This window comes from Gorilla gorilla, chromosome 19 (genome assembly GCF_029281585.2).
Source record: "Gorilla gorilla gorilla isolate KB3781 chromosome 19, NHGRI_mGorGor1-v2.1_pri, whole genome shotgun sequence".
Lineage (NCBI taxonomy): Eukaryota > Metazoa > Chordata > Mammalia > Primates > Hominidae > Gorilla > Gorilla gorilla.
In genome coordinates this window covers 43884519-43956607 of record NC_073243.2, presented here as the reverse complement: position 1 = coordinate 43956607, position 72089 = coordinate 43884519, and the positions used below count along the sequence as shown (strand labels likewise).

The window sequence follows — 72089 nt, the reverse complement described above, 5'->3', positions numbered from 1 at the left end:
CTCATTTAAATGACCTGTGTGGCTCTGTACATTTGAGTTTGCAATCCTTGATAAAGGCTAAGAGTTGAAGAACTTAGATTCTTATTATCTTCTTTTGGGTTAACAGCTATTACGCAGGAGTTAGCACTCACTGAGCCTGCTGGTGGCAGGGCTGGGGCAATCACCCCAGGTGCAAAATAAGTTCAGTCGAAGTCTGTATTGGGAAGGCTGCAGCAGGGCTTTGTCAAAATTCTGAGGAAAGATCACTGTCCAATCTTGACTGTGAGAAGAGTTAACTACGTCTTCCTAAAGCAAAATAGAGAAATGGAAAAATGATTAAGGAATGATTGATAGTAGTTGTAGATTTATTAGAATAGTTTAAATAAGATTTCTTATAGGCCATGGCATTCTAAGTTTCTAAACATATTTTCTAGGTCTACTTCATTCCTAAGTGTTTTGCATTCATTCATTTATACTCACCTCATTCCAAAAAGGATTTGAGGCAGTTGGTAAAGTTGTGGCATATTAATAGATGGGGAATGGTCAGCCCCAGGGACAAGCAAAAGAGAAGTTTAAGATCAATAATAAGACTGGCTAAATGTCAGTCTGCTTTTTATTATCACGTGCACTGGCAATTCTAAACAATGTCAGTGATAAAATATTCCTCCTTGCCGAGATAGACCACTTCACTATTTGTTTTAAATACAGAGAATATTTGTATCTATTTAAAATAGGTGTTTGTATTTATTTTAAATTGCATTTCAAAATTGTGTATCATTTCATATAAATTGGAATATAGTTTGTATCAATGCTTCATTTGTGATAAAACTTTATTTCCAGTGAAAAATATATGTGATATGCCTAAAGGATAACTGGTTGGATTTCTATAGAACCCAGCCCATGACTTGCTTAGATACATTAAGCTGTCTTTCTCTTCAGAGCACTGATCAACCATCACCACTAGCCTAGCCCCATTTGTGCAGTTTAAAGTTGAGGAACTAGGAAAAAATAAGATTTTTGGCATGTGCTAGTGTTTCAAGCCTGTATTTTTAAAATGTCAGGAAATATCACCCTAATTTCTCTCTTTAAAACAGTTGTCATGTATATCTAGTGATTAGCAGGACTGACGTTGTGCCACATTTAGACTCTTAGTAAACTATTTCTTGGATGAATCTTTTCCTAAAATGGTCCATTCCTATAACTTATCTGTAACTTATATCCATATGCATTTAATCCACTTTAATTTATAACTCAGGCCATTCTAAGTATCTTCTCATTGGTTCTTCTTCATCAGATTAGGATGTTTATGCTCCCTTGCGGTAAGCAAATGTCACCTTCTTCTTCATGAAGTATTTGCTTAGTGTTTCATTTGTGCTCTCTCATTCCATGAGAGGAAGGGGAGGTCTGCAAACTGAAAACCTTTTCACTCTTTGGTGTCTTGCCACTTTTCAATTGTTAGGAAGCAGGCCCCGCACAGGCAGGTTAATGTCTTCACTTGACGTGGAAATATTAGCAATCTGCTTATGTGACTTTCTTAAGAAGGTGTTAGGCCCTTGACTGTTCTTTGAGAAAACGAAGATAAAGCAAGTGTATTTTAACAAAATATAGTGCTTTCTGCCCACCATTCTCTTCATTTTGAGTTATGGGCTCCAGTGATACCTTGTTCCTCAAGAAAATTACTCTCCATTACTCAATTTTCAGATCTCTGTCTAAGTGGGTGTCTACCAATTCCTTTTGTCAGTGGTGTGTGCCTGACATGGTGGGATGGTGAGGAGGGACGCCTGTGCAGATTGAAGATGTGGCTCCTGCCAGCTGTAAACCTGCAGAGGTGTATTCTTTTGCTGCAATTCGGTGTTCTTGTAAGTTGGTCTGTCACCATCAGGCTCATGAGGAAAGGGACCCAAGAGAAAACAGAAACCAGCCTGAGCCCTCGAGGGTCTTATGTGTGGCATAGTTTAGGCTAGTGTTACCGGGGGAGGGGGGTGAAATTGTTTGCTATTGCCCAGACTCAGATGGCAAAGACAAGTGTGGCCCAGATTGAAAGGAGTGCAGGAGGGCTGTGGGCTGTGCCCAGGCTCATCCCTGACAATGCTGCCTGTTGGGTTTATCATACTGGCCACAGGTAAGGCATTTGGGCAGCTGAGCCCAGGTGTTAACATGTAACTTGCATAAATTGTTCAAAGGAGCTTTGGAAAGCATCAGACAAAAGTGTTGCAAGGAGAACAACACAACTGAGAAAGGAGATAGACAGGGCTACAATCTCCTGTTTTACAGACTTTCCTGTTCCCTTCCTTACATTTTCAGAGGAAAAAAAGGCACAAAATGCAGTTGTTTTATAGCTTGCAGAGGAGTGACTTTGACAAGTTGTGGAAGGCCCACAGAGGACTGGCACTAGGGGATAGAAAGTCCTAACTGTCAGAAGGAGAAACAGGTCTAAAGGTTTTTAGACACCTCTTTAGGGGGTAATTATGACTATGACTTGGAATATCTAATATATTCTTGCAGATGTATTCAAATCCACAACAATTTTTCTTTGGTCATCTCTCCTTTCTTTATGCTCATGTCAGAGTCCTCGAAAACTTGGTTCCCTAGTGTTACCACATAGCCATATATTCAGGCAAATGGTCCAATAAGGGTTATATTAAGGCTATTTAACAACTGGCAGTGCAAACACCAACCAGTCAAATGGCACCCTAATGAATCAATACAGAGGCACACAACTGGCACAGCTGTCTTAGTACATGCTGGCTGAGTGTCAGCCCTGGGATGACAAGGTGATCTGACCTTGGGAACTTTAGAATGTCTTCATGAGCTGCCCCACCTCACTGGAAAACAGGCTTGCTTGCTGTTTCTCTCCTTCACCATGTCTGTCTATTTCTCTCTCACACAAGAGAAATGAGATTTATCAGAACCAGATTAAGGGTCAGGCACACCAAGGCAACAATCTATAAAAAGCACTAAAACATCACTGGAATAAAAGAGAAATATTATGCCAGTTAACTTAGGGCTTCTTAAAAACCTGGTGAAGTATAAATTTCTCTCTTATTGAAATAAATGGTAACCTGTTTTGATTTCTATCTATTATGATATGTGTTTCTGTGTGGGGCAAGATTCATGTGCAAATGCAGATTGCACCACCAACTCTGAGACCTGCCAGCTGATGATTGCCTGAAGTCTGGGTCAAGTTCAGCTGAGAAATTGGAAGTAAACAAACCATGGTGTATTGCTCTATCCTAGACATTGTAACAGTGGTCATAGAATTTAGAGATTCTCAATAGTTTATTACTGGGACGTCACAGGTGGGTACACATGTGCTACAAGATATTGTTCCTTTCAGCCCTCAAGGTGGTTGGGCAGGGTCTGCAGAGGCGGAGCTCCTGAGCAGCCTCATATGGGGCTCCTTGGAGGGCAGCCTGAGTGGAGCAGAGTCTGTGGCTGCTCTGTGGTGCCCCTGGGTGACAAGTGTGATGAGCAACAGCCAGCACTTATGGCTCTAGGTTGATGTGTTGTGGGAGGTCATGGTGCTCTACCACTCAGAGACTACTTGAGCAGCTGCCTGCTGCAGAGTACGTTGATGCTGCCTGTTGTGGACAAGGGTCCTGTGGAGCTATTGGAGAATTTGTGGTTTTGGTGCGTAAGGAGTGGATGGTTGGATGTGGGGAGGGGTAGAGGTTGTATATGGTTCCTGTGGGCCCAGCTCTAGGTCCTGTTTCAGAGTTAGTCACTCTCTGTATGTATTTTAGTCTCTCTTTCTCCGTATTAGTTGTCTATTGCTGCTGTAACACATAACCATAAATTTAGTGGCTTTTAAGAACATAGATTTACTATCATACAGTTCTAGAGGTCAGAGTCTGTAATGGGCTTCACTAGACCAAAATCAAGGTATTGGCCAGGTTGCATTCCTTCTGGAGGCTCTAGGGAAGAATCCATTCCCTTTCCTTTTTTAGCTTTTAGAGGACACTTGTTGGCTCATGGCCCCTTCCTCCAGCATCAAAGCCAATAACCCACCATCTTCAAGTCTCTCTCTGACTCTGCCCTCTGTTTTTGTTGTTGTATCTTCTCTGCCTGACTCTCCTGCCTACCACTTTTCCTTAGAAGGACCTTTGTAGTGATATTGGGTCTACACAGATAATCAGGATAATCTCCCCAGCTTGAGATCCTTAATTTAATCACGTCCGTAGGGTCCCTTACCATGTGAAATAACATATTCACAGGTCTCCGGGACTGCAGCAGACATCTTTAGTGGGCTATTATTCCACCTCCCATACATATGATGGCTGCCCTTGTCTGATCTGCAGCTGATTCACCCTGAAGGATGACATTCATGCCCTCTGTTTGAGTGTTATCATTGTTTTGAAATACTTGATGTGAAAAAGTTTATTGGATTATAAATCTATTCTCATCATTAAAAATATTTCATTATGATATTGGCCAATGGGGAAAAAAGAGTGGTTAGATTTCTAAAATACAATTTGAACCGTTATAAATTTTTCAAAAGTTATAAAAATGATTAAAAAATTTGTATTATCATAATTATGAGAACAAAATTTCTCATTGATGTGACTCACAGACTTAAAGGATCATCATTAAAAACTCTTGATCACAAATTGTGTGCAGCCATTTCAGCTTTAAAATCTGGTATAAGAAAGTTACGGTTGTTACGTTCATGGAAGCAAACTTGAGTTTCTAATTCTAATTTTAAAAAATGTAAAAATTTCTGGGAAAGTAATATTCAAATTCGATATTTAACATCTTTCTTAATATTTTATATTTAATTTTTTATCATTATAGCATATAAAACAAAAAAAAGTCACGAGGTGTTTTACACCAAGCTCCAAAGAGCTATACCCATACCTCCCCCAGATTCCCTCAGTGTACTCTACAAATATTATCATTTTCTATGCGTGGATAATGTGAAAAAAAGTTGGAGAGAATGGATGTGAGTGAGATCATCCTTTGTGACTGTGTAGGACCAACTCATAGCCGTTTTAAAGAAAATACTACAAAATGATAGACAATTTCAATATAAGATTGATTGCTATGTTTAGAACACATGATAGATCCCTTATTTTGACCATAAAGAAAGAAGTCTATAGCTTTTATTCATAGACTATTAGCCTTTCCTCATGCCTGCTAGGGAATGTTGAACAAATTCTTATCACGTGAAGGGGTTTCCAATTATTAGTCTTCTGTGGGTACCCCATGTTTTGGTCTTTCCAAATTATTTCTGAAAGTTTCCTTAGATTCTTTTTCTTTTTTGGAGACAGGGTCTCACTCTGTTGCCCAGGCTGGAGTGCAGCGGTGGGATCATGGCTCACTGCAGCCTCGAACTCCTGGGCTCAAGTGATCCTCCCACCTCAGCCTCCCAAGTAGCTGGGACTATAGGTGTGCACCACCATGCCTGGCTAATTTTAAAATTTTCTGTAGAGATGGGGCCTCCCTGTGTTGCTCAGGCTGGTCTTGAATTCCTGTTGCTCAAACAATGTGTTGGGATTACAGGAGTGAGGCACTGCACCTAGCCCATCTTTGATTGTAAAATAAATCTATACATTTCAAAGAATTTGAGTCAAAATGTCTGAAGAAATAAATATTTTAGGTCAGGCACGGTGGCTCATGCCTGTAATTCTAACACTTTGGGAGGCCAAAGCAGGCAGATTGTTTGAGCCCAAAAGTTCAAGACCAGCCTGGGCAACATGGCAAAACTCCGTCTCTACCAAAAATATACAAAAGTAGCTGGGTGTGGTAATGTGCACCTACAGTCCTAGCTACTTGGGAGGCTGAGGTGAGAGGATGGCTTGAGCCTGGGAGGTGGAGGTTGCAGTGAGCTGAGACTGTGCCACTGTACTCCAGCCTGGGCAACAGAGCCAGACCCTGTCTCATTTAAAACAAATTTTGTTCTAGTATGGATTGCAGTGGACACATTTATTTTTATTAAGAAAGCCAACAGAAATGACCTCATAAACCCATGTCTTATAATGGGGTCCCTGTTCTAATGTGCTTGGAAACGGAGGCAGGGAAGTGGGTGCTGAAAGGCAGTTTCACACAGTCCTGGCCGCATAACATTGGACCTTGGGGCATGAACAGGCACTTCAAAAGAAGGCATACAAGCAGCCAACAAACACATGAAAAAATGCTCAACTTCACTAATCATCAGAGAAATGAAGATAGCCATGGATACCATCTCACACCAGTCAGAATGACATTTATTAAAAAGTAAAACAAACAAACAAACAAAAACCCAAACAGATATTGGCAGGGATGCAGAGTAAAGAGAACGCTTACACACTGCTTGTGGCAATGTAAATTAGTTCAGCCACTGTGGAGAGCAATTTGGAGATTTCTTAAAGAACTAAGAGTTGAACTACCATTTGACCCAGCAATCCCATTACTGGGTTTATATCCAAAAGAAAATAGATCTACCAAAAAGACATTTGCATTCACATGCTCATTGCAGCCCTATTCACAATAGCAAAGACATGGAATCAAGTCAAGCACCCATCAGTGGTGGATTGGATAAAGAAAATGTGTTACATATATACCATGGAATATGATGCAGCCATAAAAAGAATGAAATCATGTCCTTTGCAGCAACGTGGATAGAGCTGGAGGCCATTATCCTAAGTAAATTAACAAAGAAACAGAAAATCAAGCACTGCATGTTCTCACTTATAAGTGGGAGCTAAAAATTGGGTACACATTGACATAAAGATGGGAACAATAGACACGGGGGAATGTGAGTGTGGCAGGAGGGAAGGGATACATGGTTGAAAAATGACTTATTGGGTACTGTGTTCACCACCTGGATGACAGGTTCAATCGTACTCCAAACCTCAGCATCATAAAATGCACCAGGTGACAAACCTGCACATGGACCCCCTGAATCTAAAATAAAAGTTTAAAAATAAAATAAAATATCTTTGTAAAACAAAAAAGAACAAACCTTGGTCCTGAAACACTTTCCTACCAAAAGATAAAGAGCCTACACGGCCTGCGCTGGGTGTATTGGCTTGTGTGGAAATATCTTTCCCTGTTGCAAGCCCAATGTATGCTCCTTTGTCCTGCTTAGGCAGGTGCATCACATGGCACTGGGCCAACCCCACAGCTGTATGTTTTCTCCACAGGGAGGGGACTAGGTCCGTATATTGTGGCAGGGGTACACATAGCCAATTGCTCTGTGTGGGCTGTCAGGAGAGATCCACTGGCCATGGGATACTGGCACACATTGCTGAAGCAGCTTTTGCCGTATCTCTTCTCCGTGTAAGTAAAGTGTCGTTCCATCCAGTGCTTGACTGCGTCCTGTTTTCCTTGGCGATTCCAGCACCATAATGCAATGGGCAAAGTATTAGGACTTCTCTTCCTGGTGGTTGGCATAGTGGTCGTCTTTGCTATTCTCTTGGTCTTAGAAATCCTGCCTTGGGGTTGGTAACCAGTGCGTGGGATTCCTCTCCCTTGGGATTGATAACGGTGAATGACATTCTGCTTAACATGGGGCACAGTGAGAGCCTCTTTGCTCCCCAGGGAACCCTTGGAAGGAGAGGCTGAGAGCAGCTTCGGCAGCACCACATGAGGATAGGTTGTAGGGAAGGAAGGCAGGAGTTTCTTGGGTAACCTGTGGCCTTCGTCTGTTCCAGGCATCTGTCCTCAGGTTGGCCTCTTCCCAAGCCTACCTCTCTCTGCCAGCCCTGTCATTCTCCACCTCCAGGATCGAGAAGCTGGTGGTCCACACAGAGCTTCTGGCCCCATTTCATCTTGTAGATGTGAAGACAAAATTCTGTCCAAGTAGTCTTTCCTTGCTGAAGTTAATGCAAATTTGTTCTCTGCTCTCAATACCTTTTATTCACTGCCTGATGTTGTACCACCTCCCACCCCAGGTCAATGGTTCTGATACCTCTGTTTATGACATAGGGTGACATGCATAATAACTGTACCTCTTTCATTCCCCTCTTCTGATTCAGAAGGTCAGAATCCCCAAGCAGGGGTCACTTTAGTACTTGGTATATATTGATAGTAAGTGCTCAACAAATACCTGTTGAATGAGTGAATGTATAATGAATGAAAAAATGATTTTTATGGAACAGATTAGATTGCATACTAAATGTTTTAGGGAAAATTATCAGGAACAGGAATTTACCAAGGGCAAAATCCTTAGGTCCCATTTTTCTGATGTGCCCTTTTAAGCTTATATTCCTAGAAGTTAATTATTTATTGAAAAAGTAGTTTATACTCATTACATCTATTTTTTAAAGTTACAGAAAAGTATAAAGAATAAAATAAGAACTGTTTATAATCTCTTGTCTTGGAGATAATCACTCCTAGCATTGCTGTATATTTTTCTAGACCTTTTTTCTAGTCACATATGCGAGTGTGTGTGTGTGTGTGTGTCTGTGTGTGTGTGTCTGTCTGTCTGTTCCCGTGTCACAATAAAGAAATACCTCAGGATGGGTAACTTATAAAGAAAAAAGGTTTAATTGGCTCACAATTCTGCAGGCTATACAGGAAGGATGACGCTGGCATCTGTTTGGGTTCTGGTGAGGCCTCAGGAAGCTTTTACTCACGGCAGAAGGCGACAGGGAGCAATGTCGCATGGTGAGAGTGGGAGCAAGAGAGAGAGCAGGGGAAGGTCCCAGACTCTTTTAAACAACCAAATCTCGTGTGAACTAACTGTGCCAGAGCTCACTCATCACCAAGGGGATGGTGCTAACCATTCATGAAGGATCTGCCCCCATGATCCAATCACCTCCCACCAGTCCCCAGCTCCAACATTGGGAATCACATTTCAACATGAGATTTGGAGGGACAAACATCCAAACCATATCAATATATAGTATATATGCCTTTTACAAAAATAAAACTCTGTGATGTTGTTTTATGAGATGTACAAATCTTATGTTTTGTACATGTTTTTAGCAGTACAAATAAAACAGTGTATTTAAATGTTATATTAATGTAGATCAACCATCATCCTTCCTATATATTTAGAGTTTATGTATGTATTCACATACGTGTGTGTGTGTATATATACACATGTATGCATGTGTATATATAAATATATATGTATATATGCATGTGTATATATAAATATATATGTATATATGCATGTATATGAAGAATCTTATACGTCAAGATCCCACAACTCTGGCCTCTGGCCAGGCTTCCTTGAGGCATGGGAGTCAGGCTGGGGCATATCTTGGCCTCCCTCCCGTATGGGCCCTTGAGTGGGTTAGTCACTTAACTTGTAGATTGCCAGTTTTTACCTTGCACATTTTGTCTGCCTTATAGGATTATTGTAAAGTTAAAGGAGATGAGATGCTTTGTACATCTCATTTACAACTCCAGATGCCAATAATGATCATCCAATAAATAAACGTTAATATCCTTCTCCTTTAAACTTTTCTTTTCTTTTTGAGACAGGGTCTTGCTCTGTTACCCAGGCTGGAATGCAGTGGTGTGATCCTGGCTTACTGCAGCTTTGACTTTCCAGGGTCAAGGATCCTCCCATCTCAGCCTCCAGAGTAGCTGAGACTACAGGCTGACATCACCAGGCTTGGCTAATTTTTGTATTTTTTGTGGAGACAGGGTTTCACCATGTTGCCCTGGCTGGTCTTGAACTCCTGAGCTCAAGCGATCTGCCCACCTTGGCCTCCCAAAATGCTGGGATTATAGGTGTAAACTCTTTGTTAAGAAAATGATTCATGCCTCTAAGTTATGCCTCCTGGCTTTTTTTCTTAAATAAAAAAGATCCATTTTATGAACAGATGAACTGAAATTACCATTATTTTGATAGTTATGTCAGAATGTCTCACCACTGCACCTTCACAGTTTGCATGAATTACTGGTGCCGCCCAAAGCTAGCTGTCAGGGAGCTCAGTGCGGCAGCAAGGCGGTTTGTCACATCTTTATGTCTTTTTTCTTTCCTACACAGGCACAGGCAGACAGTTCCAAACACACCATTTTCTAATATGAAGGGCAGCAAACAATAATGGCTAAAAGCAATTTCAGTACCTTATCTCCACTGCCTGATCATGCACCACCTCCCACCCCCAGGTCAATTGTTCTGATTCCTGTTTATGACCATAGGCTGCTAAGGGAGCCCCATCTTCAGCCTTTCTTATTATGTTAAAGGCCTATAGTCCTGCTGGGGCAGAGAAGCCCACCAGAGAATGAATAGTGGCTCAGTTTTTCTCAGAGGCCCAGCAGTATGTAATTATTCCAGTAATCCCATAGGCATTCAGATTGAAATCGTCATCATCCATGACAAATAATTATTAAGTCCCACTTTGTGTTTGGTTTCTAGGTATAATGAATGAGGCGGCAGAAGGTTTTTCGGTTAAAAGGACTAAAATCCATTTAATGCCTGGATGGACATCAGAATTAGGTGACAGATGAATCATGTGCCAGTCAAGGCAAGAAATGGTCTTTTCCGAAGTGGATATAAGCACTAAGTTGAGAGTCTCCCGATTGTTCCTTAGACTTTCTAGTTCCCACAACCTTGGGGACTCTGTAGGTGCCTACTGGGTAAGTGCTTGTTAATTTATTGTGTTTAGTATTTTAGAATGATAGAAACTGTTCTCTACTTTGGAAATGAGCAAAATAAGTTTAAATGTTGATAGTGTGTAATGATGTCTACATTCGCAGGTGGGGAAGAATTTAGAGAATTAAAAACAAATGTGTGAGCAGCCTCTTTAGATGAGCAAGGGAGGCTGTTCAGGTGTCCACCTGTGGACAAAGTATAATAATTTGTCCTCAGGCATAGGTGCTTTGGTGTCCTCTGAATGCATCCATGCCTGGTGGGGAGGAAGAATATTACCTAGCTTCAGTTTAGGCATAAATGAGTGAGAACAAAAATGCTTAGGCTTTGGCATAGTTTTGAGAAAAGATCAGTGCCTGTTAAGATTTCTAGACTCTTGGATCCTGGGAGGCAGTGGACAGAGAGTGGTGGAGAGATAACAATGACACTGCTGCCTTCTGTAAATGTCCTCATCTGCAAAATGTCTGGGTTGGACTGTCCAGCTTGAGCTCAGTGCTCCTTTCCTTCCTTGTCCATGGTTACTTCCTCCTTTGGCTCTTTCCCATTTATTTATTCATTTAACATTTACATAGTAAAGAACTGTGGGGCAAGACAGCCCCTGTCCCCCACCCCCCACCCATGTGGCTCCAGGTAGTAGGAGAGACAGATAAATGAGCAGATGGTTGCAATCTAGTGGGGTAGGTGACATGCAGCCTGAGGACAGCTGGAAAATGCCAGGCAAAGGGCTGTGATAGGAGAACTTGAGGAGGGTGGAGAGGGAGTATCCCAGGAGAGGCCTGGAAGTGAGGGAACAAGCGAGGTATGTGCTATCAGGGGCACAAAGTCCTTCTATTCTCTAACTGGGGGTCTGTAAAAAGCAGGAAAGTGTATTGTGGAGAGCAGTAAAGAGGTCAGGAAAAGGCAGGGCACTGGAGGTTCTTTTCCTTTCTTTTTCTTACTTTTCTTTCTTACTTTGAAACCTCTCCATTTATGTGGACTTCCTCTAGTATGGAAATATGGGGACAAATAAATCCCTGCCCCCATCCACGCCCCCCACCATCCGAGTGCTCTCAGACACGCAGGTCGGGTGGTAGAAGTGATGGTGGGCTTCGTTGTCCAGCAGAGCGGTTCTCAAGTGCTCGCAGACATCAGAATCGCCTGGAGAGCTTGCTGAAACACAGACCGCAGACCCTCACCCTTGAGTTGCAGTTTCAGCACATCTGGGGTCAGGCCCCAAAATCTGCATTTCTTACAAGTTCCCAGGGGGTGCGGCTGCTGCTGATGGGTGGTCCTCGCTCTGAGACCTGCTCTAGACCCTCCTTTCTCAACCTGTAGTCCCAGAACCAGCAGCATCAGCATGGCCTGGGGCATGTTAGAAATGCAGCATCTTGGAATTTACCCCAGACCTCCTGAAGCGGAACCTGCACCACAAGCTCCCCGGTGGCTCCCATGCACGCGACAGTCAGAGAACACTGCTCTAGATGTCCAGAGCCTTTAGTCCAGGACTTTGAGATGTTTCCTCCAAGCAAAAAGCCTTCCACAAGCTCCCGCTCAAGTTCTGGGCCTGCGGTGCTGAGACAGGGCAGTGGCGTCTTGGTGCTCAGGCCTTGGGGTTAGGAGGTAGGAGGAAGGAGATCCTGACCATAAGAGAGAGACCTCCGTGGCCACAGCCTGCAGGTGACATGTAGCAGAAACACTTTCTCTCCTTGGTGCATTCCCACAGCTTGTGAGGGGCTCAACAGCACTGCTGAGCCACATCCTCCCAAGTACACAGAGAGGCAGAGGGCTGGACCCCAGTCTGGAGGGAGATCCCACAGCACCAGGCTAGAGAGTCCTGCCAGCTTAGGTCCTCCCTGTCTGTCTGGCCCTCTCAGAAATGTGCAGTGTTGGATCTAAAACATATAAAGAATGTTTATAGATCAAAAATAAGAAGACAACCCAATAAGAAAATGGGCAAAAGGTTTGAATAGACATGACAGAGAAGATATATCAAATGCCAATAAGCCCATGAAAATATGCTCAACACCACTAGTCAGTAAGCAAACGTGAGTAGAACCATAGTGGGATACCCCCACACTACACCCATTAGAATGGTAAACAAATAAAACAACAGAACAAAATGCTGATCATAACAAGCATTGGAGAGGGTATTGGGCAGCTGGAACTCTCACATAGTGCTAGTGGAAATGTCAAATGGTACAATCACTTCCAGTTTGTCAGTTTCTTAAAAAGTTAAATGTATATTTACCGTACGAAATAGCCCTTCCATTCCTCAGTATTTATGGAAGGAAATGAAAACATGTGTACAGAAAAATGTGTACACAAATATTCACATCAATTTTTCTGGGTAATAGCTCCAAACTGAAATGAATGTCCAGAACAGGAGCATGGATAAACTAGAAAAAAAAAGCTAGAAAATAAAATGCAGGACTGATATGCACAATGTGGATGAATCTCAAAATTATTAGGCTGAGTGAAAGATCCAGAATAACAGTCCATACTCTATGACTTCATTTATCTAAACTCTAGGAAATGGGAAGCAATCTATAGGGCTAGAAAGTGGCTAAGAGACTGATTGCCTGATGAAGGGGTAGAGGGAGGGATGGGGCAAAGGGGTACCAGGACATTTTGCAGGGCAATGGAAATGTTTGTTATCTTGATTGTGGTGGTGCTTTTGCAGTACTGTACATGTGTCAAACTGATCACATTGTGCACTCTAAATATGCGCAGTTTAGTGTACTTCCATCATACTCCAATAAAGTCGAGGACTGTGTGCCCCATTTCAGTGTTGGGAAAAACAAGAGTGGGTGATGAACTGGCCACTCTGGGGGTATCTGATGTTCAGAGGCAAAACAGAGCCTTGGGAGTAGGAAGAGGTCTCAGCAGCGTAAAAACACCCAAAAGCTTAATGAGAAGGCTACAGTCAGAATCTGTGTGTCTGTTGACCGTGTCAGGACCCTGAACAGATTCAGCTAATTTACCAGACCTTTACTGGCCCTGTGCTGGCTTCAGAGATGGATAACAAGAGCAAGACATATGTAAGAATTATTAGGCTGGGCGCAGTGACTCACATCTGTAATCTCAGCACTTTGAGAGGCGGAGGCAAGTGGATTACTTGAGGCCAGGAGTTAGAGACCAGCCTGGTCAACATGGCGTTTCTACTAAAAATGCAAAAATTAGCCAGGTGTGGTGGCACACGCCTGTAAGCTCAGCTACTCAGAAGGCTGAGGCATGAGAATTGCTTCAGCCTGGGAGATGGAGGCTGCAGTGAGCTGAGATTGCATCACTGCATTCCAGCCTGGGGGACAGAGTGAGACTCTGTCTCAAAAATAAATAAATAAATAAATAAATGGAGAAATAGAGAGAAATAGAGACATGCAGAAGCACGATGAAAGGGCAGGCATTAATTGTTGGCTGGTGTGGGGACACAGAGCATTTGTGCAAGAGAGAGAGAGAGTGGGAGCGCTCTGCCTGTCCCCTGCATCCTCAGCAGGAAGTGAGGGTGAGCACAGAACCTCCTTCATTTGCTGCCCGGAGCTGCCATTGTTTAGTAGTGTTGTATCACCTTGGTTATTTATGCCTCTGCCTCAGTTTCCTTACCTGTAAAATGGGGATAATACCTATCCCCTAGAGTTATAAAATTTTCTATTAATAAGGGTTATTTTTTAGAGCAGTTGTGGGTTTGTGAAGAAATTTTGCAGAAAGTACAATTTCCCATATACCCCTTCTCTCCCTTTCCTATTTCATAGTTCCTCTGGGTTTCGACAAATGCATGTCATGTATTCATCATCACAGTATCATACAGAACAGTTTCACCGCTCTAAAAATCCCCCATGCTCCATCTCTTCATTCCTCCCTTCCTTCCTCCCCCACAACTCCTGGCAACCACTGATCTTTTTACTGTCTCTATAGTTTTGTCTTTTCCAGAATGGCATATAGTTGGAATCACAGTAGGTAGCCTTTTTAGACTGGCTTCTTTCACTCAGAATATGCATTTAAAATTCCTCTATGTCTTTTCATTGCTTGAAAGCTCATTTCTGAATAACACTTCATTATAAATATGGACCAGTTTGCTTATCCACTAATCTACCAAAGGGTGTCTTGGTTACTTCTGGTTTTTTGACAATTATGAATAAAGGTACTATAAACATTTGTGTGGAGGTTTTTGTATCGATATAAGTTTTCAATTCATGGGGGTAAATACCCTAGGAACTCAATTGCTGGAAAGTACAAGCCTATTTTAGCTTTGTAAGAAACTATCAAACTGTCTTCCCAAGTGGCTGTGCCATTTTGCATCCCCACTAGCAATGAATAAGAATGCCTGTTGTTCCACATCCTCACCAGCATTTGGTGTTGTCTATGTTTTGGATCTCAGCCATCTGTAGGGTTTCCATAAGCACTGAATAAAATGATGAATGTAAATCTCTGATCACAGGCCCTGGTACAGAGGCGTTGCTCGGTATCCAGCAGCTGTTGTTACTATCTTTGAGTACCTTTCCTCCTTTGCCTGTGCCCTTCCTCTTCTTCTTGGCCTGCTTTAATTCTCTCTTTTATTTGAGGCACAGTTTTCAGTTTTTAATCTTTGAAAACTCTTTCTCCTCCTCTCTGCCAGCCTCTTCCCCTGAACTCCTTGTCACTTCTAATTAGACTTGTGACATGCATGGTTCAATAATCACTTGCAGTATTAGTCAGGATTCTACAGAGAAACAGACCTATAGGAGGTTATCTACTATCTATCTATCTATCTATCTATCTATCTATCTATCTATCTATCATCTATCTATCTATCTATCTATCTATCTATCTATCTATCTATCTATCACCTATTATTATCTATCTGTCTGTCTATTATCTATCTATCCAGAAATATTTGTTTTAAGGAATTGGCTGCTCACATGGTGATGAGACTGGCAGGTCTAAAATCTGCAGTTTGGGCTGCAGACCCAGGGGAGACCTAGGGGAGAGCAGATATGCGATTCAAGTCTGAAGGCTATCTGATGGCAGAATTTCTTCTTGCTCAGGGGAGATCGATCTTTTGTTGTATTCAGGCCTTCAACTGACTGGATGAGGCCCACCCACATTATGGAGGGTTACTGCTTTACTAAGAGCCCACCAATCGAAATATTAATCTCATCAAAAACACCCTTACAAAAACATCCAGAATAATGTTTGACTGAATATGTGGGCATTGTGGCCCAGCTAAGTCACATAAAATCGACCATCGCAAGTATGTAGATAGTGTTTTGACATTAAATTAGGAGCAAGAACCTTGTTCTGAACTTTTTCCATCCCAGCCAGCTCTAGCACTGAGGCAGATTCTAAACGGGCATGATAAATATTGGCTGAAAGAATGCTTGAGGGAAAGAGTCCTTTAGTTACCTGGTTTCTGATGTAGTATGCGGGGGTGATAAGGTGACTGCCATAATACCAGAGTGATCATTTACATTAAGGTATTCTTGCTTGAAGGAATTCACTACAGAGAATAATTTTGAATTATGTGAAAAATTTACAGAAATTTTAAAGATAATGGTATTTCCAAATGAATTAGGGAGGCAAATTATTAACCTTTGTGATTTTGACTACCTGCCCCCTCTCCTTTTATTCCTTCTTCACTTTGGAGGGATATAAAATAAGAATGAACTGAAACTATACTTGCAGGTGTCCAAGGTTTCTATGGAGACAGATCTTTGTAATTATTACTTTGTGGGTTGTTAGGAACTCACCTGTGAGGTACAGTGAGTGGAAAGTTCTGAGAGTCTGTGGCTCAGCCATCGTGACTATGTAACCAGTATTGGTCGGTGGCCCAAGGTCTGTCTCCTTTCAGGGTTCAACCTCCAACCTTATTTCTGCTTCCTTCATGTTGGAATTCACACTGTGAGGTAAATACACCATAGTACAGCTAAAGAAATAAACAAGCAAAGGCCAAGGGGATCATAATACACTGGGTAGTCACCATGGTCAGGCGATATTAGCTCACAAGGACAAAAGAACAGAGGCATTTGGATAAATCCAGCCATCAGGAGCAACAACTGCTGTAAATATTGTTGAATCACACACTTTCAGAACTGCAAAGGTTTTTGAGGGAATAAGGTATAGCTGGAAGGAACACAAGATTGAAAGTCAGAAATTCTGGGTTCAGAACTTCAATCTGCCATACTTATGTGCAATCTTAGCCGATCCAAGTGGCCTCTCTGAATTTCAGCATGTTCATTTCTATATTTGGGAAATGAGATTTTATAATTATATTTTATCTTCATGGTCTGTTGGAGCAATTGAATGAGCTACCATTTGTGAAGGCTCTATGCCAATATTATTATTGAGCTACACTCTTTCATTTTACTAGTGGGGAAGCTGAGATTCAGAGAGGTTAAGTGATTTTTTCAAGGTAGGACATTGATGCTGTAAAGCTTTGTCTTTTCTTTCAGTGCCTTGTTGTTGACTCATGGATGTTGAGAATCGCTAACATTCACTGAGCAGTTATGTGTGCCACAAACCGTGCTAAATGCTTTATGTGTATTTTTTCCTCAGCAAAACCTTATGAATTTGGTACTTGTATCAGTTTGTTTCTACTGCATAATAAACCCCCATGTCAAGTGGTTTAAAACAATGCCCATTTATCAACTTACACTTCTGTAGCTTCGAAGTCTGGGCATGGCATGACTGAGTCCTCTGCTCAGGCTCTGATGAGGCTGAAATCAAGGTGTTAGCCAAGCTGTGTTTCTTTCTTGGGGTTTTGGGGAGAATCCACTTCGAAGCTCATTCAGATTGTTGGTTGAATTTAGTTCCTTGCAGTTATAGGGGTAAGATTTCCATTTCATTGTTGGCTGTCAGCTTGGTCTTGGAGGCCTCCCATACTTCTTGCCACTTGGCCCCTGTAGGCAGTTAATAACCTGGTCGTTTCTACTTCTTTCAGGCCAGCAGGAGTTCATCACTCTGGCTTTTTTTTCTCTGTGTCCAGTTGAAAAGGCTCTGCTTTGAAGGAGCTCACCTGATTAGGTCAGACCCACCCAGACAATCTCCCTTTCTTAAAGTCAATCAGTGCCATATAACGTAACCTAATCAAGTGGGTGAAATCTATCATATTTACAGTCCTGGAAATTATACACCAGGGAGTATGCATCTTGGGGCCATCTTAGAATTCTACCTACCTTGGCACTATTATTAACATGTCCATTTTACAGGTGAAGAAACTGAGAATAGAAAAGGTTAAGTAAAATGCCTGAGGCCACACAGTAGTAAATGAAAGAGCCAGGAATCAAAACTAGGACTGGCTGCTTCCAGAATCCATGCTCTTAGGCCCTCTGTTATGCTACCTCTTGCTGCTGCCAAGACCCATGGGGCTCTTGAGAAGACCCTGTTCTTCTGATCAGGAGGGAATGATAGTGCTCGGTCTGACAAATAAATCTCTGTTGGAGATGGCCGTTTACCCATAGTCACCAAAGTTTACCCAGTGGCAGTGTGGGCCATGAATATGTTTCTTCTGGTTACTATGCTGCCTTAGGCCAGCAAAAACATTCTGGGGCCCTTAAGTGATGCATGAATCCAGTTTCAGGAAACCTGGTGGGCTACTGCAAGAGCTGATTGTGTCAAATGTCCTTTTCAATGTCTCTAAAGAGGTGTCTTGCAGGTGCTAGTCTGTTTTGCTTCCACCCAGGTAAAGCACATGCACCCCTGTGTACGCAGTTCTCTCTCTTTTTCTCCCCCACGCTTTTGAAAGAGGCATCATGTGTGAGGACAGCAGGTGTCTGGACACAGTCATAGCACCACCTATAGATGCAGAGGGGAGACGCCCAAGTGGAGCCCATGCTTCATGATGCCCCCCATCATGTAGCCACACGCCTGCCATCTCCTCCTTCATGGTGTCTGTGCCTCCCTTCTGATGAGGTGGATCTGGACCCAAATGCTGGGGCTTGGGGGATGTGGGAGGCTGGCCAAGGAGTGTTTTATTTCAGCAAGGTGGTTCCCTTACTGCTCAGAGGTGAAATAAGCAGGGAAGATATCATGCTTGCATTTTATAGCCCTTGCTGTTGACCACTGGAAGAGATTTTGGGTTTGAATGAAATATTCACAATCACCCACACATTGGCTTTAGTATTCATCTCCATAGATATAATCCTTTAAAAACACAACTTAAATTCCTTGGCTTGAATTCCTAAGCTTCTGTACAGAAATCAGGAAGAGAGGATGTTCTTTGGTTGGAACTCATTGCTGATTAGGGACATGGTATTTGTGTAAGGGTGGGGAGGAGTGGGATTCTTCCATGGAGGCAGGTTCTGGAACCCTCAAAGCAGCACATTCGCAAGCCCAACGTATAATTTGGAGCTTCCATGTATGCTCTTGACATCTTTCCAAACAAGGTCTGGTAAACTTCTCCAGGATGTTCTTCCTTATTCCTTGGAAGGTGGTTGATATGGTTTGGCTGCCTCCTCACCCAAATCTCATCTTTAATTTTAATGCTCATAATCCTTATGTGTCGAGTGAGGGAACTAGTGGGAGGTGATTAGATCATGGGGGCAGTTCCCCCATGCTGTTCTCCTGATAGTGAGTGAGTTCTCATGAGATCTGACGGTGTTATAAGGCAGTTTTCCCTGCTCTTGCTTGCTCTCTCTCAACTTCCGCCACGTAAGACGTGCCTACTTCACCTTCTGCCATGATTGTAAGTTTCCTGAGGTCTCCCCAGCCATGCAGAACTCTGAGTCAATTAAACCTCCTTTCTTTATAAATTACCCAGTCTCAGGTATGTCTTTAAAGCAGTGTGAACAAGACTAATACAGTGGTCTCAGGAAGATGAGGAGAAAAGACGAACTCTGTTAGTATAGCAACACTTTGTGCTTTTGTGGAAAGCATGGTAAATAGTAACAAGAGGAACATTTATTTGATTTGTTTGCTGGGGAGGCTCAAAAGAACCAACTAGTTCCTCTGGCTTCATTGAGGAGGTCCACTCAGGAGGCATCGGGAGATTGGTTAAAACCACTGAGGGGGCTGGGCATGGTGGCTTACACCTGTAATCCCAGCACTTTGGGAGGCCGAGGTGGGTAGATCACCTGTGGTCAGGAGTTCATGACCAGCCTGGGCAGCATGGCAAAACTCTGTCTCTACAAAAATGTTAAAATTAGCCTGGCATGGTGGCACATGCCTGTAGTCCCAGCTACTCCAGAGGCTGAGGCATGAGAATCGCTTGAACTCTGGAGGTGGAGGTTGCAATGAGCTGAGATCTCACCACTGCACTCCAGCCTGGGTGACACAGAGAGACTCCATCTCAAACAAACAAACAAACAAACAAACAAACAAACAAGCAAAAAACATAAAAAGGTGGGGGGTTGGGTAAGGGGAGAAAATGGAAGGAAGAACAAAGCAAATGTAAGGAAGACAGATGTGGCCTGTGTGTGAACTGGCAGGAAAGGCAAGGCAAGGGGAAAAGGGACAAACTCCTGTGAGTTGTCCTTTGACTCCATGTGAATGTGAGACCACCAAACAGTAAGTGATGGACTGTGGTATCTTGCCCTTGCAGGGGTTATCTGTATAATCTGACTCTTGCCTCCTTATACTTCTCTGAGCTCCTCTGTTGGATTATAGGAGTTTCTTGAACAAATACATGAAATAATCTTGAACATTAAACACCTTTGTTATTCTCAAAGGCATCATGTGGTCCATATGACTTTGACCTTGGTGGCAGGGGCAGAAAAGCTCCACACTCAGCCTTCCATGCTCTCTTCTCTTCCCTGGGGGCTTGAAATCTGCAAACCAACCTCCCTTCCTGTTAGGTCTGTCAGTTCTCCCACAGTGGAGGGCATTCACTGGGAGCAGGTGGGGAGCCATTGTACCTGCCTTAGGGAGGCCGCTGGCAGCAGCGAGTGGCTAAGGGCGGCCGTGGGCAACTGCATCATGGCGGCTTTGGTGGCATCAGCGGGCCTGTAGGCTCCTTGGCTCCCCATGGGCAGCAGCAGTGGCTTCTCCAGCAGGAGCACCACGTGCAAGTTCTTGTCCACAGGCAGCAGCCGCTTGCAGACGGTTGGGTAACCCCCTTCGCCTTGGTGCTCCTATGCCCAAACCAAATCTTTTCTTTCTCGTATGTTCTTCCAGGCCTTCTACCACTTCTATAACTAAGCGTCTGTTTACATCCTTTTCTCCTCAGAATATCCCCAGGGGTTTCATTTTCCTGAGTGAACACCGAACACCGACCCAGCCAGCAATCTTGCCCAAGTCTAAGATCATTCCCAAAGGGGGCCCAGACTTGCCTGTTTTTGTTCTCTTAGCTTTCAGGTTCAGTGTGACAGCTCTGTGGAGCCTTGCACCTATGGTTAAGAATTGTTAACATCATTGTCTTTTTTTTTTTTCAAAGGCAACCAACCAGGGGACTGATGGACATATCAATATACTGTAGTGACTAAAGCTAGGGAAGAAATTATACGACAATGTACAGTGATAGAAATTTGAAGCTGAACTCCTCTTGACAGCCTCTTCCCTTCTACTCATCAGGATGTTAGCTGTTACACAAGCTTTATCAAAAGGTGACAGAATTGTCAGTCAATGTTATGTGATGAACTTGGGCTGACACTGGTTGCTCTACTGATTTTTATTAAGCTATACTACAGCAGGTCCTCAGATAACGTCATTTCATTCAGCATCATTTTGTTATAACATTGATGAGAAAAAAAATTGCTTCCCAGCTGGGGCCATTGTCTATGTGGAGTTTGCATGGTCCCCCATGTCTGTGTGGGTTTTCTCTGTGTACTCTGGTTTCTTCCCACATCATGAAGATGTGTGCATTAGGTGCATCGGCGTGTCTAAATAATCTCACCTGGAGTGAGTGTGGGTGTGTGTCAGTGCACCCTGTGATGGGATGATGTCCTGGCCAGGGCTGGTTCCAATCTTGCAGCCTGAGCTGTTAGGATAGGTTCTGACCACCCGTAACCCTGAAGTGGTATAAGTGGGTGAATAATTATCTTACTCATTTTTATTAATATTTTTTTGGATGGAGTTTCACTCTTGTCACCCAGGCTGAAGTGCAGTGGCAGGATCTTGGCTCACTGCAACCTCCACTTCCCGGGTTCAAGCAATTCTCCTGCCAGCCTCCCTAGTACTGGGACTACAGGTGCACACCACCACGCCCGGCTAATTTTTCTATGTTTGGTAGAGACAGGGTTTCACCACGTTGGCTAGGCTGGTCTCAAACTCCTGACTTCAAGTGATCCTCCTGCCTCAGCCTCCCAAAGTGCTGGGATTACAGGCATGAGCCACCGCTCCCGGCCTATTAATATTTCTTAAATGGATGTATAGCTCACATTTATTTCAATGTTTAACACTGGAAATGTTTTGGTCTTTGTTTAGAAGTTTGGTGATGTTTTTGCAACCAGAAATATGCCATAAGAATTTAACTCTTGTCTATATCAAATAGCCAATGGAAAGTTGTTATCTTTTTTTTTCTTTTTTCTTTTTGGTGCTGGTTGTTTTTGTTTTGTTTTGTTTTGTTTAGAGACGAGGTCTCGGTCTGTAGCCCAGGCTGGACTGCAGTGGCATGATCATAACGCACTGTAACCTCAAACTTTGGGCTTAAGCAATCCTCTCGTCTCAGCCTCCCAAGTGGCTAGGAGGACAGGCATGTGCCACCATGCCTAGCTGATTAATTTTTTTTTTGGTAGAAGTAGGGTCTTGCTATATTGCCCAGGCTGGTCTTGAACTCCTGTCCCCAAGCCATCCTCCTGTGTTGGCCTCCCAAACCACTAGGGTTATAGGCAAGATTGGTTTTATTTTAAGTTGTAGTTTCCAAGAACCCACTGATGACATTAATTCAGGACTTACTACATATTTCACAAAGGGGATGGGTGATATGAATATGATTTACTTTTAGAGAATGAAGCAGGGCATGAGTGATTAAGTGATATTTTTCAAATACAAATTTATTTATGTATATTATTTTGAATATATGTTTCAGGTGAGATGATTTTAATTATGAGTAAGAATAATGGCATGAAGACCTCCAAAGGACTTAAGCAAAAAGAGGATTTATAGGGCTCACATGATGAGAAGTCCAGAGATGGGTAGGCATCAGTGCTGGATTAATCCAGGGGCTCTTGCCCCATTTTCCTAAGATGTTCTTGGCTCTGCTGGCTTCTTCTTCCTGGGCTTGTAGCAATGTCTAGAGAAAGAGTTCAAGGGTTGTTTCTTCAAGCTTGAGAAGCCCTCAGAAAATCTTTTCTCATGTCTCCTAGGTCCAAATTCAGTCATATGCTCATCTGGAACCAATTACTGGGAAGGCATTGGAATGGCATTACCTTTGGAACATTCTGGAACTGGGAATGAGATTAGTTTTCCCATATGGGCTGCATGGAGGAGGATGTTTCCCTGAAGGAAATAAGGGTTTGGTTGGGGAAAAAGGAGATAAAAAGGGGAACCTGGATAATTAAGGCTGTGGAAGAGCAAAGTCCCTTTGCTCTTCTGACTCCAAAAAGCTCCCATGTTATCTATGTAACTGATGGCTTATAATTTTTATTCATTCAACAAACATTTATTGAGCCGTTAAATATGTGCTGAGTACAATGCCAAATGCTAGAGATACAAAGAATAATGAAAATATTGTCCTATTCCCTCGGGGATTTTACAGTCTAGTGGAGGAGACATATCGGTGAAAAGATTATTATGAAAAATATATGAGACAGTTGTTGGATAGAGATAAAGTGAAGTGTTATGAAAACTCACAGGAAGAAGCAACTAAATCCATGGGTAAGGGGGCTGAGGAGCAGAGGTCTGGGAAGATGGGGGAGGCCATTCCAGTCAGAGGGAACAGCATGTGCAAGGGCACAGAGGCATGGAAGAGGGTGGAATGTTCCAAAAAATAGGACTACCTGTGTGAGCATGACACAAGGTGAGCATGTGGGGAATGGTGAGAGATGAACCCTAGGATCCAGGTCATAAAGAGACTTGGACTTCATCCTGTACATGATGGGGAGGGGAAACTTAGCAGGTAGGGGGCCACAGAATAGGACTAGAAAGCGTGCTGTGGTTTCGGTGTGGACAATGAATTGCGGGAGGTAAGCCTGAAAGCAGGGAGATTATTTCAATGTCCAAGTGAGAAATAAGAGGCAGTGAGAACCTGAACTGAGGGACAGAGGGACTGGAGCAGAGGGGACAAATCCAAGGGAAATTTAATGGGAAGAACCAGCTGGTCCTGGTAACTGCCTGAATCAGGGGAGAAGGGGGAGGTTGGGAGGGAGTTGAGAGAGAAGAAGGAATGACGTGAGTCCGGAATGCCTGCTTGAGTGGCCAGATGGTGATGGTGTTGGTAACTGAGGTGGGGACCCCAGGAGGAGGAGGAACAGGTCTGGGGGAAGAAGATGTGTTCAGCTGTGGACAATTGAGGACAAAATGCTGCAGCCATTGGTAGTCCTGGATGCCTCTAGGTGGCAGTTCAAGTGGCATCCAGAACTACCAGGCTGGAGATCAGGAGAGAGCTCTGGTAGCAAGCAGGGCAGGGTGGGATATTTGAAATAGAGGGCCAGGAAAGGCCATTATAAAAAGGGAACATTCAAACAGACACTTGAATGAAATTATGAAGCAAGCCATGCAAATATTTCACACAGGTAGCTAGCCAGCTCTCCAAGCTGCTCTTCCTAACGGCATTAGAGCCATGCAACGGAGTGTTGGTGGGAAGATGCTCACTGACCAGTAAAGGCATATCCTCCTCTCTCCTCCTCCAGGTCAATGGGGCAGGAGGCTGTTCATCTGTGAACTCCAGAGAGGCTACTGGCCTTGCTGTTGAGTGTGCGGAGGACTACATGATTCCCCAGACTCCAGCTATGCCCTCTTCTTCCCCCTTCCCGCCCCTGATTTTTGAATCCGGCATTAGAACCTCCCAGGGCTTCCCTTTAGGTCTTGACTGTAGCCTGTATCTAGCTGCAATGAGCTCCTCTTGGTGCAGATACTGTTTCTGAGCACTAGAGGGCTCTCCTGAGGACCCATCAGCCTGGATGAGATCCAGGAAAACGTGTCCTCTGAGGATGGTTTCTTGTAGGATTGTGGTACAATGGATTAAAGCAGGGGTGTCCACTCTTTTGGCTTCCCTGGACCACACTGGAAGAATAGTCTTGGGCCACACATAAAATAGCTAACGCTAACGATAGCCAATGAGCTAAAAAAAAATTGCAAAAAAATCTCATAATGTTTTGAATTGTGTTATCTCATAGGTTTATGAATTTGTGTTGGGCTACATTCAAAGCCGTCCTGGGCCGCGGGTTGGACAAGCTTGTATTAAAGCATCATAGAGCTTATGCAAGCTCAAATTATATTCTAATGTGGGCTTCAAAACCACCTTATCTGGTAAATGCAATGACTAAGACAAGAAACTCTCACAAAAGTCTTATTTCTTTTGTTGAATGAATGAATGATGAGTACTTTTGCAAAATTCCAGGAGAGTTTCCAAAAAGGGATGTGAATAGGAAGTAAAGCAATTGCTGTTTTCCTATACTCAAGGCAAGCCCCAGCTGAGTGTTATTCCCTGATGACCCTTCCAGGCAAGCCCCAGCTGAGTGTTATTCCCTGATGACCCTTCCAGCTGTTACTACTGATTTGGGCGGAGACTTTTACTGGCTTCCTGATAACAAAGCCCTCATAGGAGGGAATCTCTCAACAGCAGAAGGCTGTGGCTACTGGAACGCTGAGTTCTCTCAGACACATTGAAAAAGTATTGTCTTGCTACAGTGAAGCCTTACCGTCATGGAATACACTAGACCGGTAAGATGGAGTTTATGCTAGCCAGGTCTGAATGGTACAGTACTAAAGAACAGCAAATTCATTGGGTAAAAAGGGAGAATGTCTACCTTTTTTGGATAAAAAGCATTTTAAAAAATCTTATTATTTCAAAAGGGAACATGCTGTTTGTTCTTCAACGAGGTTATTCTTTAGTGTCATACCGTCTGCTAGGTTAGGTCTATACCAGGCAATACATCTTAGATTTTTGACCCACAAATGCCATATTCTTGCCGCTACAATTATCTACCATGTCTAAAGGAAGCAGGTTTATGGTAAGCACCAATTTAAATAAAAACGAAAAATACAGCAGGCCTGAAGATATTCTGTTTTTTTTTTTCTGTTACTGCTGCTACCATATTCTGCGTTGGATGTGAGTTCTCAAGTTCTGGTTCATGGGGAATGGGCGAGTGAAGATGAGAATTGCAAAAAACTATACTCCGACCAATAGGCGAGTTTGGTGAATTCATTGTTTTGCCATCCTGAAAATAATAGCCATGAAGGCTTTCATATCTGCCACCACTAGATGTCACTAGATATCAAGCTTCTTAGAACAACTGCGTTACAGGCTTGAACAACTGCTCCCGTCATTCTATTAATACAGTATTTTAAAACTGTATCTGTACTGTATACATTTTCCACATTGAATCTTGTGCATTTAATGTGACATTCATTCCTAGGAACCGAGCTTCATTCTGACCATAAGGCAGCTTACTTTTTGGATAGGAATAACTCCTCTAGCCTGTCCTTTATATGGCAAGTGAATTCAGATTTCCTTTGCTGTTAAAATATCCTGGTAAAGATGTGCATGATTCTGTTTTCACGTTGGCAAAATACTTGTCCTCTGATGGGTTTTGGCTGACTCAGTGCAACGTGACAAAAGTAGAAGCTTGATTGCCTTGCTTATGATTTAGGCTCCTCAGACAGTGTGATGCTTTCATAGAGGTCATTTTAGCCATCTGGGGCCTTCAGACAGGGCCACCATGTAAACCATCTGGGACGGGTGAAGAGCCTGTACTGGTTTAGAGACCTCTATAGAGAAGGTCTTTGCTAAAACAAAACCCTTTTCTTTGAAGCCCCTTAATCCCTTTATCTTTCTGCAGGCTTTCTTGTCATATTTTCTATGACAGCTCTCAGGGGACCAAAGCCAGCAGAATTTTCTCTGCCTTGGGAATATCTATCTCCATCAGTAAGTCAGACAGTAGGAAGGAGAACTTGTCGTGTGTTCCCAAAGGGGCCCTTCAATTGTGCATTTGATGTTGACGACTTTCTTTGTCATGAAGAATGGAATTCAGGGCTGTGCGGATCCACAGTCTAACGCTAAAACTTTGGAGCTATATGAGGCTTCACAATTTCCAGAGCCCTTTCACATCTACCACCTCACTTTATTCTCACAACAATCTATTAAGGGAGGCAGGGTGGGTATTTTTATTTCCATTTCACAGGAGAGGAAACAGCAGCTCAGAGAAGTTAAATGGCTTGCCTAAGGGTCCCTCAGCTACAAAAGGTGGTGCCATGACCCCCCCTTGCATCTCCAGGCTCCCGGGCCTTGAGACCTCCCTCCCGCCATGACACCAAGCTGCTTCCTGTGGTGGAATTGTTAAGGGCCACAAGAAGTGGGCCTCTAGCAAGACTGCTTCCTCAAAGCTGGCAAAGGATCAGAAATCTGGGGTGGGAGAATTCAGAGCAAGAGCAGAGGAGTCCCTGGTCTCTCTGCTGCCAACTGCCCACCTTCTCAAGGTATCCAACCAAGGCAGACTAAATGATTCGGATAATTGCTTGAATGGCACTGCTTGCTGAAACTGTTATTTAAAAGATATGAAAAAGGTGGAAAGTACAGAGGAAGCCTATACAAATACCTCAACAATTGCAAGGCATTTTGGGTAGAAAAAGTGTTCAAGATATAAAGCTTGTTTCATTCAAAAAAGAATAATTGAGAAGGAGAATTTGAATATTGTTGTCAAGTCAAAACCCAGAACTTATCCTGGCCTTGGAGTGTAAGAGAAGATGGACAGGATGGAGTAGACTGAGGCAATGGGAACAATGGTACCAGGTGGGATGAATTGACTGCCTTCCCCAACCCTGAGAGTCAGGAATGGGTGGGGGAGAGTGCTGCGAGATTTCTTTTGTCAGTATCAGGAGCTACGGTTTGACTGAACTGTATCTGTAAAGCATTTTGCTAACCTGATGAAAACCACTAGCTAATCACTAAAGTAACCTGTTAATCTGTTGAGTGGGATCCCTTTCCTGATGAATAGAGACTTTGAAAAATACTGCTTAATCAATGATGACGACTGAGCTAATTTTCCACCGCAGCCAGTATTTGACTGGATGGAGCTAAAATTTCCTACTTACCAGCCATGGCTGTTGGAAGTAAAGGCACCTGTCTGATGTTATTTCTGAAAGAGGCCCTACCAGCAAAATCCGTGTTTGTGAACTCCTAGGTTCGTTTTGCAAGACTAGCCCTTCAGTTCTCATTAGAGCCAGTGGTTTTCAACTTTGGCTGCACCTGAAAATTGTTTGGTGAGCTTTTAAAAATTGCTGATACTTGGGCTTCATTCCTGGATGTTCAGATTTAACTGGTTTGGGGTAGAGCCCAGGCACTGGTATTTTTTTTTTTTTTTTTTTGCCTTCTACCTATTTTTTTTTATTATACTTTAAGTTCTAGGGTACAGGTTTGATACGTAGGTTTACATGTGACATGTTGGTTTGCTGCACCCATCAACTCGTCATTTACATTAGGTATTTCTCCTAATGCTATCCCTCCCCCAGCCTCCCATCCCCCAACAGGCCCTGGTGTGTGATGTTCCCTGCCCTGTGTCCAAGTGATCTCATTGTTCGATTCCTGCCTATGAGTGAGAATATGCGGTGTTTGGTTTTCTGTCCTTGTGATAGTTTGCTGAGAATGATGGTTTCCAGCTTCCTCCACGTCCCTGCAAAGGACATGAACTCATCCTTTTTTATGGCTGCATAGTATTCTGTGGTGTATATATGCCACATTTTCTTAATCCAATCTATCACTGATGGACATTTGGGTTGGTTCCAAGTCTTCGCTATTGTGAAGAGTGCTGCAATAAACATACGTGTGCATGTGTCTTTATAGTAGCATGATTTATATTCCTTTGGGCATATACCTAGTAATGGGATTGCTGGGTCAAATGGTATTTCTAGTTCTAGATCCTTGAGGGATCACCACACTGTCTTCCACAATGGTTGAACTAATTTGCACTCCCATCAACAGTGTAAAAGTGTTCCCATTTCTCCACATCCTCTCCAGCATCTGTTGTTTCCTGACTTTTTAATGATTGCCATTCTAACTGTTGTGAGATGGTATCTCATTGTGGTTTTGATTTGCATTTCTCTGATGACCAGTGATGATGAGCATTTTTTCATGTATCTGTTGGCTGCATAGATGTCTTCTTTTGAGAAGTGTCTGTTCATATCCTTTGCCCACTTTTTGATGGGGTTGTTTGTTTTTTTCTTGTAAATTTGTTTGAGTTCTTTGTAGATTCTGGATATTAGCCCTGTGTCAGATGGGTAGATTGTAAAAATTTTCTTCCATACTGTAGGTTTTCTGTTCACTCTGATGGTAGTTTCTTTTGCTGTACAGAAGCTCTTTAGTTTAATTAGATCCCATTTATCTATTTTGACTTTTGTTGTCATTGCTTTTGGTGTTTTAGTCATGAAGTCGTTGCCCATGCCTATGTCCTAAATGGTATTGCCTAGGTTTTCTTCTAGGGTTTTTATGGTTTTAGATCTAACATTTAAGTCTTTAATCCAGCTTGAATTAATTTTAGTATAAGGTGTAAGGAAGGGATCCAGTTTCAGCTTTCTACATACGGCTAGCCAGTTTTCCCAGCACCATTTATTAAATAGGGAATTCTTTCTCCATTTCTTATTTTTGTCAGGTTTGTCAAAGATCAGATGGTTGTTAATGTTTGGTGTTATTTCTGAGGGCTCTGTTCTGTTCCATTGGTCTATGTCTCTGTTTTGGTACCAGTACCATGCTGTTTTGGTTACTGTAGCCTTGTAGTATAGTTTGAAGTTAGGTAGCATGATGCCTCCAGCTTTGTTCTTTTTGCTTAGGATTGTCTTGGCAATGGGGGCTCTTTTTTTGGTTCCATATGAACTTTAAAGTAGTTTTTTCCACTTCTGTGAAGAAAGTCATTGGTAGCTTGATGGGGATGGCATTGAATCTATAAATTACCTTGGGCAGTATGGCCATATTCATGATATTGATTTTTCCTATCCGTGAGCATGGAATATTCTTCCATTTGTTTGTGTCCTCTTTTATTTTGTTGAGTAATGGTTTGTAGTTCTCCTTGACGAGGTCCTTCACATCCCTTGTAAGTTGGATTCCTAGGTATTTTATTCACTTTGTAGCAATTATGAATGTGAGTTCACTCATGATTTGGCTCTCTGTTTGTCTGTTATTGGTGTATAGGAATGCTTGTGATTTTTGCACATTGATTTTGTATCCTGAGACTTTGCTGAAGTTGCTTATTAGCTTAAGGAGATTTTGGGCTGAGACAATGGGGTTTTCTAAATATCTGTCATCTGCAAACAGGGACAATTTGGCTTCCTCTTTTCCTAATTGAATACCTTTTATTTCTTTCTCTTGCCTGATTGCCCTGGCCAGAACTTCCAACACTATGTTGCATAGGAGTGGTGAGACAGGGCATCCTTTTCTTGGGGCACTGGTATTTTTAATAAGCATCCCAGATGATCTAATATGCAGTCAGGATTGAGAACCACTGCGCTGGGTGAGCTGCTTTAGAGGACGCCCTCCTCACAGGTGTGGGTAACAGAGAAGCCCAGTTAGCATGGCTTTCCACTCTAGTTTTCTGTTTCCATGAAAGAAGCTTATTCAGATAACTTAGTGCAAACATCTACTAATCAATAATTATTTTAATTAAGAGCTAAATCACATTTTAGCCCCAAATTGAAATATTTACCATCACTAGATAGAATTTGCACCACAATTTAACCCAATGTTTCTCACTGTGTTTATTGACCATTCCTATAAGAATCCTATCAGAATCTGAATGCTTATTAACATGCAGATTTCTGATCCCCATTCCAGACCTACTGAATCAAGTACCTGGATGGAAGCCCAGGAATCTGCATTATAGCAGTTGTTCCAGGAGAGTCAACAATAATGCTTAACTGGTTTTCAGTTAATATTAACCCTGTTTGTCCTGAGGGCAATAGTAAATCTTAGTACTTTTAGTGTTTTCTTTTGTTTTTGCAATTACAAGACTTCTAGCTCTGTGGTCTCCACCATTTCTCCATCAGAACCATATACTTTTTTTTTTTTTTTCTGTATAGACTGTTGACTACTGAGAGGGTGGCATGATTTTAACCTTTCTGGCATCCTTAACCAACTAAAATGTCCCTTGTATCTTCTCTCAATTCTGTCACCAAGCAGAAAAAAAAAAAGAAAAATGAAGTAGCAGCATGATATCACTGATCTGCTTAAGAACCCCATGATTGTCTATTTTCAATTAGCAGTTTCCCTGCCAGCTGGCCTCTAAGTCTCTCCAAGCTTGCCCTGGTAGCAGGTATCCAGCTGCTTAGTGTTTGCTGATTTATTTGCATAAAATTTTCCCTTAATAACTGTCTCTCCCAGGATCAAACACCTCTGCTTTTGGCACAGTTTTCTCTCAAGAGTTTGGAGTTACCAAGCCAAGCTCTATCCATGATGATGAAAACCTGTCATTAGAGAGCATGATGTAATTGTAAAGTAGCTGTAAAATGGTTTCTCCATGCATATGAAATATTTCAGATTCCTGCTTTACTATTGTCCCTCTCCTGGTTCTGGACTAACAGTAAAAAGATTCTGGGTGCCTTCCTCATAATTCTACTATTATATCTTCTTAAAATCAAGTTGTCTTGAATCCAACTCCCAGCCACACTGAAGGATCAATGTGATGACTTTTGAGTGAAAAGACCAGATTGAGCATATGCTAAGAGACCATGTTTCCATGCCAAACACATAGAAATGCCAGAAATATTAATAAATTATTCTGTCAAATTAAAAAGAACCAAGTTGAAATCTTAAAAATGAGAAATAGTCATTGAAATAAACAGCTCAGTAGATGGGTTACAGTATAGATTAGACACAGATAAAGAGAGAATTAATGATTTGAAAGATGGAACTGACACAGTTTTTCATATGTAGTATAGAGAGATCAAGAGATAGAAATATGGCAGAAATCAGGAGTCATGGAGGATAGAATGAGAAACTCCAATGTATATCTAATAGAAACTCTAGGAGCAAAGAGCAGAGCTCTGTAAGGAAAGAATAGCGATAATGATAAAAAGCCAAGATTCAAAGACACAGTGGCTGAGTATTGTCTAAATATGGAGACATGGGTTTCTAGAAAGAAAAATTAAGTATGTCAAGAAGGATTGAAAGAGAAAAAAAAATCTTTTGGTGAGTTCCATTGTGGTAGAACAGCAGAATATAAAATCCTAAAATCCACCAGAGTTAGCTATGAGCCAACAGCAATCAGACTGACAGCAGAGTTTTCACTGGTAATTGTCAGAAGACAATAGATACTGCTCTGAAACACTCTAATCCTAGAATTTCATATTCAGTTATTAGGAACCAACCTAAGCCTAGTCAATCACTGCCTTATTTTTTGGGTAAATTTTGGTGGCCTCCAGTGATTAGTAGTAAGTGAGATTTCCTTCTGCACAATCTTGCCACCAGGTAGGATATTTATAATGAAAGCAAGTATCAGGGTGAATTCTACCATGGTCACAAGCATTTTTTGGTAAGCAGGCACACGTAATAGTCATGCTTGTTCTTATAAGGTCAATTAAATTATATTTCTCCATTCTTTAGGCATTTCTACTAATGCCTTGCATGAAAGACTCTCTAGAGGCAGATGTGATAATATTCTAGAAGCAGAATCAGCTCACTTTCCTGTTGGAAATTAACAGAGTCCTCTGTGAAATGGTAGAACACAGGTAGAAAGCGAGCCCATTGCTTGCAGGGAGTTCAGCTGCTGGGTGGACCTAATATTACACCCTGTTCATGCAGAAGTGAAGGAGGTACCTGTACAATATTCCTAACCAATCTGCATAGCTTGACCACCAATTATTTCAACAATTAAAAAATATTTCTAAATCATCATGCCAATTAATGCTCTCCTGTGGTTTTAGACAGCAGTATTTACTGGGCTTGAAGAAGTTGCCTCTGAGGAGTCTAATCTTGAATGGGATCTTTCAATTCTAATTAACCAACCTTGGAGTGTTTATCATTGATTAAGTACTTCCAATCTTTACCAACCACAACCATAGATTACAACTAGCATATATTCAGAAATATATGTCATGCTACTTCTTCTGAAATATTTTAAAACAAACTGTAGACTATATAACACCAGCTGGATGATATTTTAAAAGTGAGGGAAAAATGAAGATATTTTAGATATGAAAGAACTTGAAGAGTTTACCACTCACAGATAGAAATAATAAAGGATGTTGTAAAGCTGGAATAAAAATGGACCAAAAGAAAGGTATGGGATGCAAGAAGCAAACAATAACTTATTTATATGTTTAAAAGCAAAATATAACTAAAATTCTGACATAAAAATAACAAAGGTTCATTTGGGAAGGAAGTTAAAGCAAGCTAAAGTTTAGGAGATAGATACAGATACCAAATAACTTTAGACTCAGTTACAAAAATATAGTTAAGTATGTATTTTAAAATCTAAAGAGTAACCACTAAAAGAATGTACATAGAAAGTGAAACTTTTATTTGTAATTTAAATTAAAAAAATTAAATTGCAAGTTTTATTACTTCAATAACAACAAATAGATTTAACAAAATAGATTTAATTGTACTAAGGAACAATTCACCCACCTATTTATTATGCCATAATAAACTTTTATTTTAGATTCAGGGACTGTATATGCAGGTTTGTTACCTGGGTATATTGCATGATGCTGAGGTTTGGGGTATGAATGATCCTGTCACCCAGGTACTGAGCTTGTTACCCAACAGTTAGTTTTTTGATCCTTCCTCCTCCCCCAGTAATCCCTAGTTTCTACTGTTGTCATCTTTATGTCCCTGAGCACCCAATGTTTAGCTCCCACTTAAAACTGAAAATATGTAGTATTTGGTTTTCTGTTTCTGTGTCAATTTGCTTAGGATAATGACCTCCACATGCATCCATGTTACTGCAAAGGACATGATTTTATTCTTTTTTTGGCTGCATAGTATTCCTAGTGTATATGTACTGCATTTTATTTATCTAATTCACCATTGATGGGCACCTACTTTGATTTCATGTCCTTGCTATTGTGAATAGTGCTGTGATAAACATACAAGTGCATATGTCTTTTTGGTAGAGTGATTTGTTTGTTTCCTTTTGGATATATACCCAGTAATGGTATTTGCTGAGTTGAATGGTAGTTCTGTTTTAAATTCTTTGAGAAATCTCCAAACTGCTTTCCACAGTGTCTGTACTAATTTACATTCCCACTAGCAGTGAATAAGCATTCCCTTTTCTCCACAGCCTTGCTGGCATCTGTTATTTTGACTTTTTGACAAAAGTTATTCTCACTGGTGTGAGATGGTATCTCATTGTGGTTTTGATTTACATTTCTTTGATGATTAGTGAGGTGAAGCATTTTTTCATATGTTTGTTGCCTGCATGTATGTTGTCTTTGAGAAGTGTCTGTTCATACCTTTTGCCCATTTTTAAATGGGGTTATTTGTTTTCTGCTTGTTGAGTTATTTACATTCTTTATAGATTCTGGATGTTAGACCTTTGTTGGTTGATGCATAGTTTGTGAATATTTTCTCCCATTCTGTAGTATGTCTGCTTACTTTGTGGATATTTTTTTTTGCTGTGCAGATGCTCTTTACTTTAATTAGGTCCTACTTGTTAATTTTTGTTCTTGTCACAGCTGCTTTTTAGAGCTTAGTCGTAAATTCTTTCCCAAGGCCAATGTTCAGAATGGTGTTTTCTAGGTTTTCTTCTATGATCTTTATAGTTTGAGGTCTTACATTTTTATCTTTAATCCATCTTGAGTTAATTTTTGTATATGGTGACAGGTGGGGGTCCAGTTTCATTCTTCTGCATATGGCTAGCCAAGTATACTAGCACCATTTATTAAATAGGAAGTCCTCTCCCATTGCTTTTTTTTTTTGACCCAATCTTGCTCTGTTGCCCAGGCTGGAGTGTAGTAGCATGATCTCAGTTCACTGCAGCCTCCGCCTCTTGGGTACCAGTGATTCTCCTGCCTCAGCTGGGATTATAGGCATGAGCCACCATGCCTGGCAGATTTTTGTATTTTTAGTAGAGACAAGATTTCACCATGTTGGGCAGGCTGGTCTCGAACTCCTGACCTCAGGAGTAAGTGCTAGGATTACAGGCATGAGCCACTGCGCCCAACCCCATTTTTTTTTTTTATTTTTGTCAACTTTGTCAAAGAAAGATCAGATGGCTGTAGTGTGTGCCTTTATTTCCGGGTTCTCTGTTCCGTTCCATTGATTTATGTGTCTGTTTTTGCATCAGTACCATGTTTGGTTACTTATGGTATAGTTTGAAGTCAGGTAATATGATGCTTCCAGCTTTGTTCTCTCTGCATAGGATTACTTTGACTATTCAGGGTCTTTTTTGATTCCCTATGAATTTTAGAATTTTTTTTTTTTTTTTTTAGTTCTGTGAAAACAACATTGGTAATTTGATAAGAATAGTATTCAGTCTGTAGATTGCTTTGGGCAGTATGGCCATTTTAGTGATATTGATTCTCCCAATCCATGCACATGGAATGTTTTTCCATTTGTGTCACTATGATTTCTTTCAGCAGTGTTTTGTAGTTCACCTTGTAGAGCTCTTTTACCAATTTGGTTAGATGTATTCCTAGGTGTTTTATTTTTCTGTGTGGCAATTGTAAAGGGGATTGTGTTCTTTATTTGGCTCTCAGCTTGAACATTATAGGTGTATAGAAATGCTATTAATATTTGTGCATTGATTTTGTATCCTGAAACTTTACTGAAGTAGAAAGTATAACTTTTAAATTGGGGTAGAAAATAAAGGATTATGAATGTAAAATTATAGAAGAAATGGACTGAAAGACATACTAAACTCAGGGCAGTGATTTTCTGGGAGTGAAAGCTTGGGGGTAAAAGTGAAAAAGGAGGGATGAGGCTCATGAATAGACAGCAAATAAAATTGTTAATTATGCATCATGGTGATATGGAATTCCAAAATATTAATCTTTGCTATTTTTTTTGCATTGTTCAAAAAAAAAAAGAAGTCTTAAGGAAACCACATGTTACAACTGTGGATCAGTTTAAGTGCAGCAGCTTGGAGGAAATCAAAGGCTTGGATAAAAGGCACACGGAATGAGTGCCTTAAAAGCAAGAACCAACTGTTTCAGTTGTTGTATTAAGTAGATACTCAATAAACTCTTGCAGGTAGAGGTTCAACTCTGAACATGCATCTACTTTCTTCCTGGGACTCCCAACCCCTCCAAACAGCTATCTTTCTCTGAAGGGTCAAGATCTCTCTTGGGATTCTCTGTTGTTGATCTACCCCTTCTGAGGGCAAGCCCCAATAGACACAAAAGTAATTATGGCACCCTGACCTAACCTCAGAATGTCTAGCCTTTAGGTATTTTCAAGTCATTTGGGCTCACTGAACCTTATAAACCCGTCTGTTGAAGACTATTGAATAAATTCCTGGGAATATTTGAGGAAGCAATTCCTCAGCACTACTGGCCTATGCCTGGGATGAGAGTATGCATGCCTCAAAACAATTCCTCAGCACTGCTGGCCTATGCCTGGGATGAGAGTATGCATGCTTCACCTTCGCTACGTGGGGTGAGTTTCTTGCTCTACTGGGTATTTATGGCAGCCTTTCTTCTCTCTTTGTAGAATTGTTGTCATCCTTTCTTTATGACTCCAAGAGAAACTTTATACTGGAGGAAGAATATTCTACCACTTTGGGATGCTTCCAAAGAAATGGGATACCAAAGGAGTGAACTTCAGGTCATTGGAAGTGGCCAAGCTGGAGGGCGACCTATGGAGACATGGTGAGACTGGAAGACCTCTTGGGTCCCTTGTACCTCTGAGATTCAAGGATTTTGGGATCATTGGTGCTAACCCCTAGAATCAGGTTAAACCCTAGAAAACATGCTTGGATAGGGGGCCTCTAAGCAACTAACAAATGTTTCATGCAAAGAAGTAATGCTATTGGTAGAGATTCTGAGGTCAGATACCTTGTTAGATTAGCAAGGTATTTTCTAATGCTTCTGAGAGGCATCAGTTACAGACAATCATAAATTTCATCTGTGAATAAATCTCTAATGCTGCTGCTTCCCCTGCAGTGCAGAACTGACCAGGGGCTCCTCTGATGGAAAGCTATTTGCTTTGCAGTTAGCAAAGGGAATGAAATTCTTTTTGAATTCTTTGATGGGATATCCAGAAATTAAACTTATTCTACTGTCCCTTGAAATGTAAAGTCACATGGCATCCATTTGGTATTTAGTGCATGCAATCTTGCTTGATGAGTTGTTGTTAGGTGCACAGGTTTTGTTTCCTCAATTCATGTATTACCTTCCAGAGGGAGGAGCTGTGTCTTACACTTTGTATCATTCACAGTGTCTAGCAGCATATTCTATACATATTGGTGCTCAATGATTGTTTATTAAATCATTGACATGAGCTAATATAGAGCTTGATAGAAATGATTGAGCTAAGTTTATTTTAAGGATGATGGTCAATGTGTCTCTTCACTAAAGACAATACTTGTCATTGTTTTTTGCTCCTTTATCTTCACAGTCCACTTCTGTATGTTCTCCTGTGGGTCACAGGACTGTCTATGCATCCATACAAAATGCAAAACAGGGGATGACATCCTAGAATGAATTGTGGCAAAACAGCTTCAAACTAGACAAGAAGACAAACAAAATATGGAGGGAAAATTGAATAAAATTAAATACCCAGAGTAACGCCCCCCAATGCAGATCCCCAAACAAGGATTTGAGCACATGGAACTCAACTGAGAGTTCACTCCAGAAGCCACTGGTAGATGGGTGGGGAAGTGAGATGAGAAAGGACACCAGTAAAGGGTACGTGAAAGCCAGGCACCTGGAGCTGGGGCATGTGGGAGAATGTTGGGAGACAGCGTAGGACTTCCCCCGGGGTAATTGCAGCTGGATATTGATTCAGCAGCTTTCATCACTGGTTCAGGCTACCTTTGGGGTCATTAACTCCTTGACTCTTCCACCTTGCCCTATGTGTCAGCTGAGTATGTTCCCAAAATCAGAAAAAGAGCCCTCCTCAGTCAGACAGTCACAGGGGTTCCCAGTAAGCAGTGTTTGTCATGTTGTGTGGAAGTGGAGCCGTGAGGATGGACAGGTTTCAGGGTGCCACTGCAGGTGGCACACATGTGTGCCATGAGGGAATGCTCTGTGCAGCCCGGAAGGGGACTCCTGTGGTGGCAGCCCACATTTCTCCTCCCCTTGGGAACTTGTTTGTCCCTGTCTCACTGTACCTGACTGTGGCAATTCAGCCTTGGCTCTGAGGTCAGCTTCCTCTGCCACCCTCTTTCCTAAGCATTAGGCCAGGGCCCCCAGCTCTGCTCCTGATGGCCAGGGAGAGCCATTTCTGGGCTAAGCACACTGCGGCAACTGAGAGGAGAACAGTGAAAGAAAGGCTGTGTGGCTCTGACCATTTGTCACCTCTGCTGAAGTCGTATTTAGGGAGATTCAGCTTCCAGAGGTGTTTTCATTTTAATAGGCCGCTCTCAGTCTAGAAGTCTACAGGATTCAAAAGAAGGAATGTTTCAGGTGTGATTTGGGCACTCTGACAGTCTATTTGTGGCAGGGCCTCAGGAACATCACACACAAGCAGGAGATCCTGGCTCATTTCTCTCCCTGGTCCTGGCTCCACAGCCTCCATCTCCTCAGAACAGGAGACTGTAGGAAACCCCATTCCCAGGCCACATGGATGCAATAGTCCCTGTCCCACTGGCTCGTACCCTATCCCATCAACACTGCCAGTCCTCTACTGGGAGTAGGATTCTGGGAGAGAGGGAATTCCCTTCTGGGAGGAGCTAGGCTAGGTAGAAGCCATACAACCTGAAGGGTCTCAGACTACCTGGGTTTGCATCCCTGTCTACTCATCAGCTGTAGGCCTTTGGAAAAGTTATCTAAATTCCCTATGTCTCAGTCTCTGCACCTGTGAAATGGGATAATAATAGTACTTACCTCACAGGGTATGTGAGGATGAAATGAGTTATTTTGTGAGAAGTGCTATGAACTGCTAAGAAGTCCTGGCATAGTAAGTGTTGTGAAATATACAGGACAGGAGTGTGGAGCTGAATGCCAGGGGATAGGGGCTCTAACAAGTGGTGGAGTTGACAAGCTGTGTGGCCTTGGAACAGCCGTTTAACCCCTTAGAATCTCAGTTTCTCTTTGTAATATTTACACAAAGTCGTTGTGAGAATTAAGTGAGGTAAGGATGTGAACTATCGAGCACAGAGTTTGTCCCACATAAGACAATTTGGATAAATATTGCAACTGTAGTAAAAGGTCTTACTGAGGATTTACCTTGTCTTTTGCACAAGAGATTAAGTCACTGTGGTGAAACTGAAGAGGAAGCTTTGTCCTTTTTGGATGTGGCTGGGAAGGGGAGAAGATGAGGTACGCGTGAGGATGGAGTGGGGAGGGGAGGATGAGAGGGGGAAGTGAACAAAGGGGAGCTGTAGGAATTTATTCAAAGGAAAAGACATCATTATATTGAAGGGCCATCTGAACCCCCGTGTTTATTGCAGCACTATTCACAATAGCCAAGACCTGCAATCAACCTAGGTGTCCAACAACAGAAGAGCAAATAAAGAAAATGTGATATATATGTGTATATATATATATATATATATATATATATATATATATACACACACACACAATGGAGTATTAATCAGCCATAAAAAGAATGAAATCCTGTCATTTGTGGCACCATGGAGGGAACTGGAGGACACTACGTTAAGTGAAATAAGCTAGGAACAGAAAGTTAAACACTGCATATTCTCACTTATATGTGAAAGCTAGAAAAAGTTGATCTTATAGAAATGAAAAGTAGAATAGAGGATACTAGAGGCCGGGAAGAGTTGGGGGAAGAGGGGGCTAGGGAGAGATTTGTTAAAAGACACAAAATTATGGCTAGATGGGAGGAGTGAGTTCTAGTGTTCTATACCACTGTAGGATGACTGTAGTTAACAATAACATATATATAGTTTCAATTAGCTAGAAGCAGGGATATTGAACAGGAGGAGAACCAGTGGATTTCAAAGGCTGAAAAGAAAGATCTGCTTGCTTTCTAGGGGTTGGAGGCACAGGGATGTGGATTACAGGGAATTGAAATAGTCAGAGAGTTCTTGCTATGTAAAACAATTCTGACAGACAATCCCTGGAATCCTGACACCTGGAGGAGGGAGGGAGGGAGTATCAGCTAAGAACTGCTGTCCTAGAACTCTTGCTGGGGAGAGGGGTGCGCAGCCTTCGCTGAGCTGGACATTAAAGTTGACCATCCTCCCTCAGAAGACCAAAGGTATAAGGCCAGCACAGTGTGGAGGGAACATCTCAGGCTGTGGGCAGTCAGAGTTCAACAGCCATGTTGGTGGCAGCAAGGAACCAGGTAGGAGTGGATTGTTCAGAGACCAGTGCTCTCCTTGCCGAATGTGAGAGGCAGGCTGGCCATTAATATGGGGCTGAGGTTATTAGGAAAATACTGGACTTACTGCTTTATGGTAGGTGGGTGACTGAGGTGGTTTTATTTTCTTTTATATATATATATATATACACACACACACACACACATACATATATATGTATGTATATATACACATATATATGTATATATATGTATGTGTATATATATAGAGAGAGAGATTGAGTGATGGATGCATGCTAGCTGTGGCCTGAATTAATGGAGCAAGTCTTTGTTCTGTGTCCTATTGGTAAAGATGGGAGAATTCTTTAGTGCTCTAGAGTTGTCTGTTCTCACTGGGGCCTTTGGTCAGGAAAGGCGGCCATTCCATGACAAGAAACCCAGGAGCAGGACCTGTGCCCCTCCTCACACAGGATACCTACAACAGGCATTTGTAATGACTTAGAAATTCATGCACTACTTTTCTCATTTAATTCTTATAATAACCCTGCAAATAGGCATTTGTCTGCATTTTACAGATGAGAAAATTGAAGCCTAGAGAGGTGCAGTCATTTGCCCCGGTCTCATGATGGAGGTGGTGCTCAAACACAGGCCAGTTTCAAATTCTGCTTTGCTTCCCATATCCCATTCTCCCCATGAGACTTCACAGTGCCTGTGTGAAGTGCTCCGGATGTTGGGATTGAATACAATGGCAGTTCTATTGCACACATTTTTCTTTCCTGCCAGGAGTCTAGGCTTCTTTAAGTGCATAAATAATACATAAATTAGTATGTTGAGCTGATTCCCACACTTTTTCAACAGACCTTCAGTTCTTCCTGAGATCAATAAAGCTTAAAAGAAAAGAAAAAGCCAACTCAGCTTGTGCATGGATCCTGGACCTTGCTCTAATACAGACCCCGCTCCTGGAGTGTAAGCCATGCTTGACGGCTCAGCTTTCTTGTCACTAATGAGGTGGGATGTGGTTGTGCATTCAAAATCTAGCAAGGACGAAGTGAGTGCACCACTGATTAAACATGGAGAGAAATTTCTTTCCAAAAGGCTGTGTAAGAGGAGAAGCAGGAGATGTATGTAAGATTTCTCATTTGTGCGATGCATCCTCTGAACCACTGTGATGCCACAGGCTGCTGAACTTTCCACAGGGGCCATTAGGGACGAAATCACACCGATGGAATGAAAGGGAAAATAACCAAAGACAACAGCAACAGCTCAAAACACCAGAAAAAGCAGCAACACTGTATCTATCCATCACTGGCCCAACTCGACATCTGGAAAAGAACCCAGAGTAGCTGCCAACCAGATGGCCCCTTGGTGTAAGTGGGAGGAGGTACCTGTCCAGGCACATGCAGCCCTACACAGGCTGAATTTCAGGCCTCCTCGTGCAGGGAACCCTCTTCCCAGCTGTACATGGTCCCCTGAGCATTCACATGTAATTCTCTCATCTTTCCAGCCATTCTTTTTCTCTTTCCTTTTTTTAAGGCTTGGCAGCTACCTTTTTTTTTTTTTTTTTTTTTTTTTTTTTTTTTTTTTTTTAGGACCATGAAGCTGCAGCCTCTGACATGATATGTAGATAAAAGACGTCACGGGGATAAGAGCTAGAGAAAGCTTTAACGAGAAGAGCTTAGACCATTTTCAAAGCTCCTCCACAGTGCACGGAGGGGCCCAAAGCTGGCGGAGCGCTGGGCGACACGCTCCCGCTCGCACCAAGGCCTCGCTCTGATGAGCTGGGCAATTGGGAGACTGTTTGAACAAACCAAAGAAAAATATCAAAAGGCAAATTGGAGTTAGGGAGAAAATGAATAGCCCGTGATCTCCAAGGGAGATTACAGAGGTAATGACAAAGCAGGCAGGTTTTTAGAGGTGCTGTTATTCCAAGAAAGGTAATTTTGTTCAACTTATTTTTTTTTAACGAGAAAGAGGATGAAGAGATCAGCACTAGCTAAATCATCACTGTCAGATAAAAGATAAATCTTTCATTAGGAACCATATCTTTGCATGCCCTTTTGACATTGAAGAATATATTTGATGTAAGGGTTTGGGGCTTTATCAAAACTATAGTATTCTAAAATAAACAAAACCACAATGTCATGTTTTATTGTAGAACAGCCACAAAAAAATGAAAAGAACTTTTAAGATTAATAGCACATTTTCCCTATAGGAGCTTTGTTCTTTTTGATAGCTTTTTAAGATCCATACTCACAGAATGTTTGCATATTCAGCAAACATAGGCTTAGATAACAAGAGGAGCTGCCTTTAACCCCTAGAGATTCAGACTCCATCCAGTCTTCCAGTGCCTGCCAAGCTTGAGAAAGGATAAAAGAAACCCTAACCAAGAAAAGACCCTCAAGAAACTGTCCTGCTGCTCCACCTCCTGGGACTTGGTGCTTCCACCAGGTCCCTTCTTCCTTCCTCTATCCCCCTTCTCATTGGTCCCTCCTCTTACCTGGCCTGGACTGTGCACCTGCCAAGTCTCCCTGGGACTGGCATTGTGCCCATGTCATGGTTCCTGCCTTTGACTTCCCTAAGCCTGTGCCACATCACCACACAGTCTGTTCCCATCCCCCTGGGGAGAGCTCTGCCACCTGGCTGGTCTCCCAACTCATTACCATTGGCTGCAATTCCCGAGTTCTTTGCCTTTCATCAGCCCCTAGCTTCTCTGGACATGATCTTCTGACCAGCCAAGTCTCCTCCTCTTGCCTGCAGCTGTGTTCCCACCTTAATATCTGTCCTACTCTGGTAGACAAATACCTTCCCCAGGTTTCCAAACCCTTTGTCTGGCTTATAAAACACCACTTCTTTAGGAAGAGTTCATGGATCTTCAGTTTTGAGCTCTGCCATCAATAGACTCAGAGACCCCCCTCTCTGTTTCTGTTCCATTCTCTGGTGACTTAGACTCCTCATCCTCTACCCAGTGTTTTTTCTCTTCCAAGAGTCTCCATTACTCAGTGCATGCTCCCTTAGAACATCAGCTTCTATGTGGCCCATTTAGCCACTTTGTCTTCCCTCTGTCTCTCTGTTTCCTTCCCCCGCTCTCTCTCTATCTCCCTATCGGTTATAGGTTTACCTTTCAGCTTCCCTTATTTATTGCCTCACTCTCTGATATTTTTGAGAAATTTTATTTGCACAGCTTACACCTTTTATTTATTTATTTTGCATGAGGTTCAAAACATGCAAACAAAGGAAAAAACAGAGAATTCTCCTACGAATTGCTTGTTCATGGGACGGGTGCCTCCTTCTACTCTAATCAGTCTGGCTACAGGTTGTCCATTTACAGAAAGTACTGTGGATGTGACACGGTTTCTAGGAAGGTCTTGGGGTGAAGCAGGCACCAGGACATGTCTAGCATTTACCATTTACTATAAAGTAAATAAGGTTCAAATTGAAAAATAATTAAAAGGATTGAGCTATTCCAGGTGGATTTAAAAATGGCCTCAGATCTTTCCAGATTATCAGAGTTCACCAAGTCATCCAATCCTTGGGGAAATAAAATTAATGAAATCAGGTTCTGAAATTCTGAAGAAAAAGAGAAAACACACAAACTCAAAAAACAGAACAAAACAAAAAACTCTGAAGAGGCAGCTTTGTGTAGTAGAAGGAGGAGTGAATGAGACCCAGAAAACTTGGCTTGGAGTTGTCTGTGGCACATTGCATGAGGCATTTCTCTGGGGCCGTAGTAGACACTGTGACCCTACCCCGATCCCCATCACGGGCCCAGGGACCCATCTCCCAGCTGCTGTGGGCACTGAGATCTAACAGCTCACGGCTGTTCCTTTCTCTGGGAACCATCCACTTCTGATATCAGCTCCCCACTTTTTGGGGGAAAGCCTACAGCCAGAGCCCTTCAGGCCAAGACTGAACTTTGCTGAGGTCACATCCTTAACCAGCACTTGCTTCTTCCTTATACTACTTCTCTTACTCCCTCAGATGTGTTTCCTGAAGAGCACGCCCTCAGTAAATCATGGGCACCTGAATCCCTGTCTCAGGCTCTGCTTTCAGGGAATGTGTGACCTAAGATAGCAACTCAGTTTACTTCTCTGTGCAGTGAAGTGGGAGGCTGGGTTGATTAGCTCTGAGGTCCCTTCCTACTCCGATATTCCTTGGTTCTTTTTTGTGCATTATCTCACTTCTATTTCCAAAATAGACCAAGCTTAGAAGAAAACTTGTGATAGTATTGGAATAGCTGCATTTCCATGTAGCTTACTACATAACTGACATAAGCTAAGGGTGTCTTAGCTAATCAGATCTCAACACTCCCTTCGGTTACCCCTGGCAATGGGATTTGGAAGTGTTGCAGGGGTGACCACTGTGGTGTGATTTTTATCAATGTGCTTATATTATACACACACAAAGTTCCTGGCTTTCTGAACCATGCAGACATTTCAGAGTGCTGAGTTCCTGGAATGTGAACCTATTCAGTCACTTCTATCAGCCTGCCTTGGTACTTGTCGACACCTAGGCAGATATTTGGAAGTCTCACATGGTGTTCCTCACATAGAACAATTTGTAAGTCATTTACAGCAATAGGCAGACTGTGTTCCAAGTTATTTGTATCTAAAAAGTGTTGGTTGCACATGATTGTATTATTTTCAGTCTCGGCTTGGGTCATGGAAAAACTGAAGATGCATTAGATCATCAAAGAAAATGGCACAAACAACCCTGCAAAAGAAAGGATCTTCTCCCAAATTAAATCTCTTATAATATAACTCCTCTATTGGATGGTTAATTCTAACTATCCAATGTCTCCCTTTTTTGTCTTTAATTTACCAGCCCGGGCAACATGGCGAAACCCCATTTTAACAAAAAATACAAAAAAATGAGTTGGGGGTGGTGGCATGCGCCTTTAGTCCCAGCTACTCAGGAGGCTGAGCCTGGGAGGTCGAGGCTGCAGTGAACCGTGGTCATGCCACTGCACTCCAGCATGGGTGACAGCATGAGACCCTGTCTCAAAAAAAAAAAAAAGTTAACAACCTTTGCCAGAACTTTCTCATATGACCATTGCCAAGTAGCCATCAGTGACTTTCATTTAGGAAACTGTATTAAATGAACCTACTGAACATGCAGTTCTTGGTGTGGAACTCAAGATCTGACTGCTTTCTCTTCTACTGACTTCACCTTGTTAGCACAACAAGGCACTCAACACTCCTGTGACTGAATGAGTTTTGCCATCAATGGGAGATAATTATTCCCAGAGGGTTCTCTGAGTGTTGCTTAGGGAATACTTACAAAGTGCTTGCCACACCCCCAGTAGGGCTCCAAGTCAGCTCACAGTGTTCCTTCCAAACACACAGAGCTAGCTGGGGATCATAGCAACATTGAATTCAGAAGTAAGTGGCTTTCTGCTGTTTCTGTCCCCAGATCTGAACAGTCCCAAGCAGAGACCTCCTAGGGAGCTCCCTCTGCCCTGGGCTTTGCTTTGAGCTCTGAATGGGGTCTATGGTGGGAGAAGAAAGGAGGGAGAAGAATTGGCATCTACTTATGGGCTTTGTACTAAGGGCCCTGCCTTATGCCAAAGGGATCCATGGAGTGGACTCAGGGCTTCTTTTACTGTGTGCTGTGTGTCCTCTTCAGTTCATTTTCCTAAAATCCAAGGCCATCCAGCTTCCAGGGTTCAGGAGAGGAATGGTTCGATGGAGATAGGACTGGGAGACAGAAGACCAGGCTCTAAAGACCAGTATGAGCTTGGCCAAGTCAGTTAACCAGCCAGGACTTAGATTTCTTCACCTGAAACAGAAGGGGCTGAGGAGAAAATGCCTCTTTCAATCACAGAATTGTGCCATTTTAGACATGGTAAAATCCCAGAAATCATCAAGACCAACCTCCTCACTGATGGATGAAGAAATGGGGTTGGAAGAGTCACTTCTGCACCTGCCAGGTCTGTGCTCAGAGTCACTCAGTGTGGGAACTTCATCACTGTGACTCCTGATTGTGCACCTGCCAGGTTTGGTGCTCACCCCAAGCTTTGATGATGTTGGTGACCCAGAGTCAATTTCAGGGTTTAGTTTGAAAGTAAACTTTGGGACTCTCTGGACAGTGCCTGGCACCTAATTTGCATGTACTCCTCTATCCAGTGTAGGTAGAGTGGGTATATAAGGAGAAATTTTAAAATTTTAGGTTATTGCCAATTTCCTTACATACCTGATGTTGTAATTTGAATGTGTCTCCTCCAAAATTCACGTATTGAAACTTAATGGCCAATGTGACAGAATTAAGAGATGAGGCCTTGAAGAAGTGATTAGGCCAACAGGGCTCCTCCCACATAAATGGGATTAAAGCCCTTATAAAAGAGGCCTCACGCGGCAGTGTTTGGCTCTCTTGCCCTTCTGCCTTCCACATGGGAGGATGCAGCATTCTTCCCCTCAGGAGGACACAGCAACAAGGCACCATCTTAGAAGAAGAGAGATAGGGCCCTCACCAGCTGGCACTTTGAACTGGGACTTCCCAGGCTCTAGAACCATGAGAAATAAGTTTGTTCTTTATAAGTTACCTAGTTCCAGGTATTTTGTTAAACCAGCACAAAACTGACTAAGACTCCTGAGGAGAAGGTGAGGGGTTCATTGGTACAATACTCAGTTGGGTGGTGGTCAGAGTGGGCACTGGGTGTGTGTCCTACTCAGAGCATAGCACAATGGAGGTGGAGAGAAGATGAGAAGCATGATGCCTGGTTGGTGATAGAAGGGTATGGGTATTCCTCAGCATAATTCCTGGTGTTACTGATTAAAGGGCTGTGGATTACTTCCATAAAAGAGCTCAGACCTTGGACAGGTTGACTAATTCAATAAGCAGGGACACTACTGTGAGTTGTTTTCCAGGGCTGAACTGAAAGGACACTTGATTGTCCTACAATGATGGAGTTATAGAGTATGGAGACCCAAGATTAACCTTTCTAAAGCACGTGCTGGGTATTACTCTGGGTGTGGGTGTGGAGAAAGGAGAGAAAAACTGAGAAACTCAGAGACAGAGTTTGAAGAGGACTTTGTAAGTGAAGGTTTTTACCATCCCTTGGTAAGTGTGTCCCTTTAAGGAAGAAAGGGGCTGGCTCCCATTTGGATCTACACATCCCTGGGGAAGATATCAGAATTTTCCATTAATAAACTTAGGAGTTTTAAGATCCATAAAGTCTATGTGGGGAATTGAGTTGGTAGTCAAACCCTTGAATTAAAGCTTGATTTCAGAGTCTCAGTAGGTGTGGGTGAGGTGAGGTGAGGATGGCATGGGTGCCTCACCTAAACAAATGAATCGTGGAAAATACCTTGAATCACCTAGCCCCACCTTCCTCCCACTGCAGGAATCCCTCACACAACAGCTCAAACAGATAATCCTGTAGCTTCTGTTTCAGTTCGTGCATTGACAGGAAACTAACGAACCTCTTAACAGTGATAGGCTTCAACAACCCACTGTGGGCTGACGTTAATTGTTAGAGGCTGCTTCCTTGCATGAAATTAAATATGCCTCCTCTTGGCCATAGTTCTCCTCTCTAGAGCTAAACAATTATATTGACTTTCAACATACTGTCATTCCAAAGAGAGCTATTCAGCCCCCACCTTACTCTTCCCCCATTGTTTTCTTTTTCAGGCTAAATCTCTTCAGTTCATCCCCTTGTTGATCACAGAACATACTTCTAGATTTCTCTGAGCTCCTTTGGATGTCTTCTGATTTGTCAACATGTGCTATGGCCTGGCCTCTTTCTTCTCTCTGTAAGCCAAGAGGACCATAGCACTGGGCTTTCCTCCATGTGGCAGTTAGGAGTTTTCTGAGCCTTCTTGAATGATTCTTTTGGCACAGTCTGGCCTGCTCTGTGCCTAGTGACCATTTGTGGCTGCCCAAAGGTTGGGGAACTTTGCCCAGGTGGGAATAGTCTGACCTGGAAAGCTCCTTTCCCCAAGAAGTATAGGGGAACTAGGTTGGAAAAGACTTGCCTGTCCTCTTCAGGGATCTGTCTACTCCTTAGAATAGTCTGCACCTCTCATTTTCTCAAAGATCATGGCCCCGCTAAGGCCCAAGGCCACAGCATAGAATTAATTTTGGTCCTAAAGAAGAGTAGATAATGATCTGGCATTACTGATCTCCATCCATCCATCCATCCATCCATCCATCCTCACATCAATCATTTATCAGCATGCACTGAGCACTGACTTTTTCACAGGCAATGAACTAGGCAGGGAAATAGGACCTGTGAGTTGCAGTTTCCTGCTGAGGAATCTCTCTTCTCTTCCTGAGCCCCACCCCTCTGTAAGTAGTCAGAGACTCAAAGAAGACTTAAGAAGATCCAGGAAGATTAAGGCAGAGCCTCAAGAAGGTCACAATCTAAAGTAAGTTTATAATGAAACATTTCAATGAAGGATGATATGGTTTGGCTGTGTCCTCACTGAAATCTCATCCTGAATTGTAGTTCCCATAATCCCCACATGTCATGGGAGAGACCCAGTGGGAGGTAATTGAATCATGGGGGCAGTTGGCCCCCATGCTGCTGTTCTCGTGATAGTGAGTGGGTTCTCACAAGATCGATGGTTTTATAAGGGGCTGCCCCCTTCACTGGGCACTCATTCTCTCTCCTGCTCTCCTGTGAAGAAGTGCCTTCCACCATGATTATAAGTTTCCTGAGGCCTCTCTAGCCATATGGAACTGTGAGTCAATTAAACCTGTTTTCTTTATAAATTACCCAGTCTCAGGTATTTCTTTATAGCAGCGTGAGAATGGACTAATACAGTAAATTTGTACCGAGGAAGTGATGTGCTGCTATAAGGACACCCGAAAATGTGGAAATGACTTTGGAACTGGTTAACAGGCAGAGGTTGGACCAGCTTGGAGGGCTCAGAAGAAGACAGGAAGAAGTGGGAAACTTTGGAACTGCCTAGAGAATTGTTGCATGGCTTTGACTAAAATGCTGATAGTGATATGACAATGAAGTCCAGGCTGAGGTGGTCTCAGATGGAGATGAGGAACTTGTTGGGAACTAGAGCAAAGGCGACTCTTGCTATGCCTTAGCAACAAGCCTGGTGGCATTTTGCCCCTGCCCTAGAGATTTGTGAAACTTTGAACTTGAGAGAGATGACATAGGGTAGCTGTTGGAAGACATTTCTAAGCAGCAAAGCATTCAAGAGGTGACAGCATGAGATTTGGGAAAATTTGCTGCCTAATGATGCAATAGAAAAGAAAAACCCATTTTCTGGGGAGAAATTCAAGCCTGCTGCAGAAATTTGCATAAGTAACAAGGAGGTGAATGTTAATCACCAAGACAATGTGGAAAATATCTCCAGGAAATGTCAGAGACCTTCACTGCAGCCCCTCCCATCACAGGCCCAGAGGCCTAGGAGCTAAAAATGGTTTCCAGGCCCAGGCACCCACTGCTGTGTGCAGCCTAGGGACTTGGTGCCCTGTGTCCCAGCTGCTTCAGCTAAGGCTAAAACAGGCCAAGGTACAGCTTGGGCCATGGCTTCAGATGGTTCAAGCCCCAAGCCGTGGCAGCTTCCACATGGTGTTAAGCCTGCAGGTGCACAGAAGTCAACAACTGAGTTTTGGGAACCTCCACCTAGATTTCAGAGGATGTATGGAAATTTTTGGATATCCAGGCAGCAGTTTGCTGGAGGGGAAGAGCCCTCATGGAGAACCTCGGCTATGGCAGTGTGGAAGGGAAATGTGGGGTCGAGTCCCCACACAGAGTCACCACTGGGCCACTGGCTAGTGGAGCTGTGAGAAGAGGGCCACCGTCCTCCAGACCCTAGTATGGTAGATCCACCAACTACTAGCACCATGCTCCTGGAAAAGCTGCAGACACTCAATGCCAGCCTGTGAAAGCAGCCAGGAGGGGCATGTACCCTGCAAAACCAGGGGGATGGAGCTGCTCAAGGCCATGGGAGCCCACCACGTGGGAGCCCACCATATGAGAGCATCCGCATGAACTGGATGTGAGAGATGGAGTCAAAGGAGATTATTTCAGAGCTTTAAGATTTAATTACTGCCTCTTTGGATTTTGGACTTGCATGGGGACTGTAGCCCCTTCATTTTGGCTAATTACTCCCATTTGGAATGGGTGTATTTATCCAATGCCTGTACCTCCACTGTATCTAGGAAGTAACTAACTTGCTTTTGATTTTACAGGCTCTTAGGTGGAAGGGACTTGCCTTGTCTCAGATGAGACTTTGGACTTGGACTTTCAGTTTAATGTTAGAATGAGTGAAGATTTTGGGGGAATGCTGGAAGGGCATAATTATGTTTTGAAATGTGAGGACATGAGATTTGGGAGGGGCTGGGGGTGGAATGGTATGGTTTGGCTGTGTCCCCACCCAAATGTCATGTTGAATTGTAGTTCCTATAATCCCCACGTGTCATGGGAGGGACCCAGTGGGAGGTGATTGAATCATGGGGTCAGTTACCCCTGTGCTGCTGTTCTTATCATAGTGAGTTAGTTCTCATGAGATCTGATGGTTTTATAAGGGGCTTCCCTCTTCACTGGGCACTTATTCTCTCTCCTGTCTTCTTGTGAAGAGATGCCTTCCACTATGATTATAAGTTTCCTGAGGCCTCTCCTGTCATGCAGAACTCTGAGTCAATTAAACCTGTTTTCTTTATAAATTACCCAGTCTCAGGTACTTCTTTATAGCAGAGTGAGAATCAACTGATACAAGGGGGCAAAAGGGAATATCCTCATTGCAGGATATATTAAAGGAGATGTAAGAATCTCAGGCAGTAGGATAGGAAAACTGGGGAGGTAGGAAGAAATAGCAAGCTTAGTTCAAAAAGTGTATACTTGGATCACCATTATGCCTTTTGTTTAATTGAAGTTGATATACTTAATTTCCTGAAAATTTATACAACTCTAAAAGAGAGTAGAATGTGTTCATATTTATGACAAGGGGGCATGGATTTTTAAAAACGCCGAGAATCCCTGGCTTGAAGCTTATTGGGAAGGGTTGGGCCCTTCCCTCACTGCTTCTGTTCTCCCTTTCTCCTGAGATGGATGTAGCTATTTTTACTCTCACTGCTTATGGCTTACAGTTCACTGATTCTGAAGAATGGGGAATCTTTTCTTGGCACACCCTATAGATCAACTTCTGGGACATTTTCTACTTCAGGTCTAGCTGCTCATGGAGCAGGGAAGCTGAGGAATAGAAGAGAGGTTAGTCAGCAGGAAGTGATATTTTGTTGCTGTGTCCTCTGCCCACTGTCTGGCTTCTCTGCAGGCCTTGCTGCTTCTGTGCCTGCAAATACCCAGGTTTCTTGGACCACCTCAAACCCTTTCCTTTAGTGAAACTGAGTCCAGGCCAAAGGCGGCAGATAGTCTACCCCCACTGCATACCACTGGGATGGTGCTGACATCCCTGAGGATGGTGCCCATGGATGCAGAACAGTCAGTAGTAATGAAACTCACAGTCAGCTAGGAACTTATTAATAGCAGGCAGGGAAATATGCCAGGGTTTGCAGCATCTCATTCAGCTGCCTTGCACCAGCTGCTGGAGCCAGAGGTAACATAGCCCTACCTCCACACTCCCATCCCTGCTCCCAGAATTTGCTCTATCTTCCAGGCAAAAGTTTCCCGTCAAATCGCCCAAAGATTTATCTCATCTAGGTCCTGGGGGACTTTGTTCCTTTAGCTTTGTTTGCTTTAGTCAAGCACCTGTCAGTTCCAGGTGGAGTTTTCCTGTGTATATAGTAGGTGCTCAATAAATGTTCATTGAATGAAAGGTGTATTGGGCTGTTAAAGGAAAGGTGTATTGGGCTGATGGCAGGAATGGTTTTTGCCAGGTAGACTTCTTGAATGCTGGAAATGATTTTCATGGAGGGAAACATTCCTGTGTGTATTGAGAGTGATGAGCTGGTGTAGTTTTAGTACTCAGTTCCCTGCAGAGAAGCTGGGCAGATCATGTGCATTAGAAAGTCTGGAGGTTGAGAAGGAGAGCCTAGCATGCTGAGTGTGTCCACAAACAGAGATATTAGTGAGGCATCTGGGTCTGACCAGCTCAGGAACCTCGGAGAAGGAGGTGGGCTGCCTCAGGGGAGGTAGCTCACCAACAAAGCCCCATCAGTCTCAATAAGTGGGAGCAGGGCTGGCTCCATAATTTTCAGGGCCCAGTTAAAATGAAAATGCTGAATCCCTTGTGGAAAAATTACAGACTTTCAAGATGGTGATGGCAGATCATTAAACTAATCACAAACTCTTCTAAGTGCAAGGCTTAGTGCAACGAGTCAGGTTACATGGCCCTGGGTAGGAGTCATTGCCTGTCCATATTTCCACTTTAAAGGTAGACCAGTTGTAACGTTTTGGGAAAGTATTTTCAGTCAGCTCCTCTCTGATGCATTCCCTTTTTACTCTTTCCTTGACCTATTAGCATTAAGCCTGCTTTGCTCTGGTTGCAAACTCACTGTTTGTTCGGCATTACCTCCTTGCTCTGCTATCAGCAGCTAGCAAGTCTGAGGTTCTCCATGGTGAATAATATTATCTCTAATCCTTTCAGAAATGCTTAGTGGTATTTTTACCCCCATTTTACAAATAAGAAAACATATGGTCAGAGGTACAAAGTAATTTGGCTAAGGCCACATAATTTGTAAATGACAGAACCATGATCAGGATGGCTTCAAAAACCCATACTCTTTCTATTCCGTACCTTTTCTTTGAGGATGCAATTGTGTCTTGTTAATTTCTGTGTCATCTGCAGGCTCTCAATACTTTTTCTTGTGATAAGAGAACCAGTCAGAGGTGAAACTTGAAAGAGAGATTTAGGGATCTTGACTCCCAGGTAGCACTCTGTTCACCTGGCTGTGGTACCATCCTGTCTATTTCTAAGCATCCTAAAATAAAGATAACTGCTGCATATTAGGGGTTTCCTGGATTATGGACCTCCATTGATGTTGAGGGTTCCCTTGCTTGGGCTCGATTTGTACATCTTCCTGCCTCTCATAGGCACTGACCTAATTCCAGCCAACCGCATTGTCCCGGGTGGGTTCTCTGACTAAACCTGTCTCCTCTCCTGCCCTGGGGAGCTGGGCTGATCATGCAGAAACTTAAGCAATTTGCTCTACCCTCTTTTCCCAAAGACTCAGCCACAGCAGGTCCCCATCAGCTAGTTCTTTGCTCCCTTTCCCCCAGGCTTCACCCTGACCCCCTCAGCTTTCCAAAAGCCCCTCCCAAACAGAAGGTAAGTGCAATTGCTATCATCTCTCCAGGAAAGAGAGGAAAGAGCAAGTGAACACATAAGCAAGGAGACCATTTTTATTTTTATTTTTACTTTTGAGGCGGAGTCTCGTTCTGTCGCCCAGGCTGGAATGCAGTGGCGCAATCTCGGCTCACTGCAATCTCTGCCTCCCGGGTTCACGCCATTCTCCTGCCTCAGCCTCCTGAGTAGCTGGGACCACAGGTGCCCACCACCATGCCTGGCTAATTTTTTGTATTTTTAGTAGAGACGGGGTTTCACTGTGTTAGCCAGGATAGTCTCGATCTCCTGATCTCGTGATCCACCTGCCTAGGCCTCCCAAAGTGCTGGGGTTACAGGCATGAGACACTGCACCCAGCCAGGAGACCATCTTTAAATGATGCTAACGAGTCTACTTCCCATTCTTGCAGGGTAGGAGGGACATGGAGGTGAGCAGTATTTCAGATAAAGTCATTGTGTGTGGCTATGCCTCATTTTATGCCTAATCAGAGTCCATTCCAGGAGCCCGCAGGATGTTGGAAGAGCAGGTTTCACCAACATTGTAGATTCATGTAAAATAAAGCCTAATTGCCTTCCTGCTTTCTAAAGCAAGAAACACATGTACAGGTGTTTCTTGGCTTATATGTGTTAGTCCTTTTTCACGCTGCTGATAAAGACATACCCAAAACTGGGCAATTTACAAAAGAAAGACATTTAACTGGACTTACAGTTCCACATGGCTGAGGAAGCCTCACAATCATGGCAGAAGGCAAGGAGGAACAAGTCACATCTTACATGGATGGCAGCAGGCCAAGAGAGAGAATGAGAGCCAAACAAAACAGATTTCCCCTTATCAAACCATCAGCTCTCGTGAGACTCATTCACTACCATGAGAACAGTATGGGGGAAACTGCTCCCATGATTCAACCATCTCCCACTGGGTCCCTCCCACAACACGTGGGAATTCAAGATGAGATTTGGGTGTACACAGCCAAACCATATCAGCTTATGAAGGGGTTACATCTGATAAACCCATCATGAGTTGAAAATATTGTAAGTCGAAGTGCAATCAATACACCTAACCTACCAAATATCATAACTTAGCCTTGCCTACTTTATACATGCTGGGAACACTTACATTAGCCTGCAGTTGGGCAAAATCATCTAACACAAAGCTAATTTTATAATAAAGTGTTGAATATCTCATGTAGTTTATTGAATATCTCCTGAAAGTGAAAAGCAGAATGGTTTTATAGGTACTCAAAGTACAGTTTCTACTGAACACGTATTGCTTTTCCACCATTGTAAAGCTGAAAAATTGTACATCAAAGCAGCATAAGTCAGACACCTTCTGTACACTTCACTGTGCTTGACACACCCACTGTACCATGGACAGGTCATGTGGCCCAGAGCCTTTGCCTTAAAAGATTGTCTACCATGCCCTGCAGCCTGGACCCTTCATTAGAGCCACCTCTCTCTAAATTATTGGTGGCTTGCCTAGCTAAAATTCCCCTGAATCTCTGAGTGTGCCCACTAATTTAAGACTCTCTAGGTCAAACTCTTCTCTCATTTTCCTTTGGGTGTGATTAGGTTAGTGCTTTGTGCAGTTGGGGTCTCACTTTGCTGAATTCCTTTTCCACTGGCTTCTGATGAAGAATAAATTGAGAGGGCTGATAGGGATGTTCTGCTGATTCTTATTGTTTGGGACAAGGGGGTGTGTTGGCAAGTCTCATTTCGAAACTGTCACTTCTTCCAGAATATGCAACAGGACAGATTTTTACACAAATAATTTGGAAAATTGATTGTATGGGCCTGCTGGGCCATAGGGAATTTCCCTTTTGGAATCAAAATTTAGGAGATGCAATTCTGAGAACACTGCAGCTAACTGAAACTTCCATTTGGAAGATCCTATTCTCTTGAGTCCTTCTGTGTGAGCTGCTTCAGGTTTCATGCTACTTTGCCCCACTTTGTTGCTATATTTTGTAACAGCAGAGGAAGGGGGAAAAACCCTGATCTTCTGATGTTTATTTGACTATTGAGGCTAATTGTTCATTTGCTGAAAAGAATAAAAGACCAAGGGTCTCTAAAACACTACATTGTCTGTGTTTGTGCACATGTGCATATGAGTATTTTTGCTTGTACATGAGTATATTCTTTGTCCGTGTGTGTTAGAAAGTGAGATGTGAGCATCAAACTTAAAGACAAGAACATTTTATAAAGAATATCCCCCCCACCTCTTTTTTTTGTCTTTTCTCCCGCAAGGCACTGCCTTCCAGCTGTAATTACACCCTGTGTTTAACACTTGCGGAGAATCACTTACACATGTCCCTGCATACTCTTGCATCTTCATGTTTATCTTTCAGTATATAATTGTGGTAGAAAGACAAAAGGGATGATCAGATTTCAGGAGTAAGAAGGAAGACAGAAGCAAGCTGAAATCTGAGATCATAGCTCTTTATAAATGCTTGACTCAGGAAAGAGAATTGTGTCTGCTGGACTTGGTGCCCAGACAAAGCCTCAAAACACAGGCAGACCTCCGCAGGCCATTAGAAAAACCATTTCTCCAGAATATGTGTCGGTATAGAGAGGACGAGAAAAGGTGGTAAAAGCCTGCCTGAGATTGTAGCCACTGGAGACTGCTGATGAAAATTATGCATAGCTGAAAGAGCAAATCGCTCTAGTTTTTCAGTGATTGTGCTGGATTTTGAAATTAAAGCCAGCGGGGCGAACGTACCTGCCTGAGCTTCAAGAGATGTGGCGGGCTGGTGGACTTGTGGGCTTGTGAGCTACAAGCATCTATGTTTCAAGCTGCGGAGCTCTGTGCCTGTCCTGCTGCAGCATCCATGTGACTAGAGTCTCAGGACTGGTGATCTCTTTTTAGCCTATGGTAGTAGGCAGAACGGAAGCAGATTTTACCTGGAGAGTGTGGTGGGGGAAGCTAAGGGTGGTGGCTTAGGCAGTAAATCACAGTTCCTTCTTTTGTTTTTTTCCACATCAGGGAGGCTTTAATCCTACTCCTCAGGCTAAACTTAGGGGTGATTTAAACTGTTCAAAGTAAAGGCCAGCTCTCAGAAAGCCTTCAAGATTTCTAATTTGATTAGAATTTACTTGATGCTAAGCGGACAGAGGTGCTGGAGTGTCTTCTTTTTAGCAAGAGTTAGGTTTTAAAGTCGGCTTGTGGGGTGAAAATTGCAGGTAGTCACAATTAGGCTTGAAAATCCTTGAACAAAGTATCCGTCAAGCTGCTTAGACCGGGGAAGGGTGGGGAAAACTGTGGCTGGAGGGGAGTGCCTGTTCTCCCTCTCCTCCGGGTTCACTTGGGGCATTTGCTCTCAGAGAATGGAGTAGGACTGGCAGTATTGAAGTTATTTTTCTCCCAGTCTCATCCAGCCAGCTGGGCATTCTTGAATTTGCTTAAGTTAAATCTATGTAGGATGCAGTTTTACTGCACCAATGGTGGGCCAAAAAAAAAAAAAAGTGCATTTGCCTTATTTGGAAGAGGAGGGGGGTGGGCAGAAAACCTGGGACTTGATATCCCCAGCCTGACCTCAGGGACCTCTGGCTTCACTGCGACACATTTTCAGGGCCTCTAGCTAACAATTAATAGCTAATATATAACACTGAAAATGTGCTAGACGTTGGTGAAAAGCGCTTTATGTATATCAACCTATTCAATACCTACAATAACTCTATAAAACTTTATTATCCCATTTTATAGATGAGGAAACCACATTTTAGAGCTCATTCACAGTTTTGTGCCTGAAGTAGCCTATGAAGACGATGAGTGTCAGGAGTGTGTGGGTAGAGGATATGGAGAGGAACTGGAAATTTCAGCCTCTTTCTTGGGGCCCAATGGGGATGTTGTAAGTGGGAGGATCTGCACTGCTCATCCACTGGGGCTTGGTGATGCCAGATTCAGCTGCCTTGCTCTCTGTCTCTGGGCTTTTGCACAGGCTGCTCCCTCTGCCTAGTGTACTTGGTCCCCTACTTTCACCCCGGTAACTCTTATTCATCTTGTAATTGCCCTGTGAGTTCTTCTGGCTTGCTGACAGACAAAACCAGTTCATCGAAACAATGGTATAGCAGTAAAGAAAGAGTTTAATTGACGTGAGGCCAACCAGGTGGGAGACAGAGTTACTACTTAAATCAATCTCCCTGAAGGCTCTGAGGCTAGAGGTTTTCAAGGATAGTTTGGTGGGCAAGGGGCTAGGGAATGGGGAATGTTGATTGGTTGGGGATGAAATCACAGGAGTGTGGAAAATGGTCCTTATGCACTGAGCCCCCTCTGGGTGGAGGGGATCACAGGACCGGTTGAATCACAAGTTGCTGGTCCAGGTGGAGTCAGCCAGTAGTCAGAAATGCAGAAGTCTAAAAAGACATCTCAAAAAGCCAATCGTAGGTTCTACAATAGTTATGTTATCTACAGGAGTAATGGGAAACGTTACAAATGTTGTAACCTCCAGAACAATAGCTAGTTGTCATTTAACTATGCTTGCATCTTAGCAGAATGAAGGACTTTCATTAGTTTTGCAAAGGCAGTTTAGTTTTGGGAAGGGCTATTATCATTCTTGCTTTAAGATTAAACTATAAACTAAATTGCTCCTGAAGTTGGTTGGTCTATGCTCAGGAACGATCAAGGAGAGCTTGGAGGTTAGAAGCAGGATGGAGTCAACTACGTTAGATATCTCTTACTGCCATGATTTTGCAAAGTTAGTTTCAGTCTCTCCTGGGCTCCTGTAGCTGGATTAGTGCCTGCCATGCCCCCTTTCACAACTCTCACTCTGTCTCATTTACTAGACCAGATCCTTTTAGACAAGGATGAAGACTTTCCACTGCTGTCTCCTCAGCACTCAGCACAATGCCTGGCTCAATGTAGTACTCGGTAAATGCTTGCTAAATGGATGTTGAGCAAGTAAAGAGAATACAATTTCCTATCCAGTTCCTAAAATACAGACACCTCCCACTTAATATTAGTCATCCCCTCCTAAAATCAGATGTTGTGCACAAAAATGCTAACCAGAGCTATTTCCTATTATTTGAAATGGGAAAAATTACAAAATGGTATGCATCAACCCCAAATCCTTAGCCAATTTCTGAAAACATAGAAAAATGCCTATATGTAACTAAAAAACTTATATTAGGGTGTAAAATGCTTAAAACATTCCTTCATGATCCCAGACCACTAATGTGGTTGTTGACAAACAGCTGCTTTGTGGGCAGTAACATTTTCTCTTCCTGTGTCATGGCTTTCCTCTCTAGTTTTACTTGCTTCTACAAGTTTTTTTCCCATGCTTTCTCAAATTTTGGGGACGTTTTACAATACTAAGCAAAAATCAAGGTAAATTATCCAAGTCTGTGGAAATATGTTTGGAGCAAGCACAGCACAGGGAGAGAATGGCTCACACTGAATATGAAATCCTACCAATTGAATGTGGAATTTAACTTGTCTTTTCCATACATTACATTGTTTGGTTAAAAATAATGCCCTAGTTTTGGGTATGTAAATGTATTTTTTTCTAAAATTCATACATCACCTGAAAAATGTTTTATCATAGCCAGTGCCTTCCTTTCTTCCTTCTGTTTTTCCTTTCTTCTTTCCTTTTTTCCATCCTTTCTTTTTTCTTTCAAAGTATTCGAGTCCATAAAATTTGGGTGTGACCAAGGAAGGGATCAGAATATGCCACATGACATAAATATTATTTTGAGTGAAAGGCATTTGAGAATCAACAGATTCAGGAAGAGCCTTTCTCTGCACTCCCTCATCTTACCTAAAAGCAGAACCTACCAAAAGAATTCTGCTATCATGAGTCATGCTTTAAGGAAGTACCAGGCGGAAAGGGTGACTCCTGTCACCAGAGATGAGAAGTTGACACTGGATGCATAAACACACCTTATTAAAATAAGCCTTATTGTACTATAAGGAATTGATTGATGTGATTGTGGAGGCTGAGAACTCCCATGATCTGCTGTCTGCAAGCTACAGCCTGGGATAGCTGGTAGTATAGTTCTAGTCAGAGGCCACGTCATGCCAGACTCCTATTGACTCTGATAGAAATGGCAACATGTCTGAGAGGCCAAGGAAGAGACCTAGAGACAGAGAACAAGACATAGGGTTTATTGGCATGATTTACATACAGGGATGGTCCAGTGGTGGTAGGCTGGACAGGAGAACCACTATCATTTGTAAAAAGCATGCAGTTTATATAGCATTTTCACTTAGCACCCTCCAACCAGCAACCTTCACCTAGCAACCTCCATTTAACCCAAAACAAAGGGCCTCAATTCCTTATACAGCTTGTATTCCAAGGGATAGGCCAGGGGTTCAGATGTCCTTTATATATAAGGAGTGAGTCTTTACGTTGGCCACTCCTGAATTCCTTAGCTTGAGACTCTGAACACATATTCTTCTCAGACCATAGGGTCACTCTTAGGCCATGCTTCAATTGTGGCTCTCAGGTCCCTCTGCCATACAGCCCAAAGGCCTGAACACCAGGAGAACTGATGGCTCTAGCCTAAATTTGAAGGCCTGAGAACTAGAGGAGCTGATGGTGTAAGTCCTAGTCTGCGGGCAGGAGATGAATATTCAGTTCAAGTAGCCAGGTAGAGAGTAAATTCTCCTTTCCTCTGCCTTTTTGTTTGATCCAGACCTTCACCGGATTGCATGGTGCCCACTCCTGTTGGGAAGGGCAGTCTGCTTTACTGAGTCCACTGATTCAAATGCTAATCTCATCTGGAAACACCCTCACAGACACACCCAGAAATAACGTGCAACCAATTATCTGGGTACCGTATGACCCAGTTATGCGTCAAGTTGACGCATAAAATTTGCCACTTCACTTGCCTTCCGTTGGTTTCTTTATATATTTCTCAGTCATTTCCCACCATTTGTTGTCCCTTGAAACCCTAACCCCTTCTCCTTGTTAAAATGGTATATAAGCTCCAAGTTCTAACAGCTTCTTTGAGCCACTTTCTTTGTGAGCTCCCAAGTACATACATGAATAAACATTGTCTTTTCTTTTGCCAGTCTGTCTTTTGTTGGTTTTATTCATAGACCCCCAAATCACTGAACCTAAGAGGATAGAAGAAAAGTTTTTCTTCCCTGATACTTTAAAAAGGTCCACTTATTTCAAAACAGGACAGAGAACTGTCTTTTGTGAAGTTTTTATGAATGGTGATGCCAACATGGATCACCTGTCAGTTCTTTAAGGGCCAGAGACCTGTCCCTAACTCTGAAGCCCTGGCCCTGAAGTGGGCTTGGATCCCATTTGAGAAATCTACCTACATGGCTCTTGGCTCCTGGCCGTTCCTCCATCTCTCTGGTCTATGGAGATGCCCAGAATTCTTGACTCATCAGTGTGATTAAGACACTACATCTTTTGTAGTGTCTTATATTACAAAATATATTGCAAAAGCAGAGACATTTAATATTGGTTTTTCCCTTCTTTCACATGGTAACAGAACCCCTGAATTTTAGCTGAACATAGAATGAAGACTACATATTCCAGTTTCCCTGGCCGTTGGTGTGGCCACATGACTGGTTCTCACCAATGGAATATGAATGGAAATGATACTTGTCATATCTGGGGTATGGATATTTTTGGAAGCCTGGGGGTCAACAAAGATCCCCAACATTGTCATAAAGCAGTTTTTTCCAGCTAGACCTTGTGCAGACTGCTAGAGCTCAAGATTGCACAGCTCACATTTAGTGAAATCAGGAACATGTTCAGCACAGTCCCTGGCATGAAGGAGGAATTCAACAAATACATGTGTTGAGTGAATGAATGGATGAATAAAAGACGTTAGGGATCTAGGTGATCATGCTGAATGTTGGTCTTCTTTCATTATTCAGGATGGATGACTTATGAGTCAAAGACAGTCTTAGTTCTATTTTCAGTGCCCCCAGGCTGCTGATTGCTGTCACCTGCACCTCTCCATTACCTGTATGAGATCCCTCTAGGTGGTAGAACCCTCCTTATTTTGTGTGCCCACACATGACCCCAGTCCTCTCATAGGAGTTTTGCTAATTTGTTGGGGCCTAAAAAGGAACAGAGTTGAAACTAAAGCATGTTGTTTTATGGAATTTGCCAACCTGTCTTATATCATAGCTAGTTTCTTTCTTTTAAAAATGTATTCCATGGATTCAAACATAGATTATCAAATAAAGGAACAGAAACTCCCTCCTTGTGTAGCAGGAAGAGGGTATAGCGCCTTGGGTATAACAACCTTTCCCCATAGAAGATAAAGTAGAAAGGGCCCATTTGAAGCCTTCCAGAGCTCAGTTACCAAGAAGTGCTGGAGTTCTCAGAGCTTAATTTCTTTGTACCTGGTGTGGTTGCCTTGAACTTTGCTCCCAATTGAATCAGGCCTTAGGGTGCACTAACCCTCCTGCATAATAGATCTAGCCACTCAGGGAGGGAGATAAGCCTGACGCTAGCTAACGGAGGCTTTCTAAGCAGCCTGCCTATATCCTTAGCACTGCACCCTTGGATTTTTATCTTTTTTATTTGGAAAAAACTATCACAAGGACATGGGGCCTAACAGCATTGATTGTCTTGATAGTTTGTTGATTAAGTCCAGGAGATGCTGGCATCCGCAAATACATCTTATTAGGTATGATCAGGCAAGTAAATTGTCACTGCCCTCCAGCATGCTGCAATAATTAACTCTAATACCAACAACTAAAAGTTAATCACAGCAGGTGCAAAGCCAGGCTTTCTTTGTCTGCCTGCAAAACCTTTTTCCCACCATGGCTTCATAAGGTGTTAGCTCTGAGACTTGGAACAGGTGCTTTGTAAAAGAGCCTTACCTTTCTGTAAAAGCATTCCACATATTATTATTTTAATTTAATTAGGTTTTAGAAAGGTTAACCATGACATGTTAATAGCTTAAGTTTCACATTAATATTCTGAGAACACTGTTTAGCCCAGCCACTTGTGATTCAAGAAGATGTTTTTCCAGAAAATGAATTGGCTTCTAGGACAATTACAGAAAAACAGCTTTCATTTGATTAAGATGGATATCTTACTATTAAAAAATGTTGTTGAAATGAAATATATATAAGACATTGAAAAACATTAAAAATTTAGCTTGATACAATTCATCTTTGAGAGAGGGAGATGGGGCAGTATGTTTACGGAGATTATCTCAAAGGTGGCTAATGTCCTTCAGCAATAGGCAAATTAGTGGACTGTGCTTGTGATGTGCTGTGTGTTGTCTACCTAATGTTTTATTTATTTGCCTGAGAGCCACTGTTTTCATTAGGGAGTTTAGAGAGCAAAGCAAGATGATATTTACTAGCCTGGCAAACGAATAAGCTCTGTTCATGTTTCTTCTTTTGCTATCATGGCTAATCATTGTTTTTTAAAAATAGCTATTCAATATGCTAATGGATCCTGTGGAAACAGGAATAAACCATAACTTCCTATAGAGGGAGGGAGCAAGGAATAATTCAGTCGTACATGCACATATGGCTACTCTGTGCCAAGCATTGTGCTAGCTCTGGGGGCACAGAGGTGATGAAGCCAGGGGCCTGCCCTCCAGATACTCCTGATAAGCAGGGAGCTGGCATCGATTATACAATTAACCCTCATTATACAGTGTAATAGGTGCTTTTTTTGCCCCAAAGAAACACAGGGGACAAGTAATTAGTTCAGTCTGGTGTGACTGGAGATGGCTGCAAAAAGCAGGGAGGAGCTGGGACTTGAAGGACTAGATGATTTTGCCAGAGGCAGACTGTTGCTTAAACCAGTGGTTCTCAAAGCCAGTGAAAGGTGTGGTGTGTGTGTGTGTGTGTGTGTGTGTGTGTGTGTTGTGTGTGTGTGTGTGCACAGAGGTGTGTGTTTTAACCAGCTTTCCAGGTGATTCTGATCTTAACTAAAGCTCAGAACATGCTGATTCATGGCCCGTCTGGTCAACTGTGAGACATTTGACTTGACCGGAACTTTGAGATTGATGGGGGTGTGGAGGGATGGGATACCAGGCTGTGAAGCTGGAAATGTCAATTGAGGTCAAGTTTGAAGCAAGGGAAGGGAAGATATTAATATTTATATTAGCTGTCTGTATGTGGGCTTTTGTAATGATGGTTCTGGTGCCAGGTAACAGGAACCAGCTGGAATGAGCTTAAACAAATAGGAAATTTATGAAAAAGATACCATGATATCTCATTGCTATCCAAGGGAGAACTCAACAACCAGGCCCTAGGAAGGTATTTTTTTTTTTCTTTCTCTAGTTCATTGTTTCCTTAGGATAGATTCCCAGATGTAAGATTACTGGTTCAGAGAGTGTGAACAATTTCATGGCTCTTGAGGCATGTGGCCAAGTAGCTTCTAAAAGTTTGTAGCAGTATACAAGGCCACCAGCATTGAACATAAACACTGGTTTTACCACATCCTTATCAACATTAATTTTATTGTTTCTAATTTGATAGAGGGAAATGATGCATCATTGTTGCTGTTTCAATTGATTGATGACTAATGAAGTCATTAAAAATGTGATTATTGACCAACTGTGTAGCCTTCCTTTCCTGAAAAGAATTTTTTGTCCTTATTTTATGAGGAGAGGACCTACTCTACTCTCCAGGGATTCAGAATAACCATAATTCTAGCAAAATAAAGAGGAAATCATATTGGTTTGGGTGGCTCCAGAGCTGTCAGCTTAACAATGGGAGCATCATCATTACTGTCTTCATTAGCAGCTGAAGAAGCCAAGGTGCCAAGAGAACCTGCCCAAATCCCAGCTCTGCCACTTACAGGCCTTGTGATTTGGTATACATTTCTGCGCTCCTCTGAGCCCTAGTTTCGTCATCTGTAAAACAGGGTTAATTCACCCTACCTACTTGTATGATATTTTGAAGATCAGAATGAGGTCAGATACTTGAAAATGCTTGATAAACTGTAAAGAACTATCAAAATGTAAGCTATTGCTATTATTATGTTGGCTTGTGCAAACGAACAGTCTCTGCGACATTGCATCAGGTCAGGACTTTTACCGTTGATTGAAAAGTGGAAACTTCAGCCTTTTCACTTCTCACACAAATGGGATTCAATTCATAGATGCGAATTCAGGAAAGATATTTATTGTGTTTGAGATATTTTTACTCCTACCAGCAGGTGATGGGCTTCACAAACATGTGGAAGGACCTAACATTTCAGACCCCTTGGGTGCATAATTGTCTCCCCCTGTCCCTCCCTCCCTTCCTTCCTTCCAGGTGCTAAGCACTGGGAGTAAATAGCAAGCAAGAGGTGACCCAATCCTTGCTCTCATGGAGCTTATGTGCTTATTCAGAAGGACATGCTGCCCAGTGTCCCTAGGTTTGGCATGGGTCTTTAAGTTGACTGAACAGTGCTTTACAGTTTATGAGGTATGTTTATAGCAATCAATATATTTGATTCTTCCAACTTCATCATGAGGAAGACTAAGAGGCATACTATTTTGGAGTCAGAAAGGTGAGGTGTCTTGCCTAAAATCCCATGGCAGAGTCAGTTGTGGGGCCGGGACCTGTGTCCAGTTCCCTGGTGACTAATTTGGTGCCTTTTCCATGACGATACACTCCTCTGTCCTTTTCATTTTCATATATGCAAGGGGTTAAACTTAGCCCTGCTTTGATGAGGGAATCAAAATAATGGGATTCCCCTGGAGAATCCTAACTCACCTTAAAACTGGCATGGCTTCTGTGATGTGTGAAATGCTGCTCCAAACGTAATTAAGAAAAGAAAGCCTGGCAGCCAGAAATTAAAAAGCTAAAATAAAAGAGATACCATCTGAAAAGTCCCCACTGACCGAAAGAGCCAGGTAGTGGGTCCGCTGGGGTCGGAGGGGTTGTTGCTGGGAGGTGGCCGTGGAACTGCAGCAGCTCAGCTCTGCTCTCTGATGGAAAAATGTCCTGCCAGTCAATGGAATTACTGGAGATGGTTCTGAGGGATAAAGGGAGATAAGTGAGCCAGATAGAAAAGCTGGCAGAAAATTGAACAAAACCAGAAGAAGATGAGATGGGCTAAAAAAAGCAGTTCAGGGAACCTGGGTAAGAGAAGCCTGCATTCCTTAGCCTGTATTCACTGAGGAGGGAGAGAAGAGGTGCAGTCTACACAACTGGCTGGAGGGGAAGGGTTGGTCTGAGACATGGGCCTGGGAATGGCAGTTTCACTCCCTCCTCTGAGTCCTCTGCACATCGTGGCTGTACAGTAGGATGATTTACTCACCTGACGATCTCCTCCACTGGGCTGTGAACCCTTGCAGGGAAGAACTACCGTGTTGAGCTTTTGTGTCCAGCATCTGGTAGGGTGCCCTGGGCATATCCATGCTAGCAAGCTGGCATCATGGGATTGTGTGAAGCAATGCCTACCAAATTTCCGTTTAATACGTTACAGTTTTCAAGGCTTTGAGATATTTTGAACGTGAAATAATAAATGCTACTACATACCAAGTATTCCCTGACTTAAGTCAGGGCAGGAGCATGGAGCTAGATTTGGGAAATAATTCTGTCCCATGAATCTGCAGGTAAAACATAGACATGGGACAATTACCCTGTAACCCAGGCCAGGGTGATTTTTTAAATACCCAAATTTCTGGGAAATGGCTTCATTCTCTGCTTTAGTCTCAGGGGAGAATGGTTTGACTGTTGGTTTCTGAATCAGATATGGGCTGTACCATCCTGCTTTCCCACGGACAGAAACAGCCTGCTCTCTGGGTTCACCTTCTGAAGCCTGCAATAGAGAAAGGTAATAATGAGTCTCTTTTCTGTACCTGCCTCCCTACTCTCTTCCTCTGTCTTTTACCTTCTCCAGCCTCATCCATACATGAATGCCTGTAACCAAGACAGCAGCTTCCTGAGTGCCTCCAATTTCCCCAGCCTTTTGGGACCACCTTCCAGCTGACAGTGCAATAGAATGGCTTGAATCTTTTTCTTGGGAAGCCTAGTATTCCCCTAATATCTCCAAGAATTATGGATGTCTTTTGTTGCTTCTCTAGCTCCAAGTCCCTGCTTTTAGTGAATTCTTTCTTTATCTTTTCGCATTGTCTTTCCTCCTGTGTATACCGTCCGTTTCTGCACATCATCTCCCCTACAGGGGCACAGCCCCTTCCTTCTCCTTTAATTCCCAGGACAACCATACACAAAAAGCCATGACACCTGGCCAAATTTTGGGGTACTGACGTTACTGAGTACCATTGATTACATTGTCGTATCATATAACAAATGGTTTTCACAAAGTCAGAGAAAAAATAAAACAGATATTATTAGAGCTTCCTCATTTTCATTAGCTCTACTAACCACTATGTTGTCTTCCACTTTGTTTCCTTCTTCACATCTCTTTTTTCCTTCCCTGAGTTGCTTTATTCCTCCCTTGCAGATTGCCTTTGGAAACAGACTCAGGAGAAGGACGGGGAGGAGCTGAACTGAGCCAACCCCAGTTATTCTTCTGAAATTTGCCAATCATGGGGTATATTTGCGAAAAATAACTCCCAAGAGGAGGGATAAAAACCAGGGTGGAGAGAGGCCAGGAAAATTCTTCACTGGGAAACTATTCTAAACCTGTTGAAATGTGTTAGTTTCTCATTGTCTATTCTCAGCCCAGCCTGACAAGCTTTCATATCTAAATGTAAAACAGTAGCCAAAAGGAGACTCTGTGATTTCCAGTGCTTCACTGCTCAGATAGTTTCATAAAGTGGATTCCTTCCGCACTTTAGCTGCCACTATCACTCTTTAGATGTTAAGTGTCACATGCCAGCCAGCAGGCAGCTCAAACCATCACTGTTGGCTTCTGTTTTCATTTATTTCATGACAGCTGTCATTTAAAATCAACATTTATTGAGCACCTAATAATAGGTCTGGGCTAGGAATGGTGGAATATACAAATTTGATTAAGACATGCTCCAAGCCCTCAAGGGAGTCATGCTCTAGCAGAAAATAAACATAAGGTTGTGTTATGTCCTCTAAAGGGCTTTTGAAAAGATTACTGTACACTACCTGTGAAGTAGGGAAGGCAAATGATGACCTGACTTGAAGAATGACAAAACAGAAACTCAGAGCTATGAAGTCACTGGTCCAGACTTTCACAGCAAAGAAATGACAGAACCAGAACTATGACCTGTGGTTTTTGACTCCTGATCTACTCTCCTTCCTTGTATCATAGGCCCACGTTGGGTATATCACATTACCAGAAAGAGAAAAGAATGTTCCGAACGTTATTGGATTCCACATATGGAAGAAACTTACCAGCTCTTGGGAAAAAGAATATGTTGTGGCAGGCAGTAGCTTTCCTCTTTATCTTTTTTCTTAAGAGCCAGTGTCCAAATGCATCAGCCTCAATAAACCATATTGGGATGATTTTCAGGAGAATTGTACTTCAAGGGATGTTTAGCTTTTTCATGTTAGCTAGGTATAAATTCTTGTTTTATGAAAGTTGTTATCCTATTTATGGGTAGATTTCTAAGCAAATATTACTTATGAGAGCTGAATAAAAAATTGTTGACACCCCAAAGTTCAGTAAACACTTACTGAAGGTACATAATTAGGCAAATTATATGATAAAGTCTATTTTGATATAATTTACTATTTCTTAAAGCTTATTTATCTTCTCCTGGTTAAAGAAAACACAGTGAGGAAGATGTGAACCATGAGTGTACAAAGTCTGTGAGGTGGTGAAATCCTAGAAAACAGAGAGGCAGAGCAGACACTAAATCTATTTTCAACATCATCCGAATCAGATTTTCATAGCGAACTGTCATTTTCTTTATGCAAGGCTTTGTACATTCCAGAACTGCTGTCAGCCATATTGAAATGTATGCGGACTCTCTCCAGAGCCACAAAGCAGAGAAAGGAAGCAAACCTTCATGGCATTACTGAGCTGCTGAACAAACAGCTCTGGAAGACTGCCTTTTTCTGACTTGCTTCCTTATTGTTGGGTCAGGTTGATTTGAGGTTTTTGAGTACTTGTAAAACAAAACACCAAAACGAAACAAAACACATTTCCCATTTTCATTGTCTCTTTTACTTTACTCTTTCATTAGCACAAATAATTGAGAGTTGGACTATTCTGAGATTTCTGTCTCTGATAGTGTCAAAGTTCTTCTGTAGGACTGTACACAGATGATCCAAACATGTGCAGGTCTTTTCTTTGCTGTGATCACAGAAAAATCTATGAAGGTTGTGTGTGTGTTAGTTTGTGGGAAAAAAGTCATGGTGATTGATGTAAATTAATCAGCCCCTAGCATGGTTCCTGGCATGGATGCTTGATAGTACTTATTGACTATAGATAAGTATTTATTGACTATTGGGCTATAGACCTCTGATAAATGTAGAATAAATTATTATCTCTCTCTTGAAACTATCACTATGATATTAAACACTTGTCTGCATATGGCTTGTGTGGTTTAAATATGTCTTGTCATATTACTCAGTATTATTTGATAAATAATAAGATTGTTGTTTGAGAAGAATAATAATCGTTACCATTTATCATTTTGTAGGTGTTAGGATCTGTGCTAAGTATTTTGTATATGTTGCTTCATTTCATCTTATTAGAATTCTGTAAGGTAGGCATTATTATGCTCATCTTAAAAATGAGGAAATTGAGGCTTTCTTTTGGTGGAAAAGTTCTTAACATAATACATTCAAATATACCAGTCTTTTTGTTTGTAATCAATCCTGTAAGTGTCTTCTTTAAGAAATCTTTCTCTACCTTAAGGTCTAAAACATATTCACCTAAATTTTCTTCTAAAAGTTTCAATTTTTTTTGACATGTAAGACTTTAATTCATCTGGGGTTGACTTTAACACGTGGGACCTTTGATCTTATTCCATACGGACAATTATTTTATTTCCAACTCTATTTAGTTAAGAGTTTCTCCGTTCTCTTCTGACGTATCTTGCCAGCTCTGACATACTCAGTGATCCACATGTGCATCCACACAATGAGATAATCTACAGCAGGTCAAAGCAGCCTACATGCAGCGATATGAATGAATCCGTGCAATATGTGATGGACTAATGAGGAGAGCATGTCAAGAACCAAGAAATGTGATGAGTCAAATTCTGTCCATCTGAGGTCCTAGGGGAAAAAACACAACCCAAGGTTAAAACAAGTTAAATGATTTGCCCAGGCTCACTTGGCCGGGAAAGCGGTAGAACTTCAAAACTGTAAAACCAGTTCGTCTGAGTCCAAACGCCAAGGTTTTCCACCCGACAGTGCAGCACAGTCCATTTTATAACCTTCCTTGAAGAGGTAACATCTATATTTCCTACTGATAAACAGAATACCATGCAGAGTTAGAAGGCTCTAGAAGGTGCCTCCCTCTTGGATCCCCGAGGTCCTCGATCCATTAGCTATCTCCTCTCTCCCCTGTGTCTCCCACCCTCATCTCTTCTAGGCTCCTTTCCACTAACGGACATGCTTGAATTCTTGATTATGCTTGCATATACTTGCATCTTTGCATATACTTGCATCTTGAAGAAAGAAGAACAAACCCTCCTTTGACTGCTTCCCCCTCCCCTCTCAGCACTTGGTATATCTTGTCACAGTTTCACTTGCTTATCCCCCTCTTACACAGAAGCCCTGCAGTGCAGGGTCAGCTTTCTTGTTCACTGTTGTACGTACTACCTAACACAGGACTGGCCTGTAATAGGCTTTTAATAAATATTTGTCTAATTAATGAATACAGGTGGTATACTTACATGTTTCGAATCCCCTATTTCTAGTTTTGCCTCATCCTAGACTCTCGAAGGTGTCCTGTTCTGGGGTGAGGGAATGTGAAATTGTTCTAGATGAGGAACTGATGATTTGGTAAGCCAGCATTGTGGTCTGGCACACTGCTACCACATCTTCCAGTTCTAGTAACCAGGTTCTTGCTTCATTCCTGGTTAATAAACTTCTACCTCTTAGTTCAGTGCCAGTAAATAGATCCCTGCTCAGTACCTCTGGCAGCCCAAAGACATGGTCCTGCAATGAGCCTTAGTCTTCTTGGCTGAGTCCCTGCCACCCTCACTACATGCCCCAACACAGTTTTTCCTCCAGCCTGCAACCCATGTACTTCTCCCCAACACACCAACTTCATTCTGCTTTGTGCCTCTTGCAGGGGCCTTCCAGAGAGCTGCCATATCTTATACACCTCCACAAGCCATCTGCTCACTTTTCTTCATGCAAGTGCCCATTGTAACATATTGCTGAGCCCCAGAAGAATCCAGCCACCGTCTAGGAGGTCCTTAGGATCATTTCAGGCAGAACCACTGAGCCCCAGATTCTTGCTGTCCATGAAGGATGGGAAGGTTTTAGGGGGAGTGGGAGGAGTGGGACAGGAAGGCAGAGGAGAAGGCAGGAGAGCCCCAGGAAACTGGTAGTGGTCACAGTCTTGCTGTAGGTCCCACACCCTGTCTGAGGAAGAGACTCTATCACAGTGGGAGTGGGTGGCCCAAGCTGAGGAGGAAGCATATGTTATTTGTGTTCTATTTCTAATACCTACCACAGAGCCTGACATAAACAGGTAGTCAGCAGATGTTAGTGGAATGGCAGGAACATATTCAGTGCAGGCTGTATCCCTAACACCCTATGTGAGTTTGGACTAATCAATTCACCCTGAGCCTCAATTCTCCCATCTGTTAACTATGGATCGTCATGACTCTCATGTCATTTCAAGGGTGAAATAATTTAGTGCACTTGGGAATGTGATATCGATAGCCTCCAATAGTTTTTCAGCATGTTGTCCTATCAGTAGGTGGTTTTAAATATACGTACTCCAATGTAAGTATATTTATATATTTTAAAATTACATATTCATTCTATTATATATTTACATAACACATATTTTTAAAGGATTAGGCAAAAATAAGTAGAAGTTCTAATGTATTCTTCTTATAACCCAGTGAATGATCTTGTGCACCCCGGGGTTGCATTTATCTTACTCTGGAGATGATGACTTTAAAGTCTGATATACACAGAAGTGGGAAGACAAAATATTAAACTGCTTTTACTCACAGCACTTCTGACTCTGAATGCATGGTCTTTTCCAATGCCACTTCAACTCTCAGACACAAGCTGGGTGTCCTAAAACTCAATTCAGTTTTGGCATTATCTACCTAGAGTCATCATCAGATCCCACAAATTAAGGATTTAGTCCCACAAGACTGTCCCCACTTTCAGATGCCAGTCACAAGTCTCAGGTTGTCACTGGCACTTCTGACCAATTGGCTGTAAATTCAGAGGGTTCCCACAATACATTCTGCAGGTTCAATAATTTGCTGGAATGACTCACAGAACTCAGGAAAGCACTTCACTTAGTATTAATGGCTTATTATAAAGGATAGGATGCATGAACAGCCAAATGGAAGAGAGGCATAGGCCAAGGTATGGGGGAGGGCGCGGGCCTTCCATGCCTTCTCCAGGTGTGCCACCCTCCCAGCACCTCCTTGTGTTCACCAAATCCAAAGATCTCCAAGCCCATTTGTTTAGAGGGTTTGTTTTTTTTTTTTTAAATGGAGGCATGATTGATTAAATCATTGGCCATTGATGATTGAATCCAACTCTGTTAGTCCATTCTCATGCAGCCATAAAGGACTGTCCCAGACTGGATAATTTATAAAGGAAAGAGTTTTAATTGACTCACAGTTCTGCATGGCTGGTAGGCCTCAGGAAACATACAATCATGGTGGAAGGGGAAGCAAACATGTCTTTCTTCATATGATGGTAGGAAGAAGTGCAGACCAAAACGGGGAGAAGCACCTTATAAAACCATCAGATCTCATGAGAACTCACTCATTATCATGAAAAGAGCAGTATGGGGGTAACTGCCCTCATGATTCAATTAGTTCCCACCGGGTCATGCCCACGAGACATGGCGATTATGGGAACTACAATTCAAGATGAGATTGGGTGGGGGAGAGAGCCAAACCATATCACCAATCTCCAGCCCTGTCCCTTCTCCTAAGGTCCCCAGGTAGGACTGATAGTTTCAACTGTCTAATTCCATGGTTGATTCCTCTGGCAACCAGCCTTCATCCTGAAGCTATTTAGGAGCCCACCAAGAGTCACCTCATTAGCATAAACTCAGGT

General features: G+C 42.5%; 1 long non-coding RNA gene across 1 annotated transcript; it reads left to right on the top strand.

Annotated features, from left to right (window-relative positions):
- Nucleotides 1-16256: 16256 nt before the first annotated feature.
- Nucleotides 16257-44571, top strand: LOC129528083 (uncharacterized). The gene is made up of 4 exons (XR_008673277.2): nucleotides 16257-16365; nucleotides 36129-36286; nucleotides 40728-41236; nucleotides 44514-44571. It is a non-coding gene; the product is annotated as an uncharacterized lncRNA (long non-coding RNA).
- The last annotated feature ends 27518 nt before the right edge of the window (nucleotides 44572-72089 follow it).